At 40.4% G+C, this 72,089-nt stretch overlaps 3 protein-coding genes and 1 long non-coding RNA gene across 6 annotated transcripts in view; 1 reads left to right on the top strand and 3 right to left on the bottom strand.

The window, feature by feature from the left end:
* The window catches only part of LOC136768746 (SLAM family member 9), an 8,991-nt gene extending 5,298 nt beyond the window's left edge, over positions 1-3,693 (top strand). The window contains exons 4-5 of the mRNA XM_066723104.1: positions 498-599; positions 1,020-3,693. Of these exons, the coding sequence (XP_066579201.1) occupies positions 498-599; positions 1,020-1,468 (551 nt within the window). The 3' untranslated portion in view covers positions 1,469-3,693. The remainder of the gene's footprint in view (positions 1-497; positions 600-1,019) is intronic.
* Positions 3,694-16,762: 13,069 nt separating this feature from the next.
* LOC136768747 (CD48 antigen) lies at positions 16,763-31,341 on the bottom strand. Of its 2 annotated transcripts, XM_066723105.1 has the most exons (7): positions 30,903-31,341; positions 27,617-27,949; positions 24,002-24,274; positions 23,776-23,895; positions 23,451-23,515; positions 23,154-23,222; positions 16,763-19,488 (listed from the first exon to the last, which is right to left on the bottom strand). In XM_066723105.1, the coding sequence occupies exons 1-7, from the start codon at positions 30,964-30,966 to the stop codon at positions 19,405-19,407; spliced, it is 1,008 nt and encodes a 335-aa protein (XP_066579202.1). In that variant the 5' UTR covers positions 30,967-31,341; the 3' UTR covers positions 16,763-19,404. The 2 variants fall into 2 exon arrangements, with proteins under 2 accessions (XP_066579202.1, XP_066579203.1); XM_066723106.1 differs by lacking the exon at positions 27,617-27,949.
* A 6,229-nt stretch (positions 31,342-37,570) lies between these two features.
* LOC136768750 (uncharacterized) lies at positions 37,571-39,530 on the bottom strand. The gene is made up of 2 exons (XR_010822025.1): positions 39,133-39,530; positions 37,571-38,907 (listed from the first exon to the last, which is right to left on the bottom strand). It is a non-coding gene; the product is annotated as an uncharacterized LOC136768750 (long non-coding RNA).
* A 2,347-nt stretch (positions 39,531-41,877) lies between these two features.
* On the bottom strand, positions 41,878-51,713 carry LOC136768749 (SLAM family member 9). 2 transcript variants are annotated; one of them, XM_066723109.1, is made up of 5 exons: positions 51,561-51,713; positions 43,794-44,105; positions 43,095-43,355; positions 42,511-42,624; positions 41,878-42,165 (listed from the first exon to the last, which is right to left on the bottom strand). In XM_066723109.1, the coding sequence occupies exons 1-5, from the start codon at positions 51,607-51,609 to the stop codon at positions 42,125-42,127; spliced, it is 777 nt and encodes a 258-aa protein (XP_066579206.1). In that variant the 5' UTR covers positions 51,610-51,713; the 3' UTR covers positions 41,878-42,124. The 2 variants fall into 2 exon arrangements, with proteins under 2 accessions (XP_066579206.1, XP_066579205.1); XM_066723108.1 differs by having other exon boundaries at positions 43,095-43,379; positions 51,561-51,710.
* Positions 51,714-72,089: the final 20,376 nt, after the last annotated feature.

The following is a 72,089-nucleotide window of genomic DNA, read 5'->3' on the forward strand; positions in this document are numbered from 1 at the left end:
AAATAAGAAATCTTCATGTTTTATTTTGTTTCATACATTAATTAATTGCCATATGTATGTTTGTATGTATCTATGTATGTATGTATTATATTGAGTAAAAAGGGCAAGCAGAACAGAATAAAGATGAAACAGACCATAAACAATATAAACTTAATATAATGTATTGCAAATTGTTTTTAGTAGGGACATCAAGTGAGTGGTTTAGTAGAAAGCCTTGCAAATACCAGATACAAACATTAACACAAAGAAAGATAACCTGAACAGTTGTGCTGCAATCTGTGTACTCATATGAGAGTTGAATCTCACTGCATTTTCTTACTGCTATTGAACAAAACAGCTTTTGTCACCAATCAGTCACCAATTACTAATAATATCACAGGTTTCACCCATTACACTTCTTTAAGAGACATATAAATAATCATACATTTTTGTGAACTGTTTCAGGGAAAAGTTGTAAAAAAGGATTATGTACCATTTCATAACCATTTGTTTTGCAGATTCTGGAAAAATAAAAATATGTAAAAATCCCTGCAGAAAACAGCTATATTGGCCATGTATCCTGTTTATAGTGACTGTTATTTACCTCTGCTATTCCTTAGGTAAGATTTTCTTTACACAAAAGTGTGAGAATCTAATATTTTTAATAAGAAATACAGTAATAGTTACCTGCTGTTTCACTGTTTCACTGTTTCACTATGTCACAAAAGCCCCTTTAATATCTAAAAATAACAATGTTTTTATTTATTTATTATTAATAATAATGTAGATACTCTGATTTCTACATATTATACCTTTGCCATTAAGTTTAATTTGTGAGTGGCAGGTGGGTGAAATTTGTAATTTGTCTTGTCTTAAGTGAATAACAGGATGTATACATTGATACAATATGCTAGTATACCCCTAAATACACCTTTAAACATAGTTTTGTGTGTAGGACTAAATCAATTAGATACATACAGCTATGGTAAAATACTGTACTATATAAGGTGTTTTTTTAATATGTTTTAATTCATTAACAGCCAAAGAGCAAATAAATAAAGTTAAGACTAGAAAAGTAGGCTCCCATCAGAAGGATTCTCCAGAAGACTCCCATCAGAAGGATTCTCCAGAAGACTCCCATCAGAAGGATTCCCCATTAGACTCCCCTCGGAAGGATTCTCTAGAAGATTCTCTTCAGAAGGATTCTCCAGAAGACTCCCATCAGAAGCATTCTCCAGAAGACTCCCATCGGAAGGATTCTCTAGAAGATTCTCTTCAGAAGGATTCTCCAGAAGACTCCCATCAGAAGCATTCTCCAGAAGACTCCCATCGGAAGGATTCTCTAGAAGATTCTCTTCAGAAGGATTCTCCAGAAGACTCCCATCAGAAGGATTCTCCAGTAGACTCCCATCAGAAGGATTCCCCATTAGACTCTCCTCAGAAGGATTCTCTAGAAGACTCTCTTCAGAAGGATTCTCCAGAAGATTAATGCTGTTTTCTCATATACATATGAATGTACAAATAATAGAATGTTGATAACATAACAAAAGATTGCAGACACGTGGCACTCGCCTCTGTCCAGCACAAGTTGTTGTTGCCCTAAACACTGTCTCTTGGTTTTTGTACCCTAATTCAACTGCTTGACCTCTTGTCACCGAGAAACAGCAGATTTACTTCAATTAAGGCAGATCTAAAAAAGATTAGGAATGCTAAGACTTTCTCCTCTCTCTCACCTGTCCCGTGACTGACTTGGGTAACTCCTGAACACTTCCTTTGTCTTTTTGTTTCTCTACAACTGCTTAAGTACCTTTGTGTTCAGCTTCTGGCCACCAATTGACACCTCACTGACTCCACCTCCAGAATCCCAAACTAGGTCACATTTATATATTATAGCCTACATCAGTGTTTCTCAACCTGCACTTTCAGCTCTCAGTTATTTAAGCAAACCGTATTTCCTGTTATTTTCAGCTCTCATGTGTTGGTTGATAATTCCATTCAAGGTTTCAATGAAACAAGTGAGTGCTCTGTTAGAACAAAAACCAGCAGACACCAGGAGAATCCCTGCCTACATTAAATGCTCAAACTTTATGAACTGTCTGTTGCATTTACTTAAGTAGCCAAATGTATGATATGCATATTTATATAAAATCAAGTAAATAATAACAATACATAATCAATAAATTAAATTTTATTTCAAAACCATAAACAAATTCTACAAAATTTTTATTGTTTAGTGTTTATTGTTTATCCCGAGCTGAGTTTCTTGTGCCGTTTGCTTTCTACATACTGCTTTATTCTGTCAGCAAAAGCACTGTCAATGCCACAATGCTGACCAACCTCCGTATGTGAGGCAATCATTAAACACATGACCTCCAGCAGAGCAGCTTCGATGTGAGTGCTGACAAGATAATGTCATAATATCAAACCAGCTTGTGAAGCAGTGTATCATAAAAAATTATTACCGATTGCCACTTCATCCTACTTCAGTTCACCACCAGAGATCTCTCACATTCCCCAGCACCAGGATCAATCATCCACTTAACATTCATCTCAACCATGTGCACTTGTTCCATCTTTCTCCTCTTCCCATTGTTTCAGCACTCACAACCCAGTTACACAGTATATATTCCCCTCTGTTGCTCAGGCACTTTGTGGAGTCTTGCATTCTCTCTAGAATCAATTCTGAGCATTTTCTCTTAAACTTATAACTACTGGTGTTTTGACCTTTGTCTTCTCATACCTCTTATGGATCTCCCTGTTAGCCCAATTGATAGACCCCTAGACTGTTCTAGTTTTTGTCTTTGGTGTTCCCCTTGTTGGACTGTTTGCATTTTCTCTATCTAAACTAGTTAGCCTGCAATTGGATCAATCATCCTTGTCCCTGGGGTCGTTACACAGATAAACTGAAAATAATTTTGAGTGTTTTTAAAATGGGTATAAATCCATAAAATCCAAACTCCTCAAATACAAAAATCTGGTAATTTATTGGTAAAAATAATTATTTATATCATTTTTTTTAATGAATGAAAAAAATAATAAAAGCTTTCAAGTTTAAACAAAGCAGTCGTCTAAAGTACTTCCTTAGCAGAATACAGGAAAGAATTACTGTAGCCCCCCACTGAACTGGCCATTTGTATATCGTAATGCTTGAATGTATGTTTGTATTAATTAATTTACCTGATTTATAGTAGTTTATTTTCAAGGCAATTAAGAATTACTGCTAAAATCATTAAAAAAGACTGTCAAAGTTGTTTTATATAGTTTCTACTGTAATTAACATTTATACTACATATACATTGATCACATAGTACTAGGTTTAATTTCGCATTTACATATTTGTGTGCTCTTTATTAGTTGATGGTAGCATTTTTTATTAAAGTGGGTGGATTGGATGGCTGTAAGGGGAGGAGGAGGCCATCATGACAAAAGCTGATTGTGTGGTTCTTTCCTATTGTGTTTATCAATATCCTCATTATTTTCTGTGTGTATTTCTAGCTTTCCAGTATTTGTGTTGTAAACTAATAAATAATTTAGTCATGGAAAATCAGAAAATTATCATGGAAAAGTCATGAAAACAAAATATCTGATTTGTGTGGGAACCCCGATGATATTAAAGGTAACAGTGGCTGTTTTTGCCATGTTTGAAAAGGGCTAATCGGCAATCTCTGCTGTCATACTCCAGGCCAGGCAGAGAATAAACTGATTTTAAAAGCATGTGTGAAGTTTAAAAATGCGTTTTTCGATTGCTTCAAAATTCAATTAATATACCATGGAATAAGAGCCAAAGAATCCCATAAATGCACATTGAAAATCCACCCCCAACTAAGTGTTGGACTGATATCATTTTCTAGGAGAATCAATGACATCATAAAAACCATACCATAGCTATTCAGGTGTGGGCTGACACCTGGTAAATGAAATTCAATACATGAGAAAGAACTAGGAGTCTATGTGGACTCACTTTTTCCATCCAAACAATGTGGGGAAGCAAACAGGATAGTAGATAGTAGGGTTTTTTGGGCGCGGCCTATTTTGTTATGACGTATGCCCTAAGCTTATTAATATTCCTACGTCATAATTGGGGGGCGTGATTTTAGGTAGAGTTATTTCTCAAAGTCTCAAAGAAAGACAAATAGAGCCTCAGGATACATCTTTTAAAAATGTCTTTTGTCCACAGTCTATCGGAAGAATGCGTCAAATCAGAACTGGATCTGTTTACAGTTCCATACACTCAAACGAGTATAGATAAGAGCATATATGTAGAGATACCCCCTCTTTCCGCAATTTCAGATACGGCCCCTCTGGAGTTTTTTATAGCTGGCAATGGAGAGGATTATATTGATTTGAATAACACATTTATTTTAATGAACTGTAAAGTGACTGATGAGGATGGCGATGCAATCGAGAAGACGGCCAACGCTGGGGTCATCAATTACCCGGTGGCCACCATGTTTTCACAGGTGGATGTGACCCTGGGAGATCGGCTCATTAGTCAAAGCAGCAATACTTACCCCTATAGGGCCATGATGGAGTGTATCCTTAATTATAGTGAGGAGACCCTAAGCAAACAGTTCAGCCCCGGCCTTTTCTTCAAAGACACCCCGGAAGCTATGGACGACAATGATCCAGAGGGACTCAATAAGGGTTTGCAAAAAAGAACGGCCTTTTCAACAGAAGGGAGGACCTTTGAGCTAATGGGACATATCCATGCAGACATATTTTTCCAAGAAAAACTCATGCTCAACGGGGTAGACATTAAAATTAAAATGATCCGTAGTAAAAGTGCTTTTTGTCCGATGACCCCTGATACTGAAAAATATAAACTGACCATATTATCGGCCTCGCTGTTTGTGAAAAAAGTATCCGTCTCCCCGGCGGTTAAACTAGGACATGCGCAGGCTTTAATGACGGCAAACGCCAAGTACCCGATCGAAAGAGTCTATATGAAAGTCCACAGTATCCCCGCAGGGACACGGGTGATGAACCAGGAAAATCTGTTTCTAGGACAGCTCCCAAAACAGGTTATTATAGGTCTCGTGGATAATGATGCATTTACCGGGGTTTACAACAAGAACCCCTTTAACTTTAAACATTATAACGCGGAATTTATAGCGCTGTACGTCGATGGTGTGCAGGTTCCATCCAGACCTTTTCAACCTGACTTTGAAAACGGCAACGCGGTTCGTGAATATTACAGTCTAGTACTGGCTACGGGTCGCCATCTCAAGGATCAACCTCTGCTGATCGATCGCCGGGAATACTGCAGCGGTTACACCCTGTACGGTTTCAACCTGACCCCTGACGAAGAGTGTGGACAACATTTTTCACTGATGAAGACGGGCAATATGCGTTTGGAGATGCGTTTCAAGCAGCCTCTACCACGCACTGTAAATATGGTCGTGTATGCTGTGTTTGACAACATTATTGAGGTGAATCAGAGGAGAAACGTTCTGTATGATTATTATTAAAATGAACACCAGAGAGCTCAACCACATCATGAATGCCCTGGCCGGCTCACGGAAAGTGTTTCAAGGAGTCTACGCCTGCGACCAGCTGCCTAAATTTAAGATCAAGAATTTACCTGCAATGTACATAATCAACACACACCCTAAAAATATGCCCGGAGAACATTGGCTGGCTATTTATCTAAGGGAGGACCGCCGTGGGGAATTTTTTGATTCCTATGGAAACCCCCCGGATTTCAGACCTTTCCCTCGGAATATCAATAACTTTCTGCTCAACAACTGTCAAGAAACCATTTACAGCGGTTGTCAAGTACAAAGTCTTCAGACCTTCACTTGTGGTCAACACTGTGTTTTTTTCTTATATCATAGATCTAAAGGAAGGTCATACCCCGATATTATGTCCTTGTACAGTGAGGATTTAGGCCAAAATGATAAAAAAGTGGCAGTTTGTCAGGACACTGTGGACCCCCCCTTATAACACAATTACTTACGACCCTAGCCAGCCATGTATACAGATGGGGTGTTCTTGTGAGGATTTTAAAAGATGTCATGCGTGTTAAAGTGAAAAAATAATGAAAACAGCCTTTGAATCATTAGTTTTGTTTTTATTCAACACAAATCTTATACAAAGCAGGGTTATGTTATAAATAAATGTACAACATTTGAAAATAAAAAAAAATAAAAAATAAATTGTTTGTCGGTTCCTTATTTACAGGGGAGACAAATAAAAACATGAGATTAATAAGCTTCCCAACGATGGATAGATCCTGAGGATGGTTGCTCAGCACGGTCAGAGTAATGAGATATCGGAGTCAGATCAGTCACCACCTCTTTACACAGACGGATTTTTTTTCGCGTTTCCTGGTTAGGGACTGTTGATTGGGGCATGTTCAGACAGGCCATCGCCTGTTGTCCTTTAAAAACAAATTCACCCTGTTCATTCCAAGTCGTTACCCGCGGTTTCTGAACCATTTTGTACAGAATATATTCTGCATGTCTTTTGCTTCTGGCCGGCATGTTTCTCAAAACATCCGTTACAACATCTCCCTCTGAACTCTCAACAGGTTCGGGCACCGCAACATCTTTATCAACCGTACCCCCCGCATCAGCCCCAGAACCATTTTCTTGAGAGGCCATGGTTAAAGTTAAAATGTTTTGATCTTTTTCACCCTGTCTAACCAGACGGAGGTAGCGCTGTAACGTGTTGCTATACATCTGGGCTTTGGAATACTGATTTAAATCGGCCCTGGCCAGTATAGCTTTCATTTCAGAGTCCAGGTTGTTTTCGGCCGTTTGTCTAATGGGCTCTGGCCCGACAACATTTTTTCTCAGTTTCTCAAGCTGCTCCTGAGGGATCAAAAACATTTTCTGAGCATATTCCATTATTAACCCACTCTGGAAGCTAGAAGACTGGTTAGGAAAGGCACGGCTATGCTCAACAGCGGTCCTATAAAACATCCGGTTTGATTAATCTTCTTTCTTTTTCTTTTAATAGAATACTTCTTATTAGCGATGATCTTGATAACCGCTTTTTGTTTTTTGAGTTTAGAATGTTGAGAAGGGGTTAGGGGTATATTACCGCGTAAGATGTTAAAAGCTATTTCACACAGGGTCTCGATCAAATCCGAGGGGGCCCCAGCCAGCACAGCTTTCCTATGGCGCGGGCTCCCCTCAAATAACATTTGCAAAAGCGGCAGATTTCTTTTAATCCGAACAGACATTCTTATTTATTTCCTTTTCTTTAGCACATATACTGCCGGCCAATCGGGCGGGCACAAACCTGTTCTGAGGCGAAAATCTTCTGGGGTTTGTGCTTTTAAGTCCGCAATCAAGTACCCGTAGGGTTTTTTGGTGGCATCCTCAAATGCCTCCAAAAAGAACTTGGTCTGGTTAGGGTACATTTGACGAGCCAAGACGGTGACCTGTAGTTTATCTCTGGGGTTTTTAAAAAGAATTATATAATTGGCATTTAAATTAATAGTGCGGCTTTTTTTACCTTGAAAAAATTGATTTTGAACTAAATAAATAATACTTAAATTCCTATGATGAGTGTACTTTGTGAAAGCTTTTTCCACTTCACTGTTGTCACCGGCCTGCTCCATCAGGTCATCAAGGATCACTAGATTAGTTTGTCCGGGCGGGAACAGGTCATCGTCACACAACGAGGCGGGGAGACCTTGCACAAATTTCAGATTATTTTTTTTCGATGCCAAATCATCGTAGAGAGGTTGCCAGCAAGAGTAACACCACACTATGTTGTCAAGAGCTTGGGACACGGTTGCGTCCACATCTTCTATGATGTTCTTTATAAGATAGCTCTTACCCGAATTGGAGGGACCGGCTATAATACAGGAGAAAGGGTGTTGAAGTCTGTTATCAAAACCACTGCTAATATCCATAAGGCAGAGTGGTATAATCAGTCTTCAACACTCTTTTATTGTACACCACCCTGAACCGTTTGTTTAGTGATCTATTTTCCAATGTGTACCCCTTTTTATTGCGATAGATCTGATTTCCGGCTGTAATAATCTCGCAAGGAGGCGCGTCTTTCTCGGTTACAAAACTTTGTACCAGGGTCGTCAGAGACTTGATGTTAATGAGCTTGTTGTTACAATGGTTCAGAGTGAAACCCTTAACTTTCATACAGGTCTTACCCGCAGCCGTTCTGTATGCGTAAGTCTTAGGACCCCCTGAAACAAACTCCACTATGTGGTCCTGAGGATCTAGCTCGCTCGTTAACTCCCCAAGGTAGTCCCCGAGGGGAGGGACCCAATCCCCTGGCCTGGTGACAAAGATTACAGAGTCAGTATCATGATAGAGCGTGCGTTCCTGCAGCTGATCCATTAAGTTGTACAGTTCAAGCCGGGCGTAAGCCGTGGTAAAAACCGCTATGAAAACATTAACGTTCCCCTGTTTGGTGGGGAAATCTTTAGGGGCCCTCCACTGGACCTGTGCCACGTGGTCATTTAAGAATTGAAAGTGTGATAGTACATGTTGTTTGGAAAACATAAATTCTATAAACTGTTCAGGGGTTTTAATCAAGGTTGTGTTTAGACGGTTATTTCTTTCCCCAAACTTACCCCACAGACTGTTTAAAATCAGTTTGGACATTTGTCTCTTGGCGGGGTTTACAGTTATGTTCCCCGGCTCTAGACGGATCCCATCCTTTTCAAAATATTGCTGAACGTACCGCTCTTTGGCCGCGGAGTCAACACACCATGAGGGATAGCCCGATGCCTCCTGTTTCCCTTTCAGATGGGTCATAATGTAATCAGCAAAAAGAGTATCAGATTTTTCAGAAAAATGCCAAACCTCATACACCTTACCGACTCTGTAACCTTTCTCCACCGCCTTGTCAAGCTCAATGCTACACCAGACACCCGTCAGCGCTCTCTCGTCATCACTGTGCAGACAAGAGGTATTTTGATTTTCAGTTTCCACACACGTTCTACACAGAGGGAACATCAATTTTCCCGAACACCTGTAAGGCAACACGGGTAAGAACAGCTCGTGAGGAGGGTACATGGTGACTTTGATCAAACCAAAGTACTGTCCGATTTCGAGAAAGTCACGATAAACAATGGTTGGATGCCCCACTGGGTACATTTTGGTCTTGTTGACATAAGGGTACAGACTGGTGAAATCATAGTAATCTACTCTCTCACCCTCCTTTACCTCATAATGTAAACAGAGGGCGTTGGTACGACCCCCAAATAACGCATCCCTGGGCTCTAGACGTTCAGGAAAGTCCAAGGTTTCCATAAACCGTTGTACCCCCACATCCTGTTGCTTCAGGGTCGTCCACGCGTGTTCCCAAATCACCAGCACATTCAAACCATAGGTGCTTTTTAAAGTTTCAATTCGTTCCTGGAAATCATAGTACATATCACCGCAGAGTTTTTGTGTTACGGGGTTAAAGGTGTTTGGATCGAAGCACTGAGGACAGCCATGGTAAATACAACCAGCAAACTCATAAGCGGTACGCCGCCCGGACACGTCGCTAAAACCGTCTAAGTAGTAAGGCCCCATTTTGACTTCCCCTTGATTTAAAGCATGTCTGATGAAGATGTTATCCCGGGCACTCAGATATTCCAGCCACTGTATGGAGACAGTCGAAAAGTTCTTTTGTCTAGCACGATAGTTGTCAGAAGTGGTGACCGCTATAGTGTTTTTCTGCAAGAAATTGGATCGATACATTTTCATGCAGAGAGACGCTATGGTCACACTTTGCAAAGGGTCGAGACCCGATGTGTTGATAACCTCGGCGCGGAAACGCAAACAGGCTTCTTTAAGGATCACCACATCATTTTTACAATAAGCGGCCATCTCTTCTCGGAAATCAAAAACACCTCCCTTAACCGTATTGTACCATTTAAAGAATTCCTCCCTCTCATGAGACATCATAGTATCAACCCCATAATAAGAGGCGGGCGGGTAGGACCCTTGATAATTTTGAGTGTCCTTAGTATTAAAAAAATGGCAGAACCAACCTTTCTTCTGAGCCTCAAAACCCAGAGCTTTAGGCAAAGCGCTCAATTTCATGGGGAGGAAATTTAACGAGTCTATGTAACGTTGGTTGAAAGCTTCGTCGGTGAAACACATGATCTTGCTACCCTGAGCTATTATTTTTGGGGTCACCCCATTTTCCACCAGATACTTCATCAAAATGTAAGAATCATAACCCTTAGCATTGTGGGCAATAAATGTGTAATTGAGGTATTTTGGCCCGCGATACCGCGTAAAGAAATCCCTGACACAACTCTCACCGCTAGCTGACCACTCACAATCCAACATGTCAATACAGTGTATATAATTAGCAACATGGACCCCGTTTTCTTGCCGGCATTCAAAATCAAAAAAGACATACCGGTTGTGCGGCGGCTCCTTTTTAACCGGCTGAATAAAGCACTGGTGTTCAGACCCCGGGGTTAAATCAGCATTACAGATCCTACATCTCGGCTCCAGACATTTGTGTGGTTTAACCTCATGAAAACGGTACTGGAGGCAACACTGCGGGCAATATTTAGTTTGATCACAATAACTCAATTTTTTAACCCCCTCAGCAGCGGCCCTCTGTACCTTATGTTCGGAAAAACAGAACGCGGAGAGACAAATCCTTAAGCAATCTTTACATCGGATGGTAGGGGCCAAACCCTTACGACATTGCGGATTGAAACAGACGTTACAGTAACCGTCACAGCGGTGCTTAATCTTATCATTGAAGGCCTTATAACACCAATGACAAACATACGAACAACCCAAAAAAGCCGTCAAACTCTTTATTCCAAAGTAATGACTATCACTTAGGAAGAGAAACAGTGTCTGTGTATGGGTTTCAGGATGTGTCTGAAATTTCACAAATACTTCCTTTACCTCACAACGGTACCACACAACAATTTTTAAAGACAACAACTCCTCAAACATGGTAATGTCTGAAAAGGCAACCATCTGTTGAGAGTTTAAGCCGGCCCTCTGATGAAGCATTAAAGCCTCTTGCATGGCTTGGGGTTCAGGCATGTCAGGGGTGAGTAGTTTTATTAAACTGTAAGCAAAACAGAGCTTATTGTCCCCATTGGAACTCACCACTAATTGCCTGAGCTTGTTCCTAATTATGTCGTTCTTCAAGCATTTCGACAGTCTTCTAAGCGCCCCACCCTCAGGGTTACGAACCACATTCATTACCAGAGACAGACTTTCATCAGCTAAGATGGCTGCGTTACTTTGCAATAACGCTTCGATTTTAGCCAGAAATTCATCAACATCTAAATTATCTCCACTCAGCATTACAGATAGGTTGCTAAACAAATCATCCCCTCTGAGTTCTAACTGTACAACATCTCGAGGTCCGACCCTTTCAGCAACCTGTTCAAGCATGTTTTGCAAGGCCTCGTGTATGTTGACAAATATTTCTGCATAATTGTCACAATTTAAAAGTTCTGCAAAATTAAAACGCTGAATCATTTCAAAATTGTTATAGGCCGGTCTATCTATAATCACGGGATCACTGATACTCTTGGACACATCATCATTTTGAACAAAGCCTTCAACCCCTACATTCTCACAGAGCATGTCCTCCACAGCCTTATCAGTCTCAGAACCCTCCACATTCCGAACACCCCCACTGCTGACATCTACAAAACCACCTTTTTGAGGAGGCTCATTTAAAGCCTGTAAAAGTCCTTCAAAGATATCCAACCGGTTAATGTCAAGACCCTCCTCTATAGTGACGGCTGCTTCTGCCGCCGTACTGTGTTCTAATTGTCTCAAATCATTTATAATAGGGGCAGAATTTGGTCGGGGTAGCGTCTCCAAAGCCTCCACCATTTCAAACAAATCGGGGTGAACTAGGGGTTGAACCTCTATAAGCGCTACCATTGGGAGGTGGTTATTTAGATCATTGACCATCTGTAACAGGTCGGGGTTCACCGGTAAGTCTGTTAATTCACATTCTATCGGTGGTGATTGAGGGTTATTTAAATCATTTATCATTTGTAATAGTTCCTGGTTCATTGGGACATCAGAGGAGTTCACAACAGGGCCGGGGATGTTCTCTCGGGAAGGTCTTTTTGGGGCCCTAACTTGTTCATAATCCTTTAGTTTGTGAGTTCTTTTACCAAGTCCGGACATTTTTTTATTTATTTTTTATTTTTCCAACAACCCACAATAGTAAGGCGTTTTGTATCTATTAAAACATTAAATACGGTACAATTCGTTAGTAAGGGTATTAATAAGGGTGTTTTGGCTCTCTATCACAAGGTTTTGCCCCACTAACACAAGTCTTTGATTTTGTAACAAAGTATGTAGCAACTCATGCCGACCTTCAGGAAGTAGCTCCGGGGGATGGTGGCCTGGCTCAGCTTCAAAGGATGGTCGCTCCGGTAAATCTCGGTCGAAGGAGGCAGGGAGCGAGCGTATACTCACGGACGGAGACCAAGAAGGCCTTTGCGGTGACACCCTGGCCAATCGCGGTGTACTGTTCAGCGTTTCTGTAGCCAAGAAACGGGGCTGGGGGGACGATGTTGAAACCAGTCCGTCGTTGGGTGGTGTGTCAACCCTGACTGACGGCGACCCCTGAGGTTGTTGGTTGCCTGTATTTGTTCCGCCCGACAATGCGGCGGGCTGAATCTGGGTTGTTGAATTACCCCCAGAAGGCTGTGGCCTGAGTAGATGTTGGGGGGTCTCCAAGACCACCGTGGGGGATCCTCTCGGTGATCTCTCCGGGGAAGATGTTTGATCCCACTTAGACGGGGTAATTGTCCTCAATAGCTCATCCACAGAATGACTATCCCAAGAGTCTTGGGAAGAATAAAAATATACATTACATTTACATCTTTAAACGGCGACAGAAATCAAACTTAAAACAACATGTCCAGGACCTTCAAAACCTTTAGCATTTTTAGACCTTTGAAAATAGGCTTAGACATTCACTACAACGCCTTATTATTTACAGACAATATATTTATTAGGACTTGATAATAAATGTAAAACAGAGAAGCCTCTGTAAATAAACGGTTTCTTAAATGTTTCTTTAAAAACTGTAATATTGTTAATAAAACACTTTTTATACACACACACAACACATTTCATTTTTAAACGAACCTTCCAAGTGTAAACGCTTCCTGATCCCGGGACTTCCTGTTTCACAAACGTTTTCACGATCTGTTTAAATATTAAATACAATGAACACCTTCAAGCCTTTTCCTACAGCCACTTTAAAACAGAAGTATAATTGCGGGAGATAAGCCAAACAACTTACTAAAACCTTTCGGACAGCTTTACTTCCTAACCAGACGGCAGGGCAATCGGTCATTTCTAAACACGTGCCCCAGAAACAAGCCTAGACCTGTCTGGACTTCTAAAGATCTTTCCCAGAACCCCCCGCCCTACAGGAAATGGGCACCCATCGCTTAAATATTAGCCCTCAACGTGCAAACAAAGCCCTTTTAAAAACATTAAAGTTTGAAAGATCTTACTTACCTCCAAAGAATAATCGTTTCTTATGTTTTTCAGCTGGTTTAGCTTTTTGCACTTCTGTGGAGGTAAGAGACATGTTTAACCTTTAACCACCCCGCTTTATAAAAAGCTTTAACCTCTTACAAGCGGCAGATATATACTCACCGCTATCAGATACAGGGGCTGACGGCCTTTCAGATTCTTGAAAGGTTACGGTTCTCGAAGGTAAAACGAAACAAGCCCTCGATGTAGAAGGCCTTTCGTTGTCTCGAGCCACATTTCTTAATACTGTTAGAAAGGATAATTTTTTAAAATTAACAAAACGGGCCTCAAACATCTTACAGAAACGTTATACAAACAAACAGGGGTTTAGTTCTTACCCGGTCGGCAGACCGTCCCTGTCTAGGGACAACCACTTCTCTTGGTTGATCCTCGGAGACATTAATCACAGGCCTTTCGATAGTTTCTGTGTAATTAAAGAGACCGGCATTAATATATATTAAAACGTTTTCATAACTCTAATGAGCCGCTTCAAAACCACACACACACCCATACATAAGAACCCATGAGCGCAAACACAAAAATCTTACCGTCGTTGTTCCAGATGATCTCCTCAGCGTTGGGAATTAACTCCTGTTGACTGGCTGAAAAATAATTTTACAGAACTTAAAACAGATGTTATAAACTTATTTACAATACATGCCCACAACACGCTCTGAGTCAATGAAAATAATCTGAAGACTTACCTAAAAACTCGTTTAAATCGAAGTCGTTGATGTTGTTTCCGGACATTGTTGATCTTTAGGCTTAAATCGAAAGGTCAGTACGAGTCTGTCGAGCTGAAGACCAGACCTTCATACTTATACTGATGGCCAGATGCCGGATCTGCTTGTAAGGCATTGTTCTGGGCTGGCCTTTGTGCCGTCCTGTTACCAATTAACATATCAAAACCAACCAATAAAATGACCCTGCATCAAATTTCAAATAGAAACCAAGATGGCGACGATCTCTCTCCTCTCTACTCTAAACTTTTATTAGAACCTTTTGGTCTCTCAAAAAAACATTTTTAAGCATCAAGACCTATAGTCAATAAACACTAAGAATATTTCAGGCCTTTATACGCGCTAAAAAACAACCTGAGCCAAGAAAATAACTATAAAGATCTAAAATAAGTAGCGCTTTTACAGTGATTTTTTTTTTTTTTTTTAATAGCGATGCTTTGTTTGGTATTAAACAAGTCACAAACTACTCAGAACAGCGTTTATCCCCACAAAAGAGATATTTGGGTTTATTTTACAAAGCTTATAAATTATATAGTTTAAAAGTATTCTGAATGTTTTGATACCACACGCCATACCTACGTTTGTCTGAGCCCACCCCATTCCCCCGCGGTGTGAGTGATTTAGCCTTGAGTGTTGTGATCTATTTAGCATTGACTGATCAGTTGATTTTATTTTTTAAATGATTCCTTATCATCAGGGATTGAGACTGCTAAAATACATTAAAAACATATCCTTATCTTAAGTCTAACTCTTATGAGCTTTAAGACCCTAGAATGTATTTAAGTAAAACGAATGAACACATTATGTGTGAGATAAAATATAACCACAGCTTTTTTTTTTGTTATTTTTTATTATTTTTTTATTTTTTATTATTATTATTTTTTTTTTTACAAAAACAATTAACCTATACACACAAACACCCACACACACACACACACTCTTTTTTAATTTTATTTTTAATTAAATTTGAGGGGAGAGACAGAGCCATATACATTGGGGTTAACATAAGTACCCTATGCAAAACAGGCATTGTTAGGACCTGTGACCATTACAGACAACAGAACTTGTTGATCTTATAAAATGATTGGGCGAGAGAGAGAGAGAGAGAGAGACAGACAGAGACAGAGACAGTGTGAATATGATAAACGCACTATTCAAAATGGCATTGTTAAGACCTGGGACCATTACAGACCACAGAACTTGTTGATCTTATAAAATGCTTGGGCGAGAGAGAGAGAGAGAGAGAGACAGACAGAGACAGAGACAGTGTGAATATGATAAACGCACTATTCAAAATGGCATTGTTAAGACCTGGGACCATTACAGACAACAGAACTTGTTGATCTTATAAAATGCTTGAGCGAGAGAGAGAGAGAGAGACAGACAGAGACAGAGACAGTGTGAATATGATAAATGCACTATTCAAAACAGGCCTTGTTAAGACCTGGGACCATTACAGACCACAGAACTTGTTGATCTTATAAAATGCTTGGGGCGAGAGAGACAGAGAGAGACAGACAGAGACAGAGACAGTGTAAATATGATAAACACACTATTCAAAACAGGCATTGTTAAGACCTGGGACCATTACATGTATATTTAAAAAAGACCCCAACCACTACAGGAAGAGCCGACCCATTCACACTCTACAATTGACCAACAAGAACAACAAGAACAACCGGTTATGGGAGGCCTTGTTGTTCAGGGTTTTATGGGTGTACACTTTCTGACGGATATGACGTAGGAATAATTAAGGAAATAACTCTACCTAAAATCACGCCCCCCCAATTATGACGTAGGAATATTAATAAGCTTAGGGCATACGTCATAACAAAATAGGCCGCGCCCAAAAAACCCTACTATCTACTCAGGATGTTGGGGTATATTGTCAAAAGTGTAGAATTGAGAACAAGGGCAGTGATGTTCAGACTGTACAATGCACTAGTTAGAGCTCATCTGGATACTGTGTGCAGTTCTGGGCTCCACACTTCAAGAAAGATATCGCTGCTCTAGAGGCAGTTCAGAGGAGAGCAACCAGACTTATTCCAGGTCTGAAGGGAAAGTCCTACTGAGAGACTGAGGGAACTGAACCTTTTCACCCTGGAACAGAGGTGAGTACGTGGGGACTTGATTAATGTATTTAAAAATCATGTGCATATGCATATGTGTGTGTGTCCGTTTGTGTGATTGGGGTGGGGTGGTTTATGGTGTACGTGCACATGTGTCAGGTGCATGTGTGTGCTTGTTACTTTAGTTATGTTAGCTCCGGGGTGAAGGGTTAGCCTCGTGTGAGAACACAGAGGGTGGCATAATTGGGGGAGGCAGTCACAGCACCAGAGGGGTTAAATAGTCAGTTCAAGTTTAGTTCCAGCTGAGATACAGTTCAGTGCAGAGTGCAGAGCAGTGAGTGAGAGAGGGTTGCGCACTTAAACGTTCCTGTTTTTTAAACCCTGCATCCTCTCCATCATTTGCTGCTTTACGAAGAACCATGTAAGAGAATTTGGGATTGCTTGGTTTTTCAGTCAATCTAAATAAATACTCAAGTCAATTGGTTTCTCTTTTAAGATTCTTTTTGCGGTCAAGTCACAGATGTGCAATAATCATTTATTTTGACAAAAATAGGAAACTAATATCATTAAATTATATTACTGAAAATAAGTAATATTAAGCTTCTGCTGGATTACAGTAAGAAACAGATAATACCCATTTTCTTCTTTCCCCTCACAGTACAGCTTATAGGCCAGTCTGGTCAGGCAGGAAGCGGTGTGTCTCTCTCTCTCTCTCCTCTCCAGCTCAGTCTTGTCTCTCGTCGCAGGATGAAGAAGTTAAGAGCACTCAAATTCTCTTTGTTTTCCCTTTTATAAGGTTTCTTTCCAACCAATAGCATTTTGCCACCACCATGACTTGGGTGTCTTATGCTAAAGTAATCTAGAAGTAGGGGGTCACTGAATTTGGCTAGGACACAATCATAGGACAGGTCCCTTTTGGTCTCTGGTCATAAAGATAGGGTTACCAGGGCTACCAGGGGCTACCAGATGAAAGGGAGGAGGTCCGTTTCCTCTACCAAACCAGATGGTATAGAATTTCCAATAGAAAAATAAATTCTAACAAATAATATCTTACAACCCCAAGTTGTTACATTATGTTCTTATTTACCTTGCCTTTGGACACCATTAGGTGCTGTTGTTTTCAATATTATCTTTGCATTTCATTCTTTTACCATGAAGTTTACCATTGGCAAACATATTACATTTTATTAACTAGCCAGTAAGACACTAAATTAATTGCACAGCTAGAAATTCTTTTAACATGCGGTGGGAACACAACTATATATATATATATATATATATATATATATATATATATATATATATATATATACATATATATATACACAATCACCTAAAGGATTATTAGGAACACCTGTTCAATTTCTCATTAATGCAATTATCTAACCAACCAATCACATGGCAGTTGCTTCAATGCATTTAGGGGTGTGGTCCTGGTCAAGACAATCTCCTGAACTCCAAACTGAATGTCTGAATGGGAAAGAAAGGTGATTTAAGCAATTTTGAGCGTGGCATGGTTGTTGGTGCCAGACGGGCCGGTCTGAGTATTTCACAATCTGCTCAGTTACTGGGATTTTCACACACAACCATTTCTAGGGTTTACAAAGAATGGTGTGAAAAGGGAAAAACATCCAGTATGCGGCAGTCCTGTGGGCGAAAATGCCTTGTTGATGCTAGAGGTCAGAGGAGAATGGGCCGACTGATTCAAGCCGATAGAAGAGCAACTTTGACTGAAATAACCACTCGTTACAACCGAGGTATGCAGCAAAGCATTTGTGAAGCCACAACACGTACAACCTTGAGGCGGATGGGCTACAACAGCAGAAGACCCCACCGGGTACCACTCATCTCCACTACAAATAGGAAAAAGAGGCTACAATTTGCACAAGCTCACCAAAATTGGACAGTTGAAGACAGGAAAAATGTTGCCTGGTCTGATGAGTCTCGATTTCTGTTGAGACATTCAGATGGTAGTCAGAATTTGGCGTAAACAGAATGAGAACATGGATCCATCATGCCTTGTTACCACTGTGCAGGCTGGTGGTGGTGGTGTAATGGGGTGGGGGATGTTTTCTTGGCACACTTTAGGCCCCTTAGTGCCAATTGGGCATCGTTTAAATGCCACAGCCTACCTGAGCATTGTTCCTGACCATGTCCATCCCTTTATGACCACCATGTACCCATCCTCTGATGGCTACTTCCAGCAGGATAATGCACCATGTCACAAAGGTCGAATCATTTCAAATTGGTTTCTTGAACATGACCATGAGTTCACTGTACTAAAATGGCCACCACAGTCACCAGATCTCAACCCAATAGAGCATCTTTGGGATGTGGTGGAACGGGAGCTTCGTGCCCTGGATGTGCATCCCACAAATCTCCATCAACTGCAAGATGCTATCCTATCAATATGGGCCAACATTTCTAAAGAATGCTTTCAGCACCTTGTTGAATCAATGCCACGTAGAATTAAGGCAGTTCTGAAGGCGAAAGGGGGTCAAACACAGTATTAGTATGGTGTTCCTAATAATCATTTAGGTGAGTGATAAATATATATATATATATATATATATATATATATTACATTCACAAAATGACATAGATTAAGTCAGTCCTCTTCTGTAGCAACACAAGATTCATAACTTCCAGATGGTTACTCCAAAATTAGGCAAAATACATCAAACTACTGAACATGTAGATTGCTTTAGGACACACATAGAGCATTGAAGGGGAAAAAACAGAGAACACTGCATTACTTTTTTTTTAGACATATTTATGTTAGCCAGTTCACATTAAATCAATTTCACCAAATACTCCCCAGTCAAAACTGGAAATTATTTTAGAGATGTGCAAGAAAATGTGTATATTGGGCAGAAACCCTTGCAATCCCATCTTGTTCCCAGTGTTCCCCTCAGACAAAGCTTATGATATGTCCCAGAAAAAAACAATACATATCCTGTGCTAAAATCTCCTGTTTTTATTATGGCAGTAGAGTGCCACTGGATTATTGTTATTGTTTTTATTCATCTCAATCCTGAAACAGAATTAATCTTTACCAGAAAGGCTCCATGGGCTTCATAAATTAATAGGGCACAGTATCTTAACACAGTAAAATATTCATGTTTCTGTCTGAAGAAAAATCATCCTGGGTGATGTTCAGTTGACATCTTGGTACTGTGAGAAACCCTCCTTACAATCAAACTTCACTGTGTCGTACAATGTCTGACTGGGGGGTCCATGCTGAGGGAAGCAATGGATCAAAGTATCAGTATTACAAGGACATTTGCAAGGAAAATATAAACTTTATTTTATACTTTATACAGTAAGTTTCTGTTGACATACCAGGGCAAACTGCCTAGGAAAGGAGTAAGTTTGAAGAGACAAGTGGATTTAGTTCTGTCACAGTTTACTATGGCACAGAAGATTCACGTCTTTATAAAGGTATGGTTAATATGTATACTTACCTTTGGAACAGCAACAGTTCTGTAAATGGTCTGTGGTTGCTCACTTGAGAGAGTGTTAGATGTTATGATGGCTTTATTATGCTTTGTTATTTAGAAAGATGTATTGTTTTAATTATTGTGTACTGTATGAATACAACCTTGTGGGCCACATTCATAACATACTTAAAGCCTCATTACGTCCCATGCTGTTACATTCTAAAGAAGAACATACAATAATAGCTAATTTAAAAAGCTATCTGAGCTGAGTTTTTGTGTTTTGTTTGTTTTTATTCTGATTAAGCATTTATTAACATGTAATATACTTTAGTTTATAGTAGCATTTGTTGCAGCTCTCAAACGACACAAAGATAGAAGACATTAAAATCAGAATTTAATCATACCTAGTTGTAATATAAAGCATTATATTCTAAAGTAACACAAACATAAAGCAGTCTTAAGTTTAATAAATACGGTTAGCTAAATGTATACGTATTTATCAGTTAGCCTGTTAGCTGAGTTTGGCTGTTCCTCACCCAGTTTTATTCCTCCTACACAGCAGTTTTTGTTTCAGTTAATGATTATGTTTCAACCTACATGTTGAATTGATGATCATTAGCACCTGTTTGGTATAATTGTTTAATCAGACACCTGACTATATGCCAACAAAATCCCTGACTTTGTGCAAGTGTACCTAGAATTGATGCTGTTTTGAAGGCAAAGGGTGATCACACCAAGTATGGATTTGATGTAGATGTTTCTACTGTTCACTCACTTTGCATTTAATTGAAAATATAATCTATTAACATGTCTATTTTTGAAAGCATTTTTAATTTACAGTATTTTTTCACACCTACATAAAACTTTTACAACCCTGCTGCCTTATCCTCTCTGTTTGTCCTGTCCCACTCCCCTCATATTACCAGGCGGGGAGGAGGAAGAAGGCTCCTACTCTCCCCTTCTCTCCTCTTCACTGTCCCCCCTCTCTCTCCTATATCATGACCCACAGCTTTGAATTCCTTGCTGTGTAAATCACCTCTCCCTCTCACCTCTTCCTTCTAGTTCTCTACCGTCCACTTGGTCCACTCACCTCCTTCCAGGATGAACTTGACTTTCTTCTCTCCTCCCTCCCCTCGCTGTCCTCACCTACCATCCTCCTGGGAGTCTTCAACATTCACCTCTCAACCCTTCCCACTGTACTGGACTTCTTCCTCTCCTTCACTCCTTAAACTTCTCTCTCTCCCAGTCTCCCCCCAATCACAGGGCTGGCCACCAGCTAGATCTCATCTTCTCTAGAGGCTGCTCCCCTTCAACACTCTCCGTGACACCCATGGACATCTCGGACCACCACTTCATCTCCTTCTCCCTTTCCCTCCCCTCCCCACTCCACCCACTCCCTCTGTCACCTTCCACCATAATCTCTGCTCTGTGTCCCCCCCCTCATCTCTCACTGCTGAAGATTTTGCATCCTGCTTTTCCTCCAAGACTGCAGACATCCGCAGGCTCTTCAAAACTCCACCCTCATCTCCCATCACACCCAAACCTCCCAACGATCAAGCATCCTTTTCTTCATTCTCACCTCTCTGATGCTGAAGTTTCCACTCTCCTCCTACGTCACAAACCTACATGTGCCCTGGACCCTCTCCCTTCTTGCCTCCTCCAAGCAACCACTCCTGATCTACTACTGTTCATCTCCTCCCTCCTCAACTCCTCACTCCTCTCTGGCTGTTTCCCCTCTGCATTTAAACAAGCTGCTGTCATCCCACTGCTCAAGAAACCAACCCTTGATGCCACCTCTCCTCAGAACTACCACCCTGTCTCCCTACTCCCCTTCCTCTCAAAGACTCTCGAGCGGGCAGTCCACCGTCAGCTATCTGACTTTCTGTCCCAACACTCACTCCTTGATCCTCTGCAATCCGGCTTCCGCACAGCTCACTCCACTGAAACGGCTCTCCTGGCTGTCACTGACTCCCTCAGCCGCGCTCGGGCAGCCTCCCTCTCCTCAGTCCTCATCCTTCTTGACCTCTCTGCAGCATTTGACACCATCGATCACTCCATCCTCCTCTCCTGCCTCTCTGACCTTGGAATCTCTGGGATTGCTCTCACCTGGTTTTCCTCCCACTTCAACGACCGGTAATACCAAGTGACATGGCGAGGTTCCTCATCCACCCCCCAACCCCAAGGCTCCATCCTGGGCCCCCTCCTGTTCATCACATCCCATGGCTTCTCCTACCACTTCTACACTGATGATGCCCAGATCTTTTCCCTCGTCTGACCCTGTCATACCCTCTCGCATCTCTTCCTGCTTGTCTGCTATCTCCGCCTGGATGCATTCGCACCACCTCAAGCTCAACCTCTCCAAATCAGATCTCCTGTTCTTCCCCCACTCTTCCTCACCTTCTAATGATCTCTCCATCTCAATCCCGTTGGAATCCATCACACTCTCTCCCTCTTCTTCTGCTAAAAATCTAGGAGTCACCCTCGATCCTGCGCTCTCCTACACCCAGCACATCACCACGCTGACGCGCACCTGCACATTCTTCCTGAGCAACATACGCCGGATCCATCCCTTCCTCACCGACTACTCGACTCAGCTACTCGTCCAGTCTCTGGTCCTCTCCCGCCTGGATACTGCAACTCCCTCCTGGCCGGCCTGCCTGCATCCACTACCCGGCCACTCCAGCACATCCAGAACTCTGCGGCTCGTCCGATATTCTCTCTGCCACGATTCGCACATGCTACTCCACTGCTCTGTTCCCTCCACTGGCTCCCGATAGCGGCACGCATTCAGTTCAAGACTTTGACCCTCACCTACCGCTGTCTCGACCACACTGCACCAAGCTACCTTCAGTCACTCATCTCTCCATACATCCCCTCCAGACCACTGCGCTCCTCCAGTGCCAGAAGACTAACTCTGCCTCCTCTCCACTCTCCTTCCTCCAGAGCCGCTCCTTCTCATCCCTGGACCCTAAATGGTGGAACGACCTGCCCACCGAAGTCAAAACAGCTGAGTCCTTGATCTCCTTCCAGCACTTACTCAAGACACATGTTTTCAGACAGTTCTTATAATTTTAGTCCTTTTAATCCACACTAGATAGCACTTCACAGTTTTTATTATGCTTCTCGCGTTCTTGATTGTTTTCCTCCTTGCTCCCTTTCCCGTAGCCCTTGACTGTGACCCTACATCTTGACAGCTTTTACCATCCAGGATGTAGGACCTCACTTACTGTACTTGCCTGTGTAAATTGAAAGTTGTAAAATGTATTATATTTTGAATTGCTATGTTTCATGTAAATTGAATTTGTAATGATTGATGCCTTTACTGAACTGTATTTTTGCACTTTGTTTTGCACTTATGTTGAAAGTTGCCCTGGATAAGGGTGTCTGCCAAGAAATAAAAACAATAATAAATAAAAAAAAAAATATATATATATATACATAGATTGATAAGATAGATATACTCACTTTTCTCTCCTTCACAACATCATAACACGTGGTAAGTTCACGTGGTAAGTTATATACATCAGAGGATGACTGTAAAAATAGAAAAAGAATATTAAACAGTATTAAAGATTAACTTATTGAGCAGAGGAGGCAAAAGTAGAAGTAAATGATCACCTTATCACATTAATCATTACTATTCTGGATGGTCAGTAAGGATATTGTAAGACATTGAAAGTAGCATGCCAATATTGTTTCAACAGAAATACTGTAAAGCAATTCTGTTGTCAGTTTTGTATTCTGAAAGGGTCTTTTTCTGACCTTATTTCTTCTATGATGTATGTTATCAATTTCAGCATAAAGAGTTTGAGCTGGATCTTCTACTTCTATAAAGAAAAGCAAAAACACATAAATAATGACAATGATAATAATAATAATAATAATAATAATAATAATAATAATAATTAATAATAATAATACATAAATTATAATATAATTATGTGGATTATAAATATATTTAAGAAATCTGTTGTGTCCTTGAATAGAAAATTAAATTGAAAAAAATCAAAATCATCTAAAATCTAGTGAACCTTTATCAGAATATTTTTTTAGTATAGAAGGGATCTTTTACATTTGGCTTACATACCTTTTTTGCTATTTTTACAGCAGCAATGAACCAGTGTGATGAGTAACAAAACCAAAAAGAGGAATCCACCAGCTGCAGCAGCAGCAGCAATGTAGATTGTTTCAATTTTATGATTTGGATCTGTATTAATAAACACACAAACATATTTAGCTGATGTTGTAGTATTATGTTGTAAATGTTTTAGTCTGAAAATATACTTAGTTTAATACATACTATATTTGCTTACCCTGTGTGTAGCACTCATTACCCTCAATGGTATCAGACTGATTGCTGACAGGATTGGAGGCGACACAGGTGTAGGAATAATCATCATCTGTAGGTTTAACAGTCGACTGCAGAACCGATTGCTTTGTTTCTTCTGGATTCTTGTTCTTGCCTTTCAGCCAAATTAGATCAACCTGGCTGCCGCCCGTCACAGTGCAGTTTAAAGTCAAGTGGCAGGTTTTGTTGTCTGTCCCGTAGCTCCGCTGTGATTGTATTTGCACCGATCTGATCCTCTCTGTTAAAGAAAACTATTATGATTAAACAAAGTAGAAAAAAAATATCTTCACTACCCAGTACCTACAATTACTGTACCGTGTACCATAGGCACTGAGTTTTGAAATTCCCTGGGGTTAGCGGCTGAGTTACTAAGCCAAAACCCCTTCGCTTAGATTTCTACACAATGCTGAGCATGCGCATTTTTAAACTCGAAATTCGTATGAGCAAACTTAATTTCCCAGCGGCCCCTGCGCATTGACCTTGAAACACCGGGAATACATTGTAATACTGGAAGGAGATTTATAATAATTGTCTGTTAAACTTATGTCTGCACAGCGAAATAGAAGACACGCACGTTTCCCATCGGGACTTTTATTTTCGTACTTTTGTACTTTTGTGTGAAAAGTCCTTTCCCGAAATCTTTAATCCTGTGTTCCTTAATAACATATCGAACACTTATGTACATTTACAGCGGCTCACTGATGATGCATTTAATTAATAAGTAATTCATATTTAAATGAATAAAGATTCAATACTAAAACAGTCTGTCAAAATACTGTTAAACGCTGTACTATTCTATGCAGTGATATGTGGATATATTTATTTGTACATAACTAAAAACAAAAACAAGCATTATGTTGCATAATACAGCATCAGAATTTATAGAAATGTGGCCAGTGTGAAATAACCTTTATTAAATTAACGATAGTGATACATTTAAATCGAGAAAATAATTTGGATGATTTGAATTTAACACGTTCACACCATTAGTTACATGTATTACAAACAATAAGATGTTCTATGTAATTGCATGTATTACTGTACTTTATTAATGAAAAGGAAGGGGTGGGGGTGTTTTATTTTAAGATGTACAATCCATTATTAGTATAGCTACAGAATGGCATGTGGAACGTATCGGTAGATTCTGTGATGTAATAATAATATTAAAGGTTACATTGTACAATCATATTTGACAAAACCTCAACAAATATGACTCTTTTACAAATCATACACATCACATATAACTTTACATTTTAAATTAAGAGTATAAAAACAAATCCGTTAAATAAATAATCTAATATCAACGTGTATTCATTTTACAAATACTAATTGTATAATATCTTATTTAATAATCAGCATCCATCATACCGCTGGTAATTAATTATTCTACTTAACGTAAGCGCATTTTCCTTCCATTAATCTAATGTGTTCCCGCAGTTTTCGAGATCAATGCGCAGTGGCCGCTGGGAAATGAAGTTTGCTCATGAGTTTTCGAGTTTAAAAATGCGCATGCTCAGCACTGCGTAGAAATCTCAGAGACTGAACTGGAAAGGGGGTGGGAAGTTTTGTGAGGCGGGAACTTATTATTGTATTGTATCCCAAATGGCACACCCGCTCTGCACCCTCTACAAGGGTACACTGTGCGTGACGTAGTGCTGACGTCACTGAGTGTGCACTTGAGTGAGGTGGAGGTGAAGCTAAAAGCGCTCACTTCAGCGCCAGCGTTTGCCTTTGTCTGAAAAAGTACGTACGCAGTCTTTTCTTGTATTTGTATTTAGTTAAAATAGTAATAATAATAATAATAATAATAATAATAATAATAATTTTGAAATACACTGTTAATATCACCGCCTAGTTTTATAGCATACTACTTCAGTAATTAATTAAATGATAGTTTCCAAAACATTTTTTGGTTTAACTTTCTAATCGTATATTTAAATCATGATTATATAATCATTTTATTTGATCAATCTACGTATTATTTCCTTGATAATTGAACAATTATGCCCAGCTAACGTGTATACGCACCGCCGCTGCTGTCTTCCCAGCTGACGCGTTTCCGCCTTTACCGCACAGACTTCTGGGACTCAGCGCGCTTGTGTTCACTGCGCTGAAGGGGCGCTGAAGCGCAAGCGGCGCCATTAGGCTCCTTCAGTCGCTGCCGCTCCGCAAGGGCATGGACGAGGGAACAAGTTGTTAGAAATGGCGGAGGTTGAAGATAATATAGTCGCAGCAATTCTGAGTGTTATTGGTGAACCAATAGGTTGGTGTATGTAATGCTGACTGTTGTCAGACATATGTCAGATGTTACCAATAAACCATGCAAAAGATACGATCTCTATACAGGCAAACGTGTTACCCCTCACACTGGGTTCGTTTGCTTTTAAACGATGTATCTTATCAGTCAGCGCTGCTGTTCACTCGCCTTCTGTACAAACTGCCCAGTTATTTTGACCAGCAAAGCGATTCATTTTCATAATCGTACGACAACAGTGTGAATGGTAGGTAGTTTGTTTAAAAGGATTTAATTTGATTGTAATGCAGTACCCAACACACAATGTTGCTACAACGTCTATATCTATATCTACCAAAAGTTTGGATGTGCAGATCTGCGATTGATTGATTGCTCAAAACAACTTATTTTATCTTTAATTTTATAAAGTTTGACATTACCCAGCTAACACACAACGTTGCACATCACAATAGATATACACACAAAGTAATGGCTTGCTTTTTCTCGTTTATTTGAGTTGATTTAACTTTTCTGCAATGTGTCAAGACGCTCTCGTTACTCGACCATGAACCGAGTCGCATACTAATTCACTGGCTCAAATGCTCTGTGCTCGCTGGGTCCAGTGACCACAACGCAAAAACACAACCACACAACTAATGAACTGTTGCGCAAAAACGCACCTGAATTGACGTATCGTTTGCCTTTGCCGCCTGAGTAGTGCTTGGTAGTGAGTACGAACCAATAGCCTAGTAAACATAATGGAGTAAATTGGCAAAATGGGGAAATAATTGCACTTGTACAAACACGTCCAGAGTGTGGGTCCGTGTCTCCTCTCCCGAATACACGGGCATGTGTAGCGTCCCGTCCCTGTCTATAGCGCTCTTGCCGGCAAACTGTTTTCTGTGAGAATGGGCAAGACGTTCTCTTCATGATATTTTAATAAAGTCTCTATTGCAGACTGCACTTGTGTCAGATTTTATGTATGTATGTATGTATGTATATATTTTTCATATGCTGGGACAACAGCCATCAACACTTTTTAGGGGGCTGCAATCAGAACCCCAGATGGGTTTCATTTGGCCCGTGGGCTGCAAGCTGCCCACCACTGGTGTAGCACATATGGATGAGTACCATGAAGTACCTATTGAGTGTTTATATTTTATTTATTAAATTGTACAGGCTATCAATTAATTAAATCACTGAAGACTGGGCTGCCACAAACTCTATGGAACTGAAACACTGCAGGTCAAGGAGACGTGTTTGGGAATAACATTCCTCTCTGTAGGGGTTTAAACTTATTATGTGTAACTGGTTTACATTGGTTACTGGTAAACAATAGTTTATTACCATACACATGAAGAGTAACATTTTTTCCAGGAAACTGCTCTGATGATCCACCTCCACTGAACATGTAATTTCCTCTGTCTTCAGCTTTCAGAGAACTGATGGTCAGAGACCCGTCTTCTGTGCTCAAAGAAACTCTACCTCTGGATAAATTAGTCTCTACTGTCTTATTATTTATGAATTGGATGACAGTCTTCCCATCCCTTTCCCATTGCACCAGGTCTGGACTGACTGAGCTGTACTGTCTCTCGTCGAGCCCTGAAGGCAGGACAACCGACTCTCCCAGGATTCCATTGACCAGCACTGGAGGGGAGCCTCTGATTGGACCCTGAAGAGCTGGAAACACAATAACTCAAATTATAAACCTAATAGATTATTTAATTAATTCAGCTATTGAGAAGTGTAACACACTTCTTGTAGCATGTTTTAAAAATGCATTTTGATGTTTTAATATAGCTAATATACACTCACCTAAAGGATTATTAGGAACACCATACTAATACTGTGTTTGACCCCCTTTCGCCTTCAGAACGGCCTTAATTCTACGTGGCATTGATTCAACAAGGTGCTGAAAGCATTCTTTAAAAATGTTGGCCCATATTGATAGGATAGCATCTTGCAGTTGATGGAGATTTGTGGGATGCACATCCAGGGCACGAAGCTCCCGTTCCACCACATCCCAAAGATGCTCTATTGGGTTGAGATCTGGTGACTGTGGTGGCCATTTTAGTACAGTGAACTCATGGTCATGTTCAAGAAACCAATTTGAAATAATTCGACCTTTGTGACATGGTGCATTATCCTGCTGGAAGTAGCCATCAGAGGATGGGTACATGGTGGTCATAAAGGGATGGACATGGTCAGAAACAATGCTCAGGTAGGCCGTGGCATTTAAACGATGCCCAATTGGCACTAAGGGGCCTAAAGTGTGGCAAGAAAACATCCCCCACACCATTACACCACCACCACCAGCCTGCACAGTGGTAACAAGGCATGATGGATCCATGTTCTCATTCTGTTTACGCCAAATTCTGACTCTACCATCTGAATGTCTCAACACAAATCGAGACTTATCAGACCAGGCAACATTTTTCCAGTCTTCAACTGTCCAATTTTGGTGAGCTTGTGCAAATTGTAGCCTCTTTTTCCTATTTGTAGTGGAGATGAGTGGTACCCGGTGGGGTCTTCTGCTGTTGTAGCCCATCCGCCTCAAGGTTGTACGTGTTGTGGCTTCACAAATGCTTTGCTGCATACCTCGGTTGTAACGAGTGGTTATTTCAGTCAAAGTTGCTCTTCTATCAGCTTGAATCAGTCGGCCCATTCTCCTCTGACCTCTAGCATCAACAAGGCATTTTCGCCCACAGGACTGCCGCATACTGGATGTTTTTCCCTTTTCACACCATTCTTTGTAAACCCTAGAAATGGTTGTGCGTGAAAATCCCAGTAACTGAGCAGATTGTGAAATACTCAGACCGGCCCGTCTGGCACCAACAACCATGCCACGCTCAAAATTGCTTAAATCACCTTTCTTTCCCATTCAGACATTCAGTTTGGAGTTCAGGAGATTGTCTTGACCAGGACCACACCCCTAAATGCATTGAAGCAACTGCCATGTGATTGGTTGATTAGATAATTGCATTAATGAGAAATTGAACAGGTGTTCCTAATAATCCTTTAGGTGAGTGTATATATATATATATAATTTGTCTCTTGCAGGTGTTGCACATTTTATTAGCTTTCCTTTTTATTTAAAATTGATTTGCTATGGTCACCATTTATATTGGTTTTGTGTTTTGTAAAGAGGTCAAACTACTGGGAGAAACTGTAAATAAGACAATAAGAAAAATAAAAATCTGCAAGTTATGACTGCACTATGTTGGTTAAGAATTGGAAATGCATTATTGTATGCATTATGGTACTGATATGTTTTTTTTTTTAGTGGTACAAATCTGCATAATACTCTGCCCCCCCTCCATGAAAATAAAAATGAAATACAAACTATTCAAAATATTAAAATAGGCCTTACCCCCTTAGCCATTATACAGACTGGGTTTCCATATTAACAATAATTTAAAACACCAGCAGTACACATACAGGCCTGGAAAACATATATACATTTGCAAGACATTATAGTAGGCCTACAGTGCAAATGTTTTCAATAATAATAATATAGTTCACTGGCCACTGTTCACTGTTTCATTCATATTAGAGGCCAGGGTGTTTGTGTTTATATATAAGACACCAAACAGACTTGACTGGTGAAAACAGCATGTCTCATGAACTTTACATAAACCATGTTTTTTTTAAACTTTTCTCAGCACATGCAACTCACTTTCCTATTGGAACCAAAGAGGATTACTAAAATAACTATCTATATATTAAAATAATGAGAAACATGTACCAGATAGAATAGGAGTACTTAGAATATACATTTGGAGATGAGAAATGGAGACAAACAGTTGAAAAGCTGAACAGAATTTTCTCAGAATAAACCAAATCACACAACATTTTTGTTTACCATTATAGTTTACAGAACTGCATAATTAAAATAAGAAATTCGATCATATAAATGTATTAATTTAAAGTAGTGTTTTACTGTATCGATATCTGTTGTATCACTAATTAACATAGTAAAACAGATTTTTTTTTTCATACTTCTACTACTACAAAAACTACTACTTCTAGCCAGCACTGTGGAGTACTGATTAGGTCTCTGGACTCATGACTGGAAGGTTGTGGGTTCAAATCCTAGGTGGGCAGTGCTGTTGTACCCTTGAGCAGGTGCTTCACTTAGATTGCTCCAGTAAAATTCCCAGCTATATAAATGGGTACAAATGTAAGTTGCCCTGGATAAGAGGATCAGCTAAATGACAAAAATAATAAGGTACTTATTTTAGACTATCCAATAATAAACCATGAATTCCTACATTTCCTATATCTGCTTTTTATGCATTTATTTGTGATGCACTTGTTTTAAACAAAACAACAACACACTCAAAACTGTGAAATTATACGACTGGTACAGCACTTTATCTTATTCCTCAACTTTACATGAATCACATATACAGGGAAACCCTGCAAATAATTAGGCATTTTAATATGCTCTTTTGCCATAGCCATAGGTTTAGGGGGACCATGATTGTACTTTTTCTGGTGATGCACAGCAGTTATCTTCTGGATCTATAGATACGAGGCGAGTGAGAATGCTTCTGAATCTAGGATCAGTACAAGCTTGTGTTTTTGCCTTATATAAATCAAACAATTGGAAAAAAGGATACAAGCCACTTACCATACAACAGCAGACACACCTGGAAAACAGGAGTGAAATAGTGGCCTTCCTGAATCCCAAACATTTTTGTGGATCACTGTAAATGTCAGGAACTCCGTTATCTATTTCTACTATTTTCAAGACAGATAAAAAAAGAAAAGAAAGAAAAGTAGAGTTGCTTCCTTTCTGGTTGGTTTTGTAAAACTCAATATTTTTTTGCTGACTGAGTCATGTACCACATGAGTTTGTAAGTTCCCTTTTTTGTATCAAGCTGCAGTTTATTTTAAATAGATTAGAATTATTATTTATATTGCTTCTAATCGATGATAGCCTCGACTTCCCTCATTTCCCGTGGGCTGACAAAGACAGAACCAGCAATGCAGCCATCTGCAGCTCATTTGTGCATCTGCGTCTCTCTGTTGAAGGTGGAAGCCTGTGGCTTGGGGTCTGCGCATGCTGGTCCGCTTGATCGTAAACCTAATCATTGCACTTCTCATTTGTGTGTGGGCTGCCACGTCTGCAGGCTCATACAAATGCACGCCCTGGAGCTTGTGTAGCAGGTGAACCTGATACACTACCTACAACAAATACAATGGTGACATTGATCTATTGTTATTCAATATGCTTTATGGCTACTTTATTAGTATTTTGAGGACTGCTGATCATCAATGACAGACATATTTGCTTTTATTAGCAGCAATGTCATCAAACATCCTTCAGTACCCATCAGCAGCTTTGACTGACAGCTGTCACTCATGCAATTGCTCCACCTGGAACCCTGAGTCAGTTTTGTGGGACAAATTCAAATTTGCCCAACAATGGTGCTGTGCCAATTTTACATCAGGAATTCCCAAGAGTAGGTGCAGGGGGCTACCATTACACTACAGCTGGCCATCACTGCATTGGTTTGTTAATTTTGTTCCATCGAGTCCCACACCATGCTAAGATGCTGTACAGCTTGGGACAGTGAAGACAGTTGATCTTTTCTTACAGGTAGAAACTGCAGTGGCTTATGTTATTGCAGTGTGCTTTCCATCTTGTTTTCTGGTTTCATTGACCCATTTTCTGCAGCGTTCACAGATCAAACAGTACATGGCCACATGTCTAGGGAAAGGTCTCAGACAGCCTATTGGAGTAAAGCATTCTCACTGTTTATATACTGTCTTTTCATGTGCTTGTTAGCTTCAGTTTGTAGTTGTTCAGCCTTTTCTTTGCAGGGTGATAGTACACCATTTCTGTTATGCAAAGGGCTGTGCATTTCCTTTCTGTGTGCAACTTCACTTTCACACATTCTGCCCAGTCCAGTGACCTTTTCGCAGCCTAATTCAACAATGCTGTGGAAAAAGGACAGGCTAAGTGGCAACAGAACATTGTCAGCAATGGACGGCAGATTCCAAAAATAGCAGGAGCTACAGTGGACAACTACAAACAAAACTATCTCAGTCTTGGTGTTCAGACACAGACAATGGAATTTTTTTGGGTTGTTTGTCATTTGTGTACCTGTTGTTGCACTGCTTTGGAAAGAAGAAGTACACCTGTTCATTTCTCGCTTGTTCTGCTCTGACTTCAAACACTTCTGCTCGGACTTCCTCTTTGAGGAATAAATACTTATGGTTTTACGAGGAAGTTGGTGATGTTCTATCAGTTAGACCTTCAAGGAAAAGACTTCCCCTTCTACTAAAATTTCTTAAGAATAGGGTGTCATAGATGCATACTGCCTAATAACAGGGAAGGAGGAATGTCAGGGAAATAATGACACCACAAAACTCCTATTCTCCCCTGGAGTTACTCGGAAAGAGAAGGTTGCAGGAACAGTGCTAGCCTGCCTATTAGAAGACGTAAACTATCACCTGAATTCCACCAATGCCAAAAAAACTCCCCAAAAACGCAGGCTTCCCTTTCTACTTATCAGGCACAGCGCATCATGAATAATCTGCCTTTACTGTGGACAGTTGAGATCTGACAGACTCAGAGCAAAACTAGATCCATCCCTTGCTGACTAGTTGCTTCAAAGGGAAATCAGATAACTTTGTCTGATATGACCTTGATCTTCAATCTTTGCGTTCGTATCAGCTGGTCGGATCTTTAGCAGCATGTTATTTTTAGTGGGTGTAAATAGTAAAGATGATCGAAGGCACTATGTTACCAAAGGAGTGGTCCACAGCTTTGTATTAATAGCACTGAGACTTCGCTTTTCTGACTGCACTTAGTCTAGTAATAGTGAGAAAGGCTAGGGATCCAAAAATAAATACAGATCTAGAACCAATAGCTAATAGGTCATTTAAGATTTTATGTTCTGAAATATTGTAGAGACATAAACAGGCTCTCAATCTAGGAGTTTTTCAGATTTAGGTGACAATGTTAAGGCATGTTGTTCATATTTGCTACTGTAAACCCCAACAAACAATATATAGTTTGTTGGGGTTTACATTCCCCCATCTCCCCCTAAATCTACACCTATGATTGTCCCATTAAATAGGTAAATAGCAAATATATATATATATATATATATATATATATATATATATATATATATATATATATAGTTTGTTGGGGTTTACAGTACAATAAAAACATAAAGTAATAGAAATGGTACAAGGGTCATTTCTTGGAGGGTTCGTTCGTTGAGGGTCAGCAAGGTTAACATGACGGGGCATTCCAAGATCTAAATTAAACCTGTAGCGGCTAACCTCACACCATTAACTTCTAATAATCAGTTTCTGTTTGAATGGATGCATGTTATGGAAACGATAAGCAGAGTGAGTGTGTGTATATATATATATCAACGGGGGGGAAGTATTGGCTGGTCCTTGCAGCGGCCTTCTGCAGCACGCAGGATGTGCAAAAATAATTGTGAGGACGAGGCATGGCATGTATGGCCAGGCAGCATTAAAAGGCCAGGAAGTATTGCTATTCTTCACTGCAGTTGTCAGTTGCCTATGTGCTGATTTTATTGGTGTGGTTACATGTGACATGGCATGATAGAGACATTTGCTTTATATATGTGTGTGTGTGTGTGTATCTACTGTATATCTATATATAGTATATGTATTTGTGGTTGTGTGTCTAACTCCTAATTATTAAATGTACTCACTAGCTGTCCTGGAGACAATATTGTCACTCTGCCACTATGCTTCTCCAAGGACAGGAATATTTAATTTATTTAATTGTATTTTGTATTTATTCAAACAAGCAATGTGAAGATGCATTTGCCCTCTCCTATTGATTGAATGGAGTTGGACTCTTACTTTTTTCAGCACTACAGTTAATGTTTGTTAACTGTTATCATTATTATTTTATTGATTATTATTATGATTACTATTTGGCCTTTGACATATTCCTCGGACAGCTGCTACAGCCAATACGGAACAGATGTAACATTGTGATAGGGATATGCCACCCTTCTCAGAAGGTTTTTACCACAAGCCTCCAGTAGGAAGGAAGGGAAAACAGAAGGGGAAACCATATGCTGCACAGAAGCCATTGATACCAAGAAATCCCTGTTCAGGGAAGGCCATGGTGACTTGTTCAAAGAGGAAGACAATTTTTTCCATTTTACACCACTCACAACATCATTATATATCATAGGACACTAAAAAACAGTCCAGTGCTTTTTATGTTTCAAAAAGGCAAGTGTACAACATTTATTTATTTAAACTGTGTGAAAACAACCAACTCTGACTTTGTTTCTCTCTGTAGAAACCCCGGCAGGGTGGGTTTGCACTGACAAGCATTTCCTTACCGAAGCTGCAACCCCACCCCCACTCTGTCTTTGCCATGGCCAGTGCATCGCTCATTTCTGAGAATTTACACAGACAGAAACAGTGCGTCTTTCACTAAAAAGGGAAATGACAGTACGCTTCTGAAGGCTTCAGGGTGGGTGCAGGGGAGTTGGATAGAATCCAATATATGTAGTTTAGCAATTTACTCTTTTTTTTCTTTGAACAATTTAGAAATAAAAATCCAACGCCATTTCCGGTTTTGCTAACCCTTGTACAAACTGTACAGTTGCGACACAAAGAAGCAATGTATTAAATAGTATTTTACTCCAAAATATCTATGACAGATTTCTTTCTAGCACAGGGACATTACTTAATATAAAGGAGTGGCTTGTAAAAAGTGTAATGAACAGTTATCAACAGTGCATGTGCATCATCTCAGCAGCAGTTTTAAAATGTAAAACTGAATTTAACTCCAGGACATGTGCATGCTATAAGGTTGCTTTCAAACGCTTTAATTTGTTTCATGTAGACATGAGACACTTAAACCACAGACTGACCAGACCAAAGTATATAGTTATCTAAATATCGTTCGAGGTGGAAAATGTAGATGAATTTAGCAAACCGATTAGTGGTTGACACCAGTAGAAATGCATTTTCTACATTATAGAAGATGCTTGCAATTCATGGATGTATTTAAGCATTTATGCAGAAACAATATATGTTTATTGCTGATTTCTTTCTAAGGCACGTCATTAAATTGATACATTTACAGGGATGACTTCAAAGATGTTTTTCTCTTCTATTTTGCTACCGAGTCAACCTAAAAATATATAATTCAGATAAGGAAAAGATAAGTATATCTTGTAAAGTTAAAGTTTATTTAGAGACAGTGGATGTGGTGATTTTTTTATCTTAAAGAAAAGAAAAAACAACAACTTTGCAAGCTATGTTGTAAATGTTGATGAGCAAAAGAAAATAAATGAGGATGATTTGAACGTCTTCAGCACTTAATGCAATAGCGTTTAGTTAATGCAGTTTATCAACACAATATCATGCAGGGTTTGCATAAGATTAAAACCTCAAGAGACAATTACTCTATAAGGACTGAGTTTGGCAATCCCGTTTTTGCAAATTTTGTTGAAACATGTTTTATGAAAATCAATCCAGTCATGAATAATGAAGAATGTATAACCCCAGAACACACAGTAAGAATACACTTACAAATAAGTAGCTACATAAACCTCAATAATATTCTGCAGATACACAACAAAAAAGTAAAAACCCAGTATAATGAATCAAGGACAAATTAAATCTACAAGGCATGCATGAGAGAGAGAGTAGGATATCCTCGTGTAAATATTGTCTTCATGTTCATTGCCTTCATTGCCTTCAATATCTTTTAGGTTGAGCAGTTTATTATTGTATTGAAATGTACATCGGTCTTGACAAATCCCTGTCCATCTGCAAACGGTTATTTTCACTTCTGCTCATAACATACCTTGTCAGATGTAATAAATAATAAAATGTATGAATTCATGTATTTATTTTTAATAGCAAGGAAATCAAGATCGCATGGTCACAGAGGAGTTAAAGTTATAGACCGACTATCTGTATATCATTATTGCAGAACAATGAAAGCTGCTCTTATTTTGGTTTGCTGACCCAATCGCGTTACCCACAGCCTGACTTGATGGTAACAGACACTGTTATATTTAAATTAAATGCAGATAGTCTGTCTTCAGAAGCTGCACATGCTTGTATACTTTTTCTACTTCCTCAGGTTATACCCTATGTAAGAACCATTTAAGTTAAAAACAACCCTTAGGATTTTTGGTTATTTATTTGTTGTTATTTGTTAAATATCTATATATTATTAGAAATAACTAATCAACATAGATTGCAGCATTCCCAGGTTCCCCAAAGCTAAAATATTGTTTTGCTTTTGATATCATTACCCACCCAACGTATAGTTTTCATTTTCCAAAACACAGCAGAATATGATGTATATGTGTGGTGGTTTTAACAGCACATTTTGACACATCAAGTGAGCAACATCACATTTTGCACTTATCTGTATTCACGGACCACAACATAAATAAGAAGGAAATACATTTTAACACCTCATAATTTTCTTGGTAACTATGGTTCCCTTAAATATATTTTGTACACACACCATTTTAAAATATGACTTGGCTTCAATGCCAAAGAAAAGGTATGGCTGCTATGTTTGTTTCTACTGTCTTTGTAATATTTTTCTTTGTTGCCATTGGTGGAAATTGTAGGATTTTTTCCAGATCTTCCATTAATAAAACTATGGCAGTCAATTGCAGTAGCGTTGCACTGCCACAATGTAAAGCAGAGTGATATCAAGCACGGGCAGGGCTTTTCTAACCCAGTGGAAACAAGAGAAGACATCATGGATTGAATTACAAAGAGCTGTAGTATATGTTGGGTTGGACCATCAACAGCCCATGGGTGGCAATGGCTCATCAGACCTTGGGGAGTGGGTGCCTCTTTAGCCCTCTGTGGTAGGGTGTGGTTGGTTTTGCCTCGTCGGGCTTCCATGGTGGGGGACGGGGTGCCTCATCGGACCCTCAGAGGGGGCTGTTGCTGGAAGACAAAAAGACAGTTGTGCTCAGATACTGGTCATGCAATGCAGGACATCTCCAAAAACAATTGTGCATTGCATGTCCATGGCACACCGATGGCATTATGGGCTAGAAAAACAGAGACTAAACAGATGAGTCTTCAGGTGTGATTTAAAGGCTGAGACAGAGGGGGCATCTCTTACGTTGGCTGGAAGATCATTTCACAGATTCGGGGCCCTATAACTGAATGCTCTACAACCTGCGGATTTCGTGTTTATTTTAGGGAGCACTAAGTAACCGGCTTCCTGTGATTCGATAAGGAGAACTTTTACGTAGGGAGGTGCCAGTCCCTTTAGTGATTTAAATGTTAATGTTAATGTTAGTTCTTGCAGCAGCATTTTGTACTGAAGTGCAGAAATAGCTCTGTTTGTGCTCCCTGACAGAATGGCATTACAGTAATCCAATCTAGATGTAATAAATGCGTATATAAATTTCTCAGTGTCATGTAATGAGAGGAATTGTCTATTTGTGATTCAAAAGATCAGAGTAGTTTATGAGGTTTTAAATCAACAAATCACATTTTGTATTTCCTTTAACATGCAGAATCACTCCATAGCACTCTGACTGACTAGTTCAGTTGTCCGCATCACCCGATTCCAGTTTAACGAGTGTCTTTGTAGTGGAAAGTAATTATTAATAAATGCGTGACTCATCATCAGATCTCTGTGATTTCATTGTGAAATGGAAATATATTAACAATGGTATTTACTGCTTTAGTAACAGCAACAACAAATGTCAAAGAGTAAAGACCCTAGATGGACTGAGAGTTTGTTGAGCAATCGTTTAACCTCTGCAATATACTTTCATCAAACGAGACCTACATCATTCCCCTCCCCACTTGCCGTTTGGTCTGGTTTCCTCTACCCTTCCTGTTCTAGATAGCTGATGCTTTTGCCCCTGTTGTAGTCCTCAATATGTGGCTGTCAGCTGAGATGTTACTTTTGAGATTATGTTTTTTTCTGGAGCAACATACTGTACACATTTAATCTGGTTAGTGCGGTATGTCTCATAGACAAGCCCTGCAGTTAGCAACCTACTACTATTTGTGAATAACAAAACTAAAAACAAAGATAATAGTTCAATATCGCTGTTGTTGTAGTTTCAGTAAGTCTGTTTATTCAGAATTATGCCCCAGAACAGTCACACAGAATACAGCAAAAGCTATGGTTTAACAGCTGTCTCCCTCTGCTGGTTATAAGTCTATTATTATACCTCTTTTTATTTATTGTTATTAATTCTTGTATGAAAGACTGTACTTCAATCTATACCTATATGACATATTCCCATGGTTTGTTTTAAGACTAAATTAACCCATGCCACAGTAAAAATCAGAACAGAGATACAGTGATTTGTCTATTGTAAAAAGACAACACGATAAATAGTGTTGTATTGTTTTGTTTACATTCATGCATTTTGTTCAGACAGTTTAATAGCCTTATGCACTTCCAATAGAGGTTTGCTAGTGCTAAACGGAGAGTGAAAGAGAAAATGCTGAAGTGAAGTGAAGCCCATGGTTTTTGAGGGTTTCTAAAGAGTTACTTGACTTTGCCATCACACTCATGGGAGTGCCATTAAAATGTGGTCCATCTCTTCATTGACATCCAGGTCCTGATGACTTGAAGTCTTCATTCTCCACTTCTGTGCCATGCGTGTTTTCTATGTCAAATAAAGCATCCCGTGTTATACATGTATTTAAAGACGACTTACACTTTTGTTACAGTGAAAGAACTAAAACCATTTTCACCATGTTAGTTAGGATAAATAGAGACAGTCCAGGCAGGGGATGCTCTTAAACCCTATGCATGGACATCATAATTGGTACTAGAACCAGATATCTTCCATAAATAGTATAAGTGGCTTGAAGTTGCAAATCGACTCAACTGTTTCTGATGACCCATCTGACATGCACCCCAATGACAGCAGACACCATAATGACCAGGCCCACGGAGAACAGGATGGTCTTCCACAGACACACTGGAAACCTGCCAAGGAAGTCTAAAAAAATATCTGCAATTCTCGGTTCTTTATTGTTTGCTAGTTGTGATCAGTTTAATACATTTTCTGCTGCTTTCCTAGGTGCTAAGCTATGCACAAATTCATTCTGATCAACATAATTCAGCCATCTTTACTTTTGTTACAGTATCTCAGGTGGGCGTATTCAGGGCTGAAGCCTCAATGATATATACTTATTTAAATATGATTCCTAATGGAAAAGTAAACACAGAATTACCTGCATGCCTACATGCCACTATTTCAGTTGCTGTTTTATTATTGACAGAATTAACAGCGGTTCAGGTGAAGATTACATTGCTCCCTAGGGTGAGATAATACTCCAGGCTCTGGGGAGACTCTCCACCTGTAACAGCCGAGCCGTCCCTCTTCCAGGTGTAGGAGACGTTGTTGCCCTTGGCTGTGTTGCACTGCACAGATATCTTGCAGCTTCTGTTTCTTTCAATCCAGCTCTCTTCAATCCGTATTTGGACTTCACTGATGAGTTCTAAAATCAAGAGGGGGAAAATGGTTAAATTATTGTTGTGAAAAGTTAGGAGGGTTAATCATGGTTTGATCAACTCAAGAGAGCAGAGAAACCTCTTACCGTACACACAAAGGTGAACAGTCTGTGTGGGAAGCTGCTCTGATTTTGTGCCCCCTATGAATGTATAACTCACAGTGTCCTCTAGGCGTAGCGGACTGAGGTTTGAACACCATGTAATATCAGCCACTTGTAATCTTCCAATAAACTGAGAATTATTTGTGTATGTCTTTTGAGGATTCATTGCCACTGCAGTAAATGTATATCCTTATGTTCCAAATTATTTAATCATTGAGCTATTTAATTTTTTTTTCAGTTTTCCTTAAAAAAACAAATCCAAATCTTGCAGCAAACTAAAATGTGTTTCTTTTACCTGCTCTGCCATATCACAGGTTTTCTAGCTCTGTTGATTCCAAGTATGGTTAGAGACTGAGTGACCCATAAACTGGAAAGGATTAATTCCTTTTCAGGTTGTGGAAGACTTTCTTTAGTCATACTGTTCTATTTTATTCATTACTCTGAAGTAGTTGTTATATTTTTATGTGCTTTGATTAGCAAATGACTGAATTATGAAATATTATAAAATACTATGTTGCTCCTGTTTACATTTTCCTGTTTAAGTGTGCATAACCATTCTATTGTTTAGATCATTAGAAGGTTTTAAGTCTATGCTATTCACAATTAAGATGTTGGTTTTCATTTCGTCTAGGGGTACACGTGTGAAACAGCTATCGAAATTGCTTTATTTAATGTTAGTCACTGCATATCCAAACTCTTGATACAAAGCCCTTTGTAGTTACAATTAGGAAGTACTCACAGCATTTTCTTTCTGTTGCTCAAGGGTAAAGAGCGCAAAGAAACCTCTTACCGTACACACGAAGGTGAACAGTCTGTGTGGGAAGATGCCCCGTTTTTGTGTCCCCTATGAGCCTATAACTCCCAGTGTCCTCTAGGAGTAGCAGACTGAGTTTTAAGTCCCAGGTATTATTAACCACCTGTAATCTTCCACTAAACTTAGGAGACTTATTTGTGTCTTTCTTTTGAGGACTAATTTCTGCAATATCTCTCTGATTATATTGCCACTGCAGTAAAATGTGCCAAAAAAAAAGTGCCAAATTATTTAAGCCTGAAGGAAAGATGACCGATTCACCCATGATGCCTTTTAGATTCAATTCTGCAGACACTGAGAAGGCCAGAGTCACACCTGAAATACAATAAATAAAATGTGTTATAATAATGTCTCATGTGTGCTATATATTATACATTAATACATTTTAAAAATCTACAAACTACAAACACAGTTCAAATTGTGCTGTCCTAAATGGTTTAACATTTATGCAATGGTTCTGTAGGAGAAACAGAGTTGCAGTTATTATTATTATTATTATTATTATTATTATTATTATTATTACTACTACTACTGATACTACTATTGCTAATAATAATAATAATAATAATAATAATAATAATAATAATAATAATGATTTGATTGAGTTGATTGTACATAATTGTTTTGTTTGTTTCATCTATAATTTAATCATGTTGCAAGGGAGGAGTCATCAAAGACCTAACACAGACTAATACAAACAAAGACTGGTGAATCCTTCAGTACAAAAAGACAGGCCACTTACCATATAAAAGCATGCAAACTGGAAAAAGTGCAGAGAAACAATGAAATGCATGCAACCTGTACATTTTTCAGATCAGTCTGAAATGCCTGTTTCGTAAAACTTTAAAAGGAACTAATTGCATTTCCTTATTTCTTTACTTCAGTGTACTATCTGTTTTTTTTCATGGATGCAGATTCATCATTTTAAATCAGTAGCATCTCTTTATTTCCTGTGGGTTTTGTACACCAGCATTGAAGTCATTTGCATATTTATGTGCAGCCATTTCTGTCTACAGACGTGCTGCTCTGTTTGTTGGTCAAGATGGATGGAAGGGAGGAGAGCGGCTGTGGTTTTGGGTTAGTGCTTGTACGTCACCCTCATCACTACATCATTATCATCATACTTCCAAGAAGTGTGTTTGCATTGCATTATTTCCTATTAATGTATTTTTGTTGGGAGGTGAAAAAACGGAATAAACAAGAATGAATGTTTACAATTTAATATACATGTGCAAAGACAGGAGGAGAAAGAGTGTGTTCGAGAGAGAAAAAGACAGAACGAACAAAAGACATTCATAAGTATTACACTGCGCTGTTTGGACACACTTCTCCAGTTCAAGAGCACATACAGTGCTGAGTCCAGTGTTGTGTTTTAGTGTTCTGGTTCATGTTGCCCTCATCCTAAAAAGATCCACATACAGATCTTTTGGTCTCGATAGTCTTCTCCCAGATTAGGTTTTGCTGGTCTGAGCTTCTGCAGCACATTCCTTTTCTAAATCAAAGAAGACAAGTCTCATTTTAGATACCAACAATCCCACCTTTGCTTTCACCTTTTAATTCAATGTTCTAAAGGTGAGCTTAGATTTAGTTTTTACATTTTCACTTCTTCTCTCAGAGTCAGTCTATACAGACACAGTGGCAACAGGGTAAGTTACATACATTTTACATACAGATAAGTTACATACATCTTTCACCAGCCTCAGGAAAAAAATGGGCTTACTCAAGGAGGAACTGCTTGCGGTGGTCATAAGTGATATTAGAGAGAGATCTTACTTTAATTGCATATCATAATAATAAAGGTTTGAATGGAAGCTGAGATGGATGTAAAATACTCAACTGTTTGTCACAACCTCCCTGATATGGACCCCGACAACAGCAGACAGCATGATGACCAGTCCAATGGAGAACATGATTGTCTTCCACAGGCAGACTGGAAACCCACCCGAGACCGCTAAAAGAAACAAATTTGTGATGGACGAACACATGACATTTTACCTTATTTGTAAAGTCTTATTGTAACAATTGAAACAAGGTGGAACATACTGGTGGTTTCAAGTCTACTTCAATGTGTAAGGCCTATTTTGTTTCTAGGTGACCAAACTAGCACAGTCACACCAGACCAGTAAACATGACTAGACCCCTTTTTAACAAATTCCCTCCACACCCTCAAGGACCATTATTCCCTTAAATTGTTGATAACTAACATGTCTTCCCAGGGTTTGGAATTTCATGATTGAGAGTGGCGTGAAATTTGACAATTTGGGTTCTCCAGGACTAGGACTAGAGAAGACTCCCCTGGGCTAATGCAAGTATCTTCACCCTTTTTAGCTGGAAGAGCCACTCATGGAGCCTGTATAAAACTTCCAATCGAAGTCCCGTTTTAGCACAGGTGAGAAAATTCAACTTAAAAATCTCACTCACTTGCACTGTACTGGCACGTAATCTGTGGCACTGTGATTGTCACGTTGCTTATTTTATTGTGGGCATGGCAAGCAAGAGAGCTTCCCTTGTGGCCACTGGGGCTAAGAGGGAGGTCCAATAGGCTTCCGTTGTGTGTGACCTCATTTCCTGAATTCCCATCGGTCCACGTCCAATGGATTGAAACAGCCGCCCTGCTTGTTACAGAGCACTTCAGTGTCACAGAGCAGTTTCTCCCATCATGGCTGGAGGATGTAATGGCCTCTATGTTTGGTTCAGAGAGTAGAGCTGGTATTGTAAAAACACAGCAACAAAAAACAGCCAAAAGGAAACATTTAAAAAAAATAATTACGTGAGAAGTAGTTTCTCAAATTCTTTAAACGCCTTTGAAAAACTTGTTTAATGTAAATTAAAAAAAGTGCATACATACACTTTTACGCTCAGTCTCAGCACTTCCCTTGTAATGTTATTTGATTAATCCCTTAATGTTTAATGCAGCAGCTTACCAACAAAATTGTTATCACACCTAAACATGGTTTCTTCAGCTTTATGCCCTCCGTAAGTCGAAAGCTACATTCAATACTATGTGGAGTGAGCATTTGAAGGAAAACAGAAACTTTTACAGGAAGACATCCAGTGTAATGGTAACTGTCAATGTACTGTAGTCTTTGAAAGCATATTGAATTACAACACAGGTCTTACCCTGAACGTGCAATCTGTACTCCGCAACTTTATGCCGTTGTCCTTTACTGTCCGTAACTTCAGCCGTGTACAGCCCACTGTCATCCACCTGTGCATTCTTCAAGAGAATGGAAAGGTTCACAGCGCTGAAGCCCACCTTCTCATGTTCTGCATAGTTCTTGACAGTGGAACGATCATATTCCAACATTATGCTGTTGGTTAATTGTGAAATCCACTCCAAGATGTTGAATTGCAGGTTCTGGTATCCCGGCACATCCAGGTGAACCGATTCTCCTTCTGCCACATAAACATCAGTGGCAGGTCCATCAGCTCCTGCCAGAGAAAGGAATTGGGAATAGGGAGACATAGATCCAAAAATAGTTCTCGTTCACAAATTCTCTACAACATGACAAAGGACAAGGGAAGTATGGTATTAACCCCTGAAAGCAGAAAAACAGTTAAAGATTATTTAGAGGATAGAGGGTTATCATGCATGAAAGCAGACAAGGAAGCTATTTGGATCAGCTGTTGCCAAAAGGCTCAAATGGGGAATTCAGAGGAAGTGAAACCTGAATGGGGGATGTACTGTGTGAAAATAAAACAGACACCTAGCAAGAGGAACACTGATGTATTGCACAACTGTCTCTGTTCAATAATAATGTCAGAATGTGGGGACGTCAGCAGTTCTATTTATATTGTTCATAATTCTGTAAACAAGATTTAGTATCACAGTAAATACAGACATTAATAAAATGCAACAAAAAACTTAAAAGTGATAAAGAATATCCAGGATTTATTCTGCTCCTCCTCCTCCTTCTTCTTCTTCATATTATTATAGAGGACAGCCAAAATGCATCCATATTGTTACAGATAGTGGCTGCATAATTAAGCAAAATGCCAGTTGATTGACCTAGAGAAGTCTACTGAATTGGTCACTGTATTGTAATACATTGTATTGTACTGTAATATACTATATTGTAAAAAAATACACTGTAGTGCACAGCCTTTTGAGTTGTGTGTGTTCAAAAGAAAGGGCTTAAATCACTTTTTCTCTTTTCTGTTCTGTTCCACATTTACTCTGCTAAACTCAAAGAGCCTGGTACATTTTACTCTGTGATTAATTACATGAAAGTTCAACAAAAACAATAAAAATGATAGCATTTTTATTTCTTTTAAGAGATGGACACTCTGTTCTCACTCACTAGTGTAGTGTGGTGTACTGTGGTAATAACACAGTAAAATGTAATGTGGTAATAATGCAGTAAAGTGTTGAGTGGTGGTAAAAAATAATAATCAGGATTGGGGGCTGTGCTTTTGAAAGCGACATGGACAGCCACCCAAGCTTCACCCCTGAGGTTTCTTCACCGGCAGAGTGCGATTATGACATCGGCAACCATGAGTTCCTCGCTGTCAAGCTGGTGTTGACTTACCACCGCAATTTGGAATATATCCAGTCAGCCAAACGCCTCAACACCTGACAGGCACGCTGGGCACTCTTCTTCACCCGCTTCCATTTCATGCTAACCTACCGCCCAGGATCAAAGAACATCAAAGTAGATTTACTCTTTTCCCGGTTTGACTCCTCTCCTGCTCCTCAGTCTGTAGAATCCATTCTGTCTCCATCCTGCATTCTGGCTCCTATTCAGTGGAACATCTGGGAATCTCTGATCCAGCTCCTTCTTCTTGTCCAGACCTATGTTCCGCCTTGTGTTCACTCCCACCTTCTTCAATGGCTACACTCGACTCCTTCCTCTGGCCACCCTGATGTCAACTGCACTGTAGTCTTGGTCCAGGAGAAATTCTCGTGGCCTGGTTTAGTGTGTGACTTCACCAGGTTCGTCGGTGCCTGCTCCACCTACATGCAGTCCAAAGCCTCCCGACACCTCCCTGCAGTTCTGCTCGAGCCGCTTCCTGTCCCTCTCTGTCCTGGTCCCACATAGCCGTGGATTTCATCACCGATCTCCCCAAATCACAGGGCTCCATCACCATCCTGGTAGCCATCGATTGTGACCCCATGTGTTCCGCGTCTACAGGTTGCCAGAGGACATTGTCTCCGAGGTCCCCAATTCACCTCCTGTCTGCTCTGGCTTTTTCAAGGCACTCAATGTAAACTGGGAGGGTTACGGTCCAGAGAAGCGCTCCTGGGTTCCTGCCTCCGATGTCCTTGATCCCTCACTTGTCTCAGACTTTCACCTTGCCCATCCTGTTGCTCCTGCCCATCGCCCCCATTGCCATCCCCGCCGTGTCCGGTCAGGTTTGGTTGCGGATGATCGTTGAGAGGGGGTAATGTAACAACCGCAGTATCATGCACTTCCACATGTCCCTCACCCTCTCCATACCAGTCACCTCTCCCAGCTTGCTCCCACACCTGCTTTCCATCATCTGCTTCTCCCACGTCTCACTGTGAAGTTCTGTCAGTTTCTACTACATCACCAAGCAGTCTCCTTGTGTCTTGTTTAAACCATTGTATCCTTGACCTCCGACTTTACCTCTCAGCCACAACCTTGGACTTCCTTCGATTCCCTGTTTGCCTGATCACTTAACACTTGCCTGTGACCACGACCACGTCTTGCCCAGCCTTTTTCTGCCCTGTCCTGTTGGTATCTGACCACCTCTACCTCATCCTGCAATTAGGTCCCCCATTTTCCTGTCATCCCCAGTCCTTCGGACCGTGACATACAACGATTAAACATATTCACAATTGGCAAATCCCTGGTGCCAGACGGGTGCGGATATGTGCTAAAAACGGAGAACATCACACCGCCTCTGAACCTATGGCCAGGTTATATGTATATGTAGGGCCCGACAGATATATCGGTACACCAATATTATCAGCTGATATTGTCTTTTTACAGAAATATTTGTATTGGCACCGATACATTTTCTCAAACTATTGTTTGAATATTTTTTTAAATTACAATAAAATCCTCCATCAGACAATAAATATATACATGTTTATTTGGTAGTACAGTCATTATTATAATTATTTACCATTATTTTTAACTTACTTATGGTGCTTTAGTTTTCAACTGGAAGCATCCAACTCCAAACTGATTCAAGGACACTAGTGAGCGCCGCAGTGAAACAAACCAATAAACATGTGTTTTACTAAAACACTATAAACCAATAGAACATATTTTTGAAAGCTGTGCTGCATTTCAGTATCCATGGTTTCAGTTAATTTATTTTAATTTATGACTGAAGATTAACATATATTATGGCATAGAGGCACATCTTTACAGAAAATAATTAAATCGCTAGTAATTAAAATAAAATAAACAGTAAATGTTTGCTGAAGATGTTAACTGGATATCAGAAAGCAAAAGCTGTCTCTAAATGACAAGCAAGCTCAGATGACAGAGAACAATCTAAATAAAATGTGTGGAAAAAAGCACCTCTCAGACAGTGTTGGATAAAACTGAAGCTATATATTATATTTATAAAACTATTTCAAATTGTGTTTTGGCTGTGATTCATATTGCAATATGCTTAACATATGTATTCAATAAGTTACACTTTGGAGGGCATTTTTAAATACATTTTTGTTTTAAATCCAGCTGTGCTCTGCTGCCTGCACTGACCTGCCACTGTTGGATCGGCAGTATTGAGCACTGAGCAGGACTTGTGAACCTGATGTGTGTAAAATGCTAATGTGAGCTAGGCCATTACTATTACTATTATTATTATTAATAATAATACTTTATTTATATAGCACCCTTCATACAAACAGTGCTTAACAGGGTCAAACAGACAGAGAAAATCATATTCCTTGTTTTAATGTGTAGAACATGCATATTTTTATATGTTTAAATTATTCTTCCTTATTCTAATTTAATTTATTTTTACAATGTTTGATTTGTGGTTGTTATTTAAGATGGAAATGAATGTTATTATGTCAAATTTAAAAATCCTGCCTTCAGTGCATATTTGACAATTTCTCTCTGACAGGGAGATTTGAGGTATCAATGCTAGAAAATGTCTGTTTTGCATGCTAACACAAAGTAAATATTGGCAGATATATCAATAATTGGGAAGTTGTGCTTCCCGATTATCAGTATCGGTATCGGACCCAGTAAACCTGAAAGGAGGAGGAGAAAAAACAAATCTAAAAAGAGGTATTTCATCATTACTATTGTTAGCTAATCTCTTCTGAATATGGCTCAAGTCTTGCCATCATCAGTGTAAATCATGTGGTTTCTCGGGAGTTAAAAGAAGTCTAGGAGAGTCATATTTTAGGACTCTGCACCTGTTGAACCAATTAATGCTTTGGCTCCCCTCTGTGCCCACAAAAGGCACAGCACATTATAGACAGCACATACAAGTTTAATGTATTTATTCAGTAATTTGTTATGCAGTTCTGTTTATTGAGTGCAGTAATTTATTTGATGTATCTATACTATGTGCAATAATGGTAAATAATACATTATTTTGTTATTACTTGCTGTTGCCCGCTATTTTATTAATTCATGTGTGCGCTTGCCAGTTTTGTGGTAGTAATAATTTTGTATTAGTGTTGTTATGTATTATTCTTTATATGAAATCAGTATTTAGCAACAAATGTTGTAAATATAATAATTTAATATAATATTGAAAAAAAAATGAGATGGGTGGGTGCGTCATCCCCAAATCTTGCCTAGGGCAGCAAAAGTGCCAGAGCCGGGCCTGTCCATGCACATACCAAACTTCGATCAGTGAGCATTACATAGTACATTGCTTTTTAGATTTATTGTTACCTATATTATACAATAATACAAGGACATGACCTGTCTTTGATTATTGGGCTCTTGTTTGCATATTAAAGGAGTTAAGATGTTGACTTTACTTTTTAAAAGATTTTTCAGTGTTATGAAATACAGGGCTCTAGTTTTGGAACCAATATACATTTTATATGGAAGCCGAGGGGTGCAAAGGGAGGAGCTGCAACCACGGGAGGAAAGGTGGTGGTAGCATCAAAATAAGAGCAGCGCTGCATCTGCGAGAAAATACCATCTGCGTTTGTGTCAATCAAATAGATGCAATTTTGAGAAGGTTTTTCTGGTAAACTACAATATAAAATAAATAAATAAAGTTACATAAATAACCAAACCTGTTTCTCCCCAAATCGTCATACACTTTTATCCACTTCAACACTTCCTGGTCCCATAATGAACATGATATTGTGTATGTAATTTCTGGCCCAACATTTAAAGCCCTGCACGGGCCTCTAATCTAGGCCCAGCCCGGCCCTTGTCCGACAGCTCATCACAATCTCGGCCCGAGTCCGACTGGAGCCCGTGGTTTTTTTTTCCCCCATTATACAGCCTATACTATTTTTGCAGCCATTAAAATAGCTCACTTTTGTTTTTGATGAAAAGTATTTATATTTATTTTCGTTTCTTTATTAAGTTAATTTAGATTTTTTTTTAAAGTGACGACCGAGCGACCGACAGTGAGTTGATCACGTTTGATCAATTTAGCCTCTCAAATCAACACTTGACTTGCTTACAATAAAATCCATAGATATAAAACACTTCAAGCAAATCACACAATGCTAGTTTAAATGTTCATGATCACCACCACAGTAAAAAGGCATTTTTGACGAGCTGACCAGGCTGCTCTGCTGCTCGCAACGACGTGCGGAAAAACGAGCGATCTAAACAAATACAATAAAACACGCAGGTCATGTGACGTCACAAATCAATCGTCACACAGAACATGGCCATTCAAATATCCAACAGTTAGACTAATGGAAATAAAGTCCAATCAAACGAAACACAAGACAGCCTGCTAGTCTTAACATGGAGCCAGAAGTACAGTCTGTTACAGAGCATCGTGGAGAGAAAGCACCGCGTCCACAGCGGAGGTTTCAGTCAGTCCGGTTTCTTCTGTAACTTCCAGCTGCGCTGAAGACGCGCCGCCGCCGCCGGGGACACTTCTGCCCCGTTTCCACTGGCGGACGCACCGTGTTTTGTGGAGGTTAAATATCTGCTGCTGTGTCCACTGAGGACACGAGTCTCTATCAGAGGAGTGAGTCTGACTGAGACACAGGAGGACAGCAGACACATTGTGTCGGAAATATAATCTCAAGAGCCGAGCGATCACGAAGAAATTACAGTTGTATTAGCAGCATGGAGTGAAATCCAGTACAGAGACAATGACTGATACAGTTCATATCAGTGCATTAAACACTGTGATTCACAGACTAGTGACAATAAACTGAAGGATAATAATGTATTAAACTGTATGACAGCTGGCCGGTGTTCAGGCTGTGTGTGTGAATGTGTGCAGGACAATCCAGACACAGTCAGTGTGAAGGAACACGAGTCATTAATGTGTCCATTTACAATTAAATTAATGAATAAATACATACAGCAGATCTGGGTTTCCCTCTAAAACATTAAGGACTGGTTTAATAAATGCGTCCATAAACGCCATGACTGAGACGCGCACTTTAGTTCAATTAAAGCTGCTCTATTGTATCCGGATGATTAATGTGAAACGTGTGTATTGTGTTTCAAGTGTAACTTGCCCTGGTTAAGGATCTGATAAGTACATTATAAATAATACGGCAAAAAGTATCGTTTGCAGTTACAAATCTGCAGAAAGAGTAATACATTATGTGCGTTTAAACTACATATATAGCAGCACAAATGATGACGATAATAATATCAACACATATTCGCTATTTAGTATTATTGTTGCGCATGGAAACGTATTCTTATGGAAACATGCGCATAACATGCTCTCCGTGGGAAACCTGTGTGCATGTGTGTGCGTGAGCAGACTGTGTCATGCGTGTCAGTGTGCTAGGTTATAAAACGTCTTTCTGTGTTTGTTTTACCATCATCAACTTCTCATAGTTTCTTTTAATTAATTAATGTCTAAAAATTAAAAGGAGGAGGAGCCTAAAACAGGCCCGATGCCCGGCTCGCGTGTGAACTATGACGTGAAAATTGGCCCGAAGCCCCCCGGCCCGAGGGGTGTAAATAAGTCCGGGCCGTCGGGCTCGGGCAGAAATGCAGGGCTCTAGACATTTTACTGCTGGCTGATGTTGTCTCCGAGATGCCACTGCTCCTATCTCCCGTGTTTGCAGATCCTCGCTTTACAGCCCTTTGCTTCAGTAATTTTACAGTTTAGCACATAAGAAAGTGATGGAGAAACTGTGCACTTAATTAATTTAAATTAAAGCCAACATCAACATCATTTATTTGTGCAGGATGAGAAACACTATTAATTTGCTTTGGCAGCACCAATGCGCAGATCAATTAGCAGTGTTAAATCGCTTTTATATTATATTGTAGATTCCGCGATTCAGGAAAGCAACACATCAGAGAGAGGGTGAGTCAGGTTTGATGGGAAATACAATAAACTAAATCTCACTCTTCTACTTCTCCCCCACAAGAACTGGCAGAGGGATCACCTATATCTCCTTGGCCCCATGATCCTTTCTCCTCAATCACTTTGACCCCAAAACTGCACAACAACCCCTCTGTGGACCGTTATCTCCCAGAAAGTGCATTCAGAGAGTCAAGGACTTAAGGTGAAAGAGTGGCCCCAATGTACCCTAAGGCAGGAGAGCGTTGTGAGGAATACGCTTACATGAAACAATTAGTCACATCTCCATGTACAGTAACAGACTATTCATCTCAGACCTCCCAAAAGCAGGACTATTGCGATGAACAAGTAGGGGTTACAGAAGTAGATTAAGTTCAAACCAAAACCAAGGCCAGAGGCAAGATTGAGGTCTGCAATAAAAGGTCACAGGTCACCAGAAAGAAAAGACAGATGCGCCAAAAACAGCCACTTTACCTGACAGTTGAAACCAGCCCAGGACTGCTAAAGAAAGCAGTGCGCTCATTCTCCTTCTTCACTCAACACTGTTTTCCCATGCTGATATTTCAAGGCCACAGGATACAGAAGTCCGTTTGACAGCCCAAAACTTCTGCATTTGCCTGTGTGTCTAGTATGACCACACACAGACATAGCTGTTCAACCTCCACTCCACCAAATTAGCAACAATGAAGAAATAATCATTTTAAAAATCCCCTGCAATTCACAGAACTGCACCAGCCATTGTGTAAGCATCCTTTCTAAGATGGAGTAAACAGACAACACTGGTCTTATGTGATGTTGCCATTCAAAATACAAATTGTTCCTAATAATACATACCCATACCTACACTCAAAAGTCGAAAATAAATAGGGAATCAAACTATATCAGCTACTTCCCAAATGACTGCTCTGTTCAATCATGTTCTCAAACAACTGTCAATTAGATATTATAAACTGTTTCTCTTTCACCCTCCACACACCGCGCTCTTTCATATTTAAGGAAGGTCAGTTTATTTCTTCCTTCCTACCAGCCCCACCTAGTTGGACAAGCTCGTGTTTGAAGAATTGAAAGAATCATTGAAGAATCGCAGTAAAGACAATACGAGTCCGTTGGTTTGTTTCACTTTTGTTAGAAGCGACAGGAACAACAGAAAGAGATGCTTTTGTTCCTGCTGCTGTTCGCAGCCTTCAAGACGTCAGGTAGCGCTGTAACTTTACTTTCCATTTCTCCCAAATTCCTCTCTGTATCTGTAATATTATTTTATGTTGACCATCAACAGCTGATGAAATAAAAAGCACATCATTGTTCTCACACAATAAACCACTTAATCATGTATTGTGCGTTTTGCTTCCGCCTTTTGCATGAGAACAAAGTACATAAACGCGAATTTAACAATTCAAGGCAAGTGGCAGTTTCCACAAAATAGTGGTTTAACATCATCCAGTTGTTATGACGTGCATTTCACGGTTTAGCGTCTATATGTACGCTGTATTGTTCAAGCATTTCAATACATACATTCATTAAAATAATCGATGCGTGTGATGATACAATAAAATCGTATGTAGGATTAGCTGACCTTTAGGACAGTGAGCAGCGCATAGACCTCAGTATGACCAGGTTCACACATACCTTGACTGCAGCTAAAGCGAGAATAACTACAACTGTGTTACGAACATTAGTTCAATGTTCAAAATAATTGCTAACAGTCTTTAGAGGTACGGTAACATTTTATCATAAAATGGTGGTGTGATTCTACATTCATTAATTTGAATACCACAGCATTAAAACATCAATACGTAGAAGTATTTACAAGTTGCCACAGACAGAGACAGGAGAGTACAGGTGAGAGGCAGCCATCTTGTTGTTTGACTAGTTTCAGATCAGTCTTAGCATTGCTCTTTTTGTCTTAAGTTTGCCTTAATTGACATTAGCATTGTCTGTAGTTTGCCTAAATTGAAGTCAATTCAGTTCAGCTGCTGAGTTGGTGAAAGTTACCAGGTTGTAGAAGGGAGATTATGTCTAGGACTAGCAGGCATTCTGTTCCAGGAGGAGCCAGGTGGGGCCAGTTAGGTGTGAATTGGGGGCAGGTAGACAAAAGCTACTTAAAGCAGCTGTTGAGAAAGAGCTGCGCTGTTTCTCGGTCACAAAAAGTTAAGCAGTTGACTAGGGATTTGAAACCAAGAGACTTGTTGGGGGGGGAAACAAAAAAACAACAACTAACATTTAGAAGCATGTGGCCACTACAGTGTCAGGTTTGCAGAATGATTGCCTTCCTGGATGAACTCATCCAAGATGGCTTCATTTGTGAACATTGTCGGCAGGTTGAAATCCTAGAGATCAAGGTTCGTGATCTTGAGGCTCGGCTTGTCGATCTGCGCTGTATTAGGGATATAGAAGAATTGGTCAGTCAGCCCATGAGAGAGATGGTGTGCACACCAAAACCTAGGAGAGTTGAGACCTTAGAGCAGGACAGCGTAGAGAACTGCTGGGTTACAGTAGGTCGTAACTGCAGAAAAGGGCGCGCACAACCCCTAGAGACACCCCAAGAGATAGAATTGCCCAACAGGTTCCAACTGCTGGACACCGAGTTGGACAGTGACAGCTCAGAGGGTGATGGGAGGGCAATTGAGCACCAGAGCACCATGGTGCCCACTCCCCCCAGAAGAAGGAGGTAGTTATAGTAGGAGACTCAATTCTTAGAGGTGTAGATCACACAGTGTGCTCTAGTGACAAGGAGACCCGCATGGTATCTTGCCTGCCTGGTGCTCAGGTTGCAGATCTCCCTAAACCAGTAGACGGGCTACTGGCCAAAGCCAGGGGAATCCACTGGTCATAGTCCACAATGGAACCAATGACATAGGAAAAGGTAGGACAGAGGTTCTGCAAAACAAATTTTAAAGAGTTAGAAACAAAACTAAAGAGCAGAACCTCTATGGTAGTTTTCTCTGAAATACTTCAGGTACCACATGCCAGGCCAGGGAGACAGGCAGAGATTAGAAAGTGTAACACGTGGTTGAAAGCTTGGAGTAGGGAAGAGGGGTTTAGGTTTATGGAGCATTGGTCTTTCTTCTGGGATAGATGGGACCTGAAAAAACTGGATGGTCTGCACCTAAACAGAAGGGAGGCTAATCCATTGGGAGAGTGTATGTGCAGTGAAATTGAGAATCATTTAAACTAGGAACCAGGGGTGTAGGGGGCTCTGACAATGGGAGATGTTCCTCTAAGGAATTAAAACAAAGGGAAACTGCCAGTAGGAAAGTCCTGAAATGTTTGTACCTCAGTGCCAGGAGTATAAGGAACAAGATGTTAGACTTGGAAGTGTGGAAGAAAAAACATCTTCAATCAGGTTGGACGTTAGTTGCAAAGCCTTTAATACACGCAGCGTGGAGAGGAACAGTGAATCAAGAAGATCCCAAAGTCACTCTGCCTTCATTTAAAAGTCAGAGGCTTTTATACACAAGAATCAAAGATCTGGTTACAATCACAGAGTCATTACTATATTATCATTAGAGAATTAGCTAAGCAGAATATATATCATTATAAGACAGAGTTCATAGGTCAATACACAGATTAGGGAGCAGGCACTTCAATCATACTGTTTGACATTGTCTCCAAGGTTCTCATCGTAAATAACGAACAGAAAACAAGCTACCTTCTGGCCTGTCCATCTGGCTTGACCTTATCTTTCTTAAGTATACAAAAGAGTAAAATAGATATGAAGGAAAGAATTCTAACTTTCCTTCCACAGAAGCCACAGTGCTAGCATTTGACTACGATGTTGTAGGAGTGACAGAAACATGGCTTACAGAAAATGATGCGGATGAATACAAGTTGGAAGGATACACACAGTTTAGGAGAGACAGGCAAAATTGAAGAGGGGCTGGGGTAGCATTATATGTGAAAAATGACATTGAGGCAGAAGAACTTATATTAAATCCCAGTAACGGAACAGAATCTTTGTGGGTTACACTTTTGAAGAAGAGATCTGGAGGATTAGTGGTAGGAGTGTGTTACAGACCACCAAACTCAGATATTCAGCAAGATGCTGCATTGTACAGTGCAATCAGGACTGCATGTAGCAAGGATGTGGCTGTTATAATGGGGTATTTCAATTTCCCAAACATAGACTGGGAAAGCCCAGTGGGGACGACAGAAGCAGAAATAGAAATGGTTGAGATGGTAAATGCTGCTTTCTAACTCAATTTGTCAGGGAACCAACCAGAGAGAGCACATGTATTGACTTGATCTTTTCAAATGACCAAGATAGAGTGAGGGGGACAGTAGTTGGAGAACCAATGGCAAACTGTGATCACAATATGGTTAGCTTTGAGGCATTCTTTCAAAAACAAGGACCAAGTCTAAAACAATGGTCTACAATTTTAGAAAAGCAAACCTTGAAGGTATGAGGTGGCACTTAGAAGAGGTGCACACTGGAGCACACTGGATACAGATTCAGTTGAAAATGAATGGTTATATTTTAGGAATATACTGCTTGAGGCTCGGGAGCAATTCATACCAAAACTTAGCAAATTGAGGACCAAAAAACACTGGCAAAAATGGTTTAATAGAGGTATGCAAAAAAATATCAAAAGAGAAAGAAAATGTTGTATAGCGCATACAAAAGGGATGGTGATGAAACAAAATACATAGAATATGTTGAGCTGCAAATAGACCTTAAGAAATGGATCAGGAAAGCAAAGAGGGAAATAGAAAGAAACATAGCTATCGGAGCTAAAACTAATTCAAAGAGCTTTTTCAATATTACAATAGCAAGCGATCAATAAAGGAGGAAGTGAAACAGATAAAGGGCAAAAATGGAGGCATCTTGGAAAACGAACAAGATGTGGCAAATGTTCTAAATGTGTATTTCACAGAGGTTTATACAAAAAAAAATGGATAACATGCCACAGGTTGACAATCAGTCCAGTCAAACCCTAAGAGAGATCAGGATAAATGAGGAGGAGGTACTAAAGGGACTAGCAGAATTAAAAACAAACAAATCACCTGGGCCAGATGGGATATTTCCAACAGTACTTAAAGAAATGAGGGAAATTATTTATAGGCCGCTAACTCAAATATTGCAAATGACACTTAGAACAGGGGATGTGCCAACTGACTGGAAGACAGCAAATGTCACACCAATCCACAAGAAAGGGGACAAAACTGAGCCAGGAAATTACAGACCAATCAGTCTCACCTGCATCACCTGTAAAATGTTGGCAAAAAATATTAGACAGAAAATAGAGGAGCATCTTAATGAAAACCATATTCTTGGAGATAGTGAACATGGGTTTAGGTGAGGCAGATCATGTCTTACTAATTTATTAGAATGTTTTGAACATGCAACTGCAGCTGTAGATCACGTGAAATCATACGTTTTATCTGACTTACAACATAAGTGCAAACAAAGTGCAAAAATACAGAGAAGCACAAGTTCAAATTTGGCTAAGATGTTAAGAAAAAAATCAATTAAAAAATACTAAAGTAACTTTAGACATATTAAATAGGTATCATTCATTAAGTATGTGTCTATTAAAACAGTAGATTTATACTTTTTCTAGAAAATAATCTCCAGGCTCAGCATCTCAGGGAGTGAGACCGACCCAGCAGCACATCAACACAATACAGACAGAGGCCAGAGGGAGCGGCAACCTTAGAGACCACAGCGAAAGACAAGTGCAGGGAGACACAGTCACACTAGAGTCACACCGGATCATGAGTGAATCCAGCAGGTCTGTAGTGAGATAGGGTTAACACAAAACAATCAGGCGCAGAAAAAGAGAGATGGGTTAGAAATAGAGAAAACCAATAAATAGATACATACATACATATATGCATAAATCAATAAATAACCATAATAACAGGGTGAGTTATAAAGACCAAACCGACACAGTTTAATATTTGAACGTTTTATGAAGAATTTGCTTCACCAAAACAGTTTACACAGTCACTCCACTGATGCCCTGACAGGATCACACTGCAGTGGAGGGGCTTCACAAGCAGCACGTCCTGCTCTCAGCACCGCGGTGGGGGTTTGCAGGGAGCTGCACGGTTCTATCAACAACACAAAACAGACCCCTAATGACTGAGAATTTATCACCAGAAAGCCTGTACAAAGTCAGCGGTCAGGCACTTCTATCCTGTCTGAGTAACGTGATTCAGTAACATCTCTCAGTGATATTCTGTATGAATTCTATGTAGTTCTTATCTGGGTGTCTGATTTTAAGTCTTCCTTTTTAATGGTTTTAAACCATTTTTGCAATTAAGTGATATTGTACAGATATGTGAGACACCAGATGTATTTTGCAAACTGCTTTATGAGACTCATTGTCTGTATCTTAGTAATGTACAATTGTGTTGAAACATGTACACTGTACTGAAATACATGACATACTGATGTGATAGATTTGACTATTTCGCTACAAATGTTGATATTTGGAAATGCTTTATTATTATTATTATTATTATTATTATTATTATTATTATTATTATTATTATTATTATTATTATTATTAATATTATTATTATTATTATTATTATTATTATTATCATTAATATTATTATGTTTAATATCATTATTATTATTTATCGTGAGACGCCCTTATCCAGGGCAACTTACAACATCAGTGAATATAAAATGTATTTTCTATATCAAAGTCATTTCTGGTTGTAACAAAGCACACATAGCAAACAGAAATAGTCAATACTTTATATTCAAAATAATGCCCTGCTCTGTTTCAAGAGCCAAGTTTAGCCATTTGGCATTCCTTTTAACTGTATGTAGTCTGGTGATAACATAAAGCTGTTTTTTATGTTTATATATAGTGACAGACTGACAGACAGACACAGCATCACCCTGAACAGATCTGTCAAATCAACAGCTAGGACCTAACAGCATATAGCTTAAGCATCTGGGGTTTAAAACAGCATTGCAGATTCTCATTAACCCTTTTGATAGTTTAATGATTATCTTTGAAACATGAGCAGAAACAGGACCAGCACAATTCAGATTAATATTCTATACATTGAGCTGATGTAGCATCATTTCCTTCCTTCCTTCCCACCTTGTGTATGTTTTACGCTTTACGGTACAAGTTTTACCCCAAATAACGTTCAAAATAAGTAAAGTAGTTAAAAAGTCAAAAGTTATGCACATCAACCTGTTCGATGTGTCCCTATATACAAATTAAAGAAGTATTGTTTTAATGACCTCCTTGAATCCTGTACACTCTGAGTCATCCAACGTTTTGCTAAAAAGGGCTGATCTGACCGCGCTGGGGAGAAATCAGTGGGGGAGGAGAGTCCAGATAAGAAAATAAATAATAAAAGCTCCGGCCTCTGTGGAGAGCCACCTGAAAAGCTGCGAGGAATGCGGCCCGTACATTCACAGCCCCTCTCTGATCTGAACCCCTGACACAGATCCTCCAGAGCCGGACTCTAACCGGACTCTAACCAAACTCTAACCTGATAGGCTATTCCTTCAGTGCCCTGTCAACTCCGCCCCCAAATATACTAATTATTCACCGATCCGAGGATACTAAAGACGTAGACACCTCCTCATCACCCCCAATTGCTCAAAAAGCTCCGGACCAACAGGACCCTTGTCCATTTGAAAGAGGTAACTGCTTTGGCCCTGTTGAAGAGACAGCCTCGCGGATCTCGCTTAAGTAGAAGTATCTATGTTACTAAAGAATCGTGAGGGCTTTAATAGAGCTCTTTTGGAGCTTCACTCGATAGGGAAAAATAGCTATTCTACTAAATAAATCGGGAGGACTTAAATACAACTGTTTTGGAGCTTCACTAGCGTAGGGAAAAATATCTATGTTCTCTAAAGAATCTGAAGGATATACATAGCGCTCTTTTGGAGCTGCATACGTATAGAGAAAAATAGCTATTTTACTAAAGAATCAGTCTGGCTTAAAGACAAATCTTTTGGAGGGTTTGAAAAACAGTTGAAGACCCCCACCACCCTGCACATTCCTTCGGAATCCATCAATATGGTAATTATTCTGTGACGTGGTACAAACACCCCCCACCCCCTAGGAAGCGGCCCCCCGAGTTCAACTCAAGTTCAAGGTCAAAAGGTCAAATCACCCTTAACCCCCCTTAGGAGGGCCCCCCCACCCCCCTAGGAAGGGCCCCCCCGAGTTCAACTCAAGTTCAGGTCAAAGGTCAAATCCTCCGCAGCCCCCCCTTTTTAAAAATTGCCCTATATTACTACTACCTGGTGTAAGAGAATCTGGAATGCTTGGTTTTCCAGTCAATCTAAATAAATAGTTGGACTGAAAACTCATAGTCAATTGGTTTCTCTTTTAAGATTCTTTTTAGAGGGAAGATGCGGTCAAGTAACAGATGTGCAATAATCATTTATTTTGACAAAAATAGGAAACTAATATCATTAAATTATATTACTGAAAATAAGTAATATTAAGCTTCTGCTGGATTACAGTAAGATACAGATAATACCCATTTTCTTCTTTCTCCTCACAGTACAGCTTATAGGCCAGTCTGGTCAGGCAGGAAGCGGTGTGTCTCTCTCTGTCTCTCCTCTCCAGCTCTGTCTTGTGTCTCGTTGCAGGATGAAGAAGTTAAGAGAACTCAAATTCTCTTTGTTTTCCCTTTTATAAGGTTTCCTTCCAACCAATAGCATTTTGCCACCACCATGACTTGGGTGCCTTATGCTAAAGTAATTTAGAAGTGGGGGTCATTTTGAATTTGACTAGGAGCCAATCAGAGGACAGGTCCCTTTTTGGTCTCTGGTCATAAAGATAGGGTTACCAGGGCTACCAGGGAACTTAGATAAAAGGGAGGAGGTCTGTTTCCTCTACCAAACCAGATGATATAGAATTTCCCATAGAAAAATATATTCTAACAAATAATATCTTACAGTCCCCACCTTGGGAGGGAAAAACATTCAACAGATGTTTGACCTTTCAGTAAATAATACAATAATATAAAAAGAATGCAGAACAAAACAAATCAAAACATAATAAAAATTAAAACAGGAATTACAAAATACAAATAAACATTTAGTCAATGAACCTGTTATATGTAGTTGTGAGGTAGATTGGATTTACCAAGCTTATTACGTGAAACTAATGTCTCACTCTGAATGGTGATAACATCACTATAATAAGTACATATTAGAGGACATAGGTAATAAAACATACACATAGTAACAATTAACACAGATAAGAAAGTAGCACCTTTAAAAGCAAAATCCCACCAAGAATGCTTGTAAGTGATCTCCATATTTCCATCAGAAATCAAATGTTGTACCCCCTGTTGAACTGTTTTGTGATTGATTTTTATACTAGAAAGTTACAACAAAGGCTCCATAATCTATAAAACCTTTGCATCAACAGGTTTCAGGAACTCTGCAAACATAGCTGGCAACGTGGGTGCAAAATTTAAGTCTTGCGGAATATAAGGCAAGGTCAGATCACCAATCTTAATTGCACTTCTGGTTTGAACACAGAAAGTGGAATTAGTTATTTGACATTCCAAATGATTGTACAAATAATAGTTTGTTGTAATGCACTACGTGTGATTGCCTACTAGTCGTGCTTGCAAATATCCCATTTTATCCACAGGTACAGCAGGTAAGGTTGATAACTTCATTGTGTTATTAACCCTAAACTGTAATGGGTCTCCAGTAACGTTACATGTACACAACATTGTAGAGCGATAGGTAATACAACATTCAGTATCATCCACAACATGCCATGAGGTTCTCATTTGACCTACAAATGAAGGTAATTGTCGTAGAGTTAATACTTTTCCATGTGCAATAATACCTAAATCATACATATTATGCAGGAACTTCATCACATTTTCATCTGTATACAAAATAAAAACAAAACCTATAGTCTTAGTGTCTATATGCGGTTTCAATTGGTAACACTAACAGTTTTCAACAGTTATGGAAATTCAAGTGACAGGGATTGACAAGTTTGTACATCATATACATCACAAACCGAGTGTCTACTAACTACAGATCCAGTAACACATATTATAGAGTTTAAATGAGGATAACACACATGGATACTATTACAGCAGTTTCTACATCTAAGTCAGATTATAAATATTCAGAACAAATTTTAGGCTTGCAATTCCCATAATGGTTATGGAGTCTCATGGTTGTTTGTAAACTATTGCAGCATCAATGACAGCCCCCAGGAAACCAACGAGGAATAGCATCATAGTCTCCATTTTCTCTCAGGAAGACCTGAAAGATCAAGGGTAGCAGTGATCACTTAACAGTTTTTATCTGATTGATGTGAAACCATTTAAGAGTATCTTTGCCTTTTTCCTGAATTTTGACTTTGTACACTGCTGGACTTAATTTGTCCACAATGAGGAATGGTCCATACCAATCGGCTTCTAAGGTATGGCGTTTGTGTTTGTAATTTCGAACCATACATCTGTCACCAATCTGTAGTTCTTCTTCATGAACTTTGGTGTGAAAATATTTCTTAATTTGTCTCTGTTTGTGGCCTAATTGTTTAGCTACAAAGCATTGCATTTGATCTACAGACGCTAGGCAATTTCGTAACCAAGTCATATTAGCAGCTTGCAAAAGAACAGGTTGTTCTTCTAAAGGAAGCAAACAATGTCCTGGGACATGCATAAGACGTCCAGTCATTGCTTGATGTGGTGTAATTCTGGTAGTGGAGTGTGGTTTTGACCGCATTGCCATTAGGCACAGAGGTAATGCCTCAGCCCACCTTTTTGGATTGTCTTGACACATTTTTTTCAAAAGTGTTTTTAGAGTGCGGTTTCCACGCTCGACTACTCCTGACGATTGAGGGTGGAATGGAATATGTAATTTCTGGGTGATGCCTAATGCTTGACACATAACTTTCACTACACTGCTTGTGAAATGTGTTCCTCGATCACTATCAATCACCTTCGGCAGTCCCCACCTAGTGAACACATTTTGTATGAGAGTTTTCGCTACAGTGGCAGCAGTGGCATGCCTGCAAGGAAAAGCCTCAATCCACTTTGTGAATTTGTCAAGGATAACCAAAATATACTGGTTTCCCTGTGATGTTTTGGCTAAAGGACCAATGAAATCAATTTGAATATGAGTCCAGGTACCTTCCAGCGGAGTTGATAGTCTGAGTTTGGATTTGTGTGTGAAAGGTGCAGGATTCACCTGTAAGCAGACAAGACAGTGGTTACATGCAGTGGTCATGTCAGCTTTCATAGTCGGCCACCAGTAGTACTGTGTAATCTTCTCTAGTGTCTTTTCTACAGAAAATGACCTCCTACTGGTGAGTTGTGAAATAGGTCAAAAATATCTGGAGCTAATTGTGAGGGAACACAGACTACAGGGTATTCAGATTGTGGAATGTTTACCATGAGGACTTTGTCAGAATCACCCGCACCCACCAGAGTACTTTTGTGAGATCAAAACGTAGGTTGTGGAAGCGGTTTCTCCTGCAAATGCCACTGAATATTAGTCTGGATGTCTGAATCTAATTTTTGAATCTCAAAAAGAGACTGTGTGTTAGCCAAGGCAGAGACATTTTCATTGGTAGGCAATGGGTCTGGCAAATGCCACGGACCACAGTGTCTACCAGCAAATTTAGCACACCGATCAGCTTCATCATTTCTGATATGATGTTCACCTCTACGATCCTTTCTCACATGGGCCTTAACTTTCAAAACAGCAATTTCGCCTGGTCTCGACTGAATAGAAGACCAGATATGCTGTAGTAAGGTAGCATGTTTCAAGAGACGATCATCTGATGATCGGAAATTATTTTTGGCATAGAGAGGTAGCAATGTACATGCAGTAACAACATAAGCACTATCTGTATAAATATCTGCAGAATCATCAGTTATCCTAAGGGTTTCTAGCAAAGCTGCCAATTCAGAATATCGTGACGATTGTCCTGGACAAGAAAATTTAACAGTGTACTCAGGGAACAATACTGCAAAACCTGCTAGCAATCTACCAGAGTTCTTACAAATGTATGCTGATCCATTAATATACACATTCGGAACCTGTGAACACGGCTCAAAAACAAAAGGATTAGGCAAAATATCAGTGTCATGCAATGGACACTCATGTGGTTTACCCTGCATAAGCAACATTTGTGGAATCAATGTGGTTCGTTTACAATCAAGGTCTAAGTCACGTTGCAACATTAACAAAGTCCAATGTGAAAGTCTCTGTGATGAAACTAAAGTATCTGTGGGCTTCAATAACAAGTTCAGTGGAGTATGTGGTGTGTGTAGCACCACTTTGTTCAGTCCTGTAATATAAGTGAAATGTTTCACTGCCCAAAAAGTCGCTAACAAGTGTCTAGTGCACGTATCATACTGTCTCTCAACACCCTGAAGACACCGTGAAGCGAAGGCTACTGGTTTCAGCACACCGTGGTGTTCTTGACAAAGCACGGCAGTCAGTGCTTCTTTGGAGGAGCCCACCTCTAGGTGAAAAGGTAGTGTAGGGTTTGGAGTTAGCAGCACAGTAGCTTGCACTAATGCTTGTTTTAACTGTTCAACGGCTTTAGTGTGTTTCTCTGTCCAAGTTTCAGTACTGTAGAAATCTTCAGGCACCTCTTTCCTCAAAAGTTCATATAGTGGCTTTGCAAAAGTAGCAAACTCTGGAATAAAGTCTCGTTGGTATCCCATCAAACCTAGGAAAGAACGCAATGCAGTTTTAGTGACAGGCAAAGGCAACTTTGTGATTAGCTGAACCTTGGCATTGTCAGGTGATTTCCCCTCTGGAGTGAGAGTAACCCCTAGATATGAAACAGAGTCTCGAAACAATTGCACTTTCTTTGGGTTGATTTTCAAACCTGCTTGTGAAAGGAGACTTAAGAGTTCATCAAAGAGCTGAAGATGTTCTTCTTCTGTAGTTGTAGCAAGCAGTATATCATCGACGTATTGGACAAGGCACTCAGGTCTGGAAAAACCTTTTATAGCCTCAGCTATCCGCTTGTGAAAAATAGTTGGAGAATTATGCAAACCTTGCGGTAAGCGAGTCCATGTGTATTGCTGATTGTCAAAAGTGAAAGCAAATTTGTATTGGCAATTTTGAGCAAGTGGAACGCTCCAGAAACCATTGGAAATGTCCAGCACTGTGAAGACCTTACTGTCAGTTGGGACACGGGACAGTAGAGTGGCAGTGTCTCTTCCAATCGGTGCACAGGTAGGTGTCACAGCGTTGAGTCGCCTGTAGTCCACAGTCAGTCTCCAGGATCCGTCTGGCTTCCGCACAGGCCAAATAGGAGAGTTCGTTGTAGAAGTACAATGTCTTATGACTCCTTGCTGTAACAAAGAACTAATAACAGTTGCAACAGATTCGTGACTTTCAGTGGGGATCCCATATTGTTTTTGAAATTTGTGAGGAGGACCATTGATGTCTTCCTCCTGACCCACATTACCACAATCATGCTTATGCCTGGCAAACACATCAGAGTATTTTGCTATTATTTGCCTCACTGCATATTTTTCATTGAATGGAAGCGGTAATTCACCTGGTGACTTAATAGTACATACTGCATGTGAATCACTAACAGTATACACAACATTTCTGCCTCTGTTAAACCAAATCTGATTATTAGCGTAATCAAGTATTACACCTTCTCTTCTCAAGACATCTGAACCAATAATTGACTGACCCTCAGGTAAAGGCATTAATATAGGAGACCAAGTTGTTTGATAATCACCTATTTTCAAATTACATTTTATACCCTTCATAGCAGTAGTCATGTCTCCCTTAAACCCAGATACATTAGCTGTAATACCTGTAGATAATGTGTGTGTGTGTGGAGATTGAGCATGTAGGACAGACACAGAAGCACCAGTGTCTAAGAGCATGCATTGCTGTGGGCCTCCGTCAACAGCTGCTCTTAAGATCGGCCTATTCCATCTGTCCCGGTAGAGCTTCGTTTCTACCTTCAGGGAGGCCACGCACCCCTATGCTTGCTGTGCATGGGCTGCTTTCCCTATGAGATCAGTGCGCAGTTGTTGCACTTCCTGACGCAGGAGCTGCAGCTCTTTCTGCGGATACAGGGGAGGAGTTGAGTACTGAGGAGGAGTCGGTGCTGCCTTTGACTCATCATAGGTGGGAGGAGTCACGTTAGGCACCACCCCTCGGGGTGTCCCGGCCTGTCTGTTAAACTTGGGGTCAGTGTGAGTCTGATCTCCAGCGCGGTCACTTCTGCCCCTGTTACGCTTGTAATCAGAGTTATGTTTCTTTTCCCAGTGAGGATTATGAGGGGGACAACGCCCATATTCAGACTCAGTGTTTAAGAAAACATGAGGCCCCTCGACCTGGAATAGTTTTTCACGGGATTCTTTTTCAGTTTTCCCCTTATTATCAATTTTAACACATTTCCAAGCTCCTTGTTTCACAAATTCCTGTGCTCTGCAAATTTTAGGAAACAAATTCTCCCAATCCTTGGTTGCATCAGCTGAGATGCCCAGGATTGCTTTCAAATCAGGGTGTAATCCATGTAAAAAGGATTTCTTAAACTGTTCATCATATATATCATCATCAATTGTATCCAGAAACAAATAGAGAGCTCGTTTTCTCAGAGCATATGCCCTTACATGTTCGCCTTTTCTCTGTGTTGCAGAATAAAATTTACTTCCCCAATCTGCTGCATTCCAGCCACAAGCTTCGCTTATTAACTCTAAGACCTCAGTCCACGAAGTTGCTCTCCCCACTTCATCAACACTTAACAGGGATCTTAAAGTCGGAGAACATGCAGCTAAAACTATTGTTTTCCAATGCAGGTCGTTCAGTTGTGGGTGTAACTGAATGCAAGATAAAAGTCGAATTATTAATTCCTCTAAATCTGTCTCTAGAGTAATTGGACCCAAATCATCTTTGAATGCTCTCAGTTCCAGAGCAGTCAGACGCTTAGTTGTCTGAGGCTCATTACTGACTTGAGGATCATCAGAGCTGTCTGTACTTTCTGAATGACTTCGTCTTCTCGTACTTTCATGTATTGGACTCGGCTCTGTGTCGCTCGTCCTTACCATGCGTTTCACTGCAGCCCGAGTACGAACCACACAGACGGGAGCGGATTCAGGATTGAATTCACAGTCCCACGCCTCTCTCTCTAGCTCTTCCCAATATTCATCATCATCAGAGTCCAGTTCAGGACACGGACCTCCGACAGCTGCAATGATAGCAGTTTTCATGCCTAGTTTGGTTTTTAAGCGCATTACTATCTGTTTACATGCGGTGTGATTACTTTGGGAAACTTCGGTCGCAGTGTGTCTGAGAGCTGCCTGGCAATCATTGAACTGTTGCTGTAAAGTGCGGTTCTCTTGTCTCAGACTCTCATTGTCAGATCTGCGCTGCTCTTTATCGAAACAGGCAGCAGCTGCAATAACAGCATTACTGCTCACTGTCTGCATCTGAAGTTTCAACTCTGCATTTTGTAAAAGCAGGGCAGATTTCTCATCGCTAACACATTTCAATTTAGTTTCTACCTCGGCAGAATGATCAGATAAGATCTTAACACACTGAGCTAACCCATACAGAGCAGATCATTTCAGTTGTGACTTCTTCACTTTTTCGTTTGTTAACTCCGCTAAACAGGACTCTAAGTTCTGTAATGAAGTGCTCGGACACTTTGCTATGGCGTTTTTAATTCGGTCTTTATGGACACACCGGCTTGCCTTCTGACACAGATGATCCATGTTTGCCTCTGTTTACAGAAGGTAACTTTTCAATCACTCGCCCACACTTTATGTGGTTTTCCTCCTTGGAGTTGAAATCACTACACACTCCTAAGGTCAATGATCAGTTCGTACAATCCTGGCTATGCTGACGACACCGTTACGCGAGGTTCGTCTTTCAGGCAAAGTCGGATATACAGGCTATTCTGTCAATGCATGCACATTAATACTCTCAGAGCAACCTGTGACTTGTAGCAAATATCCGTCATCTCCCCGTACTGGCCACCACTATGTAAGAGAATCTGGAATGCTTGGTTTTCCAGTCAATCTAAATAAATAGTTGAACTGAAAACTCATAGTCAATTGGTTTCTCTTTTAAGATTCTTTTTAGAGGGAAGATGCGGTCAAGTCACAGATGTGCAATAATCATTTATTTTGACAAAAATAGGAAACTAATATCATTAAATTATATTACTGAAAATAAGTAATATTAATCTTCTGCTGGATTACAGTAAGAAACAGATAATACCCATTTTCTTCTTTCTCCTCACAGTACAGCTTATAGGCCAGTCTGGTCAGGCAGGAAGCGGTGTGTCTCTCTCTGTCTCTCCTCTCCAGCTCTGTCTTGTGTCTCGTTGCAGGATGAAGAAGTTAAGAGAACTCAAATTCTCTTTGTTTTCCCTTTTATGAGGTTTCCTTCCAACCAATAGCATTTTGCCACCACCATGACTTGGGTGCCTTATGCTAAAGTAATTTAGAATTGGAGGTCATTTTGAATTTGGCTAGGAGCCAATCAGAGGACAGGTCCCTTTTTGGTCTCTGGTCATAAAGATAGGGTTACCAGGGCTACCAGGGGCTACCAGGGAACTTAGATAAAAGGGAGGAGGTCTGTTTCCTCTACCAAACCAGATGGTATAGAATTTCCCATAGAAAAATATATTCTAACAAATAATATCTTACACTGGGTTGCATTCGCAACCTATCGTTATCTTTCTAGTCGGAAGCACTGCCCAAAGGGGAGGGGTTACTGTATAACAAAACCGTCGCAAGGGAGGAGGCAGTGAGCTGATAAGGGAGCCTGCCCCGAGGTGCACCGCTAGGGGGCCTCAGTAACACAACTCCAGACAGTAACCTCAGGGGCCGCGTAGGGCCGCACCTGAGCCGTCCAGGAACGAAGACCGTAGTCACGCTCTACTGGGAACAGTCTGCAATCAGCATATACGAAGTAGGGCTACAGAGGTTAACTCTTACGCCCTCCGCTTACAAGGGCAAGGCCGGCTGCTCTACTAGTGCAGCTAGGAGTGAGGCCGTAATCTACTTGCACAATGTCTGTCACGGGCAAATAAGCACTTGTGCAGCCTCCGCACAATATCATGGCAGTGGACCCCTGATCCAATAGGCCACAGACCCAATGAGAAATATACAATATAATACATAGCTGACTAGTCAACAGAGTAGTCAAGATGAACAATATACAATACATACATACAGTGGGGGAAAAAAGTATTTGATCCCCTGCTGATTTTGTATGTTTGCCCACTGACAAAGAAATGATCAGTCTATAATTTTAATGGTAGGTGTATTTTAACAGTGAGAGAGAATAACAACAACAAAATCCAGAAAAATGCATTTCAAAAAAGTTATAAATTGATTTGCATGTTAATGAGGGAAATAAGTATTTGACCCCTTCGACTCGGTGGCAAAACCCTTGCTGGCAATCACAGAGGTCAGACGTTTCTTGTAGTTGGCCACCAGGTTTGCACACATCTCAGGAGGGATTTTGTCCCACTCCTCTTTGCAGATCCTCTCCAAGTCATTAAGGTTTTGAGGCTGACGTTTGGCAACTCGAACCTTCAGCTCCCTCTACAGATTTTCTATGGGATTAAGGTCTGAAGACTGGCTAGGCCACTCCAGTACCTTAATGTGCTTCTTCTTGAGTCACTCCTTTGTTGCCTTGGCTGTGTGTTTTGGGTCATTGTCATGCTGGAATACCCATCCACGACCCATTTTCAATGCCCTGGCTGAGGGAAGGAGGTTCTCACCCAAGATTTGATGGTACATGGCCCCGTCCATCGTCCCTTTGATGTCGTGCAGTTGTCCTGTCCCCTTAGCAGAAAAACACCCCCAAAGCATAATGTTTCCACCTCCATGATTGACGGTGGGGATGGTGTTCTTGTGGTCATTCCTCCTCCTCCAAACATGGCGAGTTGAGCTCGATTTTGGTCTCATCTGACAACAATACTTTCACCCAGTTCTCCTCTGAATCATTCACATGTTCATTGGCAAACTTCAGATGGGCCTGTACATGTGCTTTCTTGAGCAGGGGGACGTTGCGGGCGCTGCAGGATTTCAGTCCTTCATGGTGTAGTGTGTTACCAGTTGTTTTCTTGGTGACTATGGTCCCAGCTGCCTTGAGATCATTAACAAGATCCTCCCGTGTAGTTCTGGGCTGATTCCTCACCGTTCTCATGATCATTGAAACTCCACGAGGTGAGATCTTGCATGGAGCCCCAGACCGAGGGAGACTGACAGTTATTTTGTGTTTCTTCTATTTGCGAATAATCGATCTAACTGTTGTCACCTTCTCACCAAGCTGCTTGGCGATGGTCTTGTTGTAGCCCATTCCAGCCTTGTGTAGGTCTACAATCTTGTCCCTGACATCCTTGGACAGCTCTTTGGTCTTGGCCATGGTGGAGAGTTTGGAATCTGATTGATTGATTGCTTCTGTGGACAGGTGTCTTTTATACAGGTAACGAGCTGAGATTAGGAGCAGTCCCTTTAAGAGAGTGCTCCTAATCTCAGCTCGTTACCTGTATAAAAGACACCTGGGAGCCAGAAATCTTGCTGATTGATAGGAGATCAAATACTTATTTCCCTCATTAACATGCAAATCAATTTATAACTTTTTTGAAATGCATTTTTCTGGATTTTTGTTGTTGTTATTCTGTCTCTCACTGTTAAAATACACCTACCATTAAAATTATAGACTGATCATTTCTTTGTCAGTGGGCAAATGTACAAAATCAGCAGGGGATCAAATACTTCTTTCCCTCACTGTATTGTGTGACAGCAAGACCTTCAAGCTGTCAGCGCGCAGCACAAGAACATCCAACTCAACTAAACAGTACAGAGTGGAAGCGCTCCATTGTGCTGACAATTTAGATTTCATACAAACTAACTATATACACCACGGGGCGTAGGAACAAACTCATGTGCCGCCCAATGGAACACAGGAGCAGTTAATGCCTGTCGAATAGCGCAGCTAACGCAGGGCAACTACAGCTCTTACCGTGTGAATAAAATAACTATGTACACAGCGGGACACTGGAGAAATGCCCTCCGCTGGAGAACAACAGCAGGGGTCCCCTGCCCATGGCATAAAACAGCCAGAGCGGGCCACAGACCTGCTGACCAATATATACAGAGCGGGGTATAGGCCAGACACATGCACCACCGCAACACAATTATAATGAACGAACTATATACAGGGCAGCCTCATAAGGCAACATGCTTTTAGGCCGCATGACAAGCCCTGGAAACACATCTGTACATGTAGGAGCAGCTCCTGTGGGTGCTAGCCTGGAAGGCATAGTCCAGTGGAAGGGAAGGACACGGTTCATTAGCTCCCTCAGGATGCACTTACAGGGGCAGACTGGGAGAGGAAAGGCAGGAGCCAGAGCCCATAGGCTACTGGGACTCGACTGCAGCCAACACCGGTTTCCCAATGTAAGGGACCGGTCCTGTCACATCCAACCTGTAGAACCGGGCAAATGTAAGTGTCGAGGCCCAAGCTGCAGCCACATAGATATCTGCAAAGGGGGTGCCTTGAAAAAGGGCCCATGATGTGGCAAGGCCTTGAGTCAAGTGGGCCACCAGGTGATCAGGCACCGGGGTCCTGGTAGACTCGTAGGCCATGGTAATGGTGTCCACAATCCAATGCGAGAGGCACTGCTTTGAAAGCGCCTGGCCCTGTGTCCACGCTCCATAAGACACAAACAGTTGGTCTGAGTGCCAAATGTCCTTAGTGCGTTCCAAATAGCACAGGGCCCGCACAGGGCAGAGCAGGTGAAGCCGACTCTCTTGCTCTGAAGCGAAGGGAGGAGGATGAAAAGCCATCAACTCAATAGGCCTGTTGACATGAAAAGGAGACAGCACTTTCGGGAGGAACGCAGGGTTAGGCTGTAGTGTGACCCTGGAGCCATCTCCCACAAAACGGACACACGATGGGTGTACGGACAGGGCGTGTAACTCGCTCACACATTTTGCAGAGGTGATTGCCAGCAAAAACGCAGTCTTAAGTCACACCAGCTTCAGCTCAGCTGAGTTCAGTGGCTCAAATGGGGCTTGGGAAAGTATGTCCAGCACTACATCAAGGTGCCATGCGGGCAGTGAAAGGGTGCGAGGTCGAGCTCCCTTTAAAAACTGCACAGCCAGGAAATGAGACCCAGGGGCTCACCATCAATCCAGACATGACATGGCCACCAGACACACTTTGAGTGTGGACGGGGACTTGCCCTGGTCCAACAGCTCTTTTAGAAATTACAATATGACCCCGATGGAGCAATTAATTGGGTCTTGACCGCCGTCTTGGCACCAGGTGCTAAGCATCCACCAGTGGTAGGAATACTTTGACCTCGTAGTGGGAGCCTCGAGCTGTGAGGCCGCATAGGCCCGTAGGCTTAACCACTCCGTGTGTGCCGGGGTTTCCGGGGACACCAGGTGACGCGGAGTCCGGGGTCTGCGGGGCCGAGAGTAGTAGACCACCAGCCATAGTGGGATCTAAAACCAAGGCACGCACGCACGGACCGGGAGAGCTAGCAGTGCTCGTTCTCAGCGAACTGAGAGAGCGAGATCTCCTATAGCCGCAGCCGTGGGCTGTAGTGAGGGCACAAGCCGGCGGAGGAGCACCTCACGTGGGCAAGATCTCTTACGACACACAGAGAGTCAGGCCGGGCAGCCGGGCCGTGGATTTGAATGCCGCTGCTAGTGCTCCTGCTATGGAGGAAAAAGCCCTGTGGACAAAAAACCAACACAGCAAGCAGTTGGAATATATAAGGCACTATATAAACATAACTATTATTTATAAAGTGTGCTATTTGTAGCCAAAACTGAAAACTGAAAGCGCACTGGAGTCCCAGAGTTCGGACAGAAAAGAGTTGGATTAACTATCAATAATAACCAATAGTACAAATAGACACAACCAAACAGCAATAATAATTATTGTAAAAAATAATAATACAGTCTAATGCATGGACAAGACATAGAGAGCTCATGTTCTCAGTCCGTGGCAAAGTGCCAAAAGAGGACAAATATGCGCTGACATCACCTTTTATGGAACAGGAAGTGGAAGGGACC

This window comes from Amia ocellicauda, chromosome 14 (genome assembly GCF_036373705.1).
Source record: "Amia ocellicauda isolate fAmiCal2 chromosome 14, fAmiCal2.hap1, whole genome shotgun sequence".
Taxonomy (NCBI): Eukaryota; Metazoa; Chordata; class Actinopteri; order Amiiformes; family Amiidae; genus Amia; species Amia ocellicauda.

Excerpts from the sequence above, each read along its gene's own strand:
- LOC136768747 (XM_066723105.1), bottom strand. The coding sequence starts at position 30,966 with ATGTTTGGGATTCAGGAAGGCCACTATTTCACTCCTGTTTTCCAGGTG. Across the intron at positions 23,896-24,001 it reads TAATGAGTGCTACACACAGG|ATCCAAATCATAAAATTGAA; the intron begins GTAAGCAAATAT and ends TTATTAATACAG. Across the intron at positions 23,223-23,450 it reads TACATCATAGAAGAAATAAG|TCATCCTCTGATGTATATAA; the intron begins GTCAGAAAAAGA and ends CTATTTTTACAG.
- LOC136768749 (XM_066723108.1), bottom strand. The coding sequence starts at position 51,609 with ATGAGCGCACTGCTTTCTTTAGCAGTCCTGGGCTGGTTTCAACTGTCA. Across the intron at positions 44,106-51,560 it reads GGGCTGGTTTCAACTGTCAG|GAGCTGATGGACCTGCCACT; the intron begins GTAAAGTGGCTG and ends TTTCTCTGGCAG. Across the intron at positions 42,166-42,510 it reads CAGGGAGGTTGTGACAAACA|AAAAGGAATGTGCTGCAGAA; the intron begins GTTGAGTATTTT and ends TCTTTGATTTAG.